The sequence below is a fragment of the Labeo rohita genome, chromosome 4, assembly GCF_022985175.1.
Source record: "Labeo rohita strain BAU-BD-2019 chromosome 4, IGBB_LRoh.1.0, whole genome shotgun sequence".
NCBI lineage: Eukaryota > Metazoa > Chordata > Actinopteri > Cypriniformes > Cyprinidae > Labeo > Labeo rohita.
The window spans coordinates 5,148,902-5,220,990 of NC_066872.1; the positions used below are offsets into that span (position 1 = coordinate 5,148,902).

General features: G+C 37.2%; 2 protein-coding genes across 2 annotated transcripts in view; both read left to right on the plus strand.

The window, feature by feature from the left end:
- The first annotated feature begins 7,208 nt into the window (after positions 1-7,208).
- Positions 7,209-50,944, plus strand: LOC127164495 (NACHT, LRR and PYD domains-containing protein 3-like). The gene is given in 10 exon segments (XM_051108463.1): positions 7,209-7,470; positions 10,655-10,809; positions 10,812-12,499; positions 12,665-12,838; positions 20,038-20,211; positions 20,330-20,503; positions 32,576-32,743; positions 48,628-48,674; positions 48,767-49,305; positions 50,753-50,944. Coding segments are annotated over 10 exon segments (3,573 nt in total).
- Positions 50,945-70,041: 19,097 nt separating this feature from the next.
- The window catches only part of LOC127164497 (protein NLRC3), a 24,098-nt gene continuing 22,050 nt past the window's right edge, over positions 70,042-72,089 (plus strand). Inside the window, exons 1-2 of the mRNA XM_051108464.1 lie at positions 70,042-70,128; positions 70,801-70,858. The gene's annotated coding sequence lies outside the window, so the exon portion shown is untranslated. The remainder of the gene's footprint in view (positions 70,129-70,800; positions 70,859-72,089) is intronic.

Below are 72,089 nucleotides of genomic sequence, written 5' to 3' on the forward strand. Positions count from 1 at the left end.
GAGGACTTCAGAGACCTTTCACCTTCAGTGGTAAACACACTTCTACAGACAAGAGCCTCCTCCACCAGACGGCTGTATGACCTAAAATGGCGCATTTTTGTGAACTGGTGTTCTTCTCATGGGAAGGACCCACGGAGTTGTGGCATCGAATCAGTGTTATCCTTCCTTCAAGAAGGCCTGGACAGGCACCTGTCTGCCTTAACACTCAAGGTTCATGTCGCAGCTATATCGGCTAACCATGACTTGGTGGGGGGCAGATCGGTGGGGAAACACGATTTGATAATCAGGTTTCTTAGAGGAGCCCGGAGGCTGAACCCTCCTCGGTCGCATCTCATCCCCTCTTGGGATCTTGCTGTGGTTCTCCAAGGTCTACAACAAGATCCATTCAAACCCCTTCAGTCAGTCGAACTCGATGCTCTCTCCTTCAAGACGGCTCTTTTGACTGCGCTCACAAAGAGTGGGAGACCTCCAAGCCCTCTCCGTGAACAGTTCGTGCCTGGAATTCGGACCAGCATATTCTCACGTTGTCTTGAGACCCCGGCCTGGATATGTGCCCAAGGTCCCTACCACTCCTTTCAGAGATCAGGTTGTGACCTTGCAAGCTCTCTCTTCCCAGGAAGATGACCCCAACCTGACCTTGTTATGCCCAGTCCGTGCCCTGCGCATCTACATGGAACGAACGCAGCCCTTCAGACGTTCGGAACAGCTCTTTGTTTGTTACGGAGGACAGCAGAAGGGGAAAGCTGTCTCCAAACAGAGGATCTCCCATTGGCTGGTAAACGCGATCCGTATGGCCTACCTGGCCAGAGGCCTACCCTGCCCTCTGGAGGTAAGAGCCCACTCAACCAGGGGAATCGCTGCCTCAGCAGCCCTGGCGAATGGGGCCTCATTAACAGACATCTGTAGAGCTGTGGGTTGGGCTACACCGAACACATTTGCCAGATTTTATAATTTGCGCACAGAACCAGTGTCAGCTAGAGTCTTGGTTGCTAACTCTTGACTCAGCACACTGGTTGGTGTAGAGCTTGCACAAAGCGCTTCCCCTAATGGTGATTACGCTTCTGAGTTTCAGTAGGTTTCCTGATGCGAACCCTGGACACCTTCTCCATCCTTGGCACTTCTGCACATGGCGGAGTTTAGCGGAGAAACTCGCTATGGAATCCCTTCACAAGGTATGAATACCCCTTTTTGATTGGATTGTGTCCCATATCTAGTGGCCCCTTATGCGGCCCCATATGTGTATTTCCACCTATAACTCTTGTGATGCGGTGTTTCCCCTGAGAACAGGTTCTCTAGGATCTGAGTCTGGCTGTCTTCCCGGGTGTGAGACCCACCTCAGGTCCCATGTCTAACTATGTCACTCTCTAAACCCCCGTTTGCACGACTTATTCGAAACAGATTGGCCTGTCAGATCCCTGGAGATCAAAGTTTGTGACTAGCAAAGTCTTTTTTTTTTTTTTCACATTCACGAATCATTTTTTTTCTTTTAGGTAACAGAATGATGCACTCTGCCAATTGTTGTGATTACCATAGTATAGTCATCTCCGATCATGCCCCCACCTCTTTGGATTTAAGGTTTCAACTGTTGAGTGCCAAGCAGTGTTTTTTTGAATTTGGTGAAAAAGCTGGCAAATTACTTGCATTTCAATCTCGGACTGTCCGCACATCTAAACTGATCCCCAAAATTAAATCTGCTAAGAGTAACATAGTTTCTGATCCAGAGGAAATTAATTAGATTTTTTCAAAATATTACATAAATCTTTATTCCTCAGAATACGACTCAAAAATATGGAATGACCCAAACCACTTTGATCAACTAATATTCCTTTTGCTCCGCAAATGATTTGGGCAGGACTGCGTCTACCATGGAAGTACAAGAGGTAGGGGTGTGACGAGACACTTATCCCACGAGACGAGACGAGACGAGACGAGACACGAGACTGGGTTCACGAGAACGAGATGAGACGAGGTTTTTAAACTTTTCTTAAGAAATCCTCAATGATTAAATCTAGGGAAAATAGTGTTTTATTCAAAATGCAAAAAAAAAAATGTAGTTTCACTTTAAACTTTATGAAATTAAACTTACATTTTAATGAATTATATGAGGTAATAAACAACATTTAAACAAGAGCTTCACGATTCTGGACAAATTGAGAATCCCAGTTATTTTTAATAAATTGGAGGTCACGATTATGGAGAAAAAAGATTAGAAAACTAAACAAAATAACATAATTTACTAGTGGTTCTGACAAACTCTTCATTGCTTAAATCTTTTAAATACCTATATTTATTTAAACAAAATAATAATAATAAAAAACAATGAAGGAGTCAGTGTCTCACATCAAGACTTGTTTGACTGTTGAAATCTGAATGAATGATTTAATGACATACTTTTTTTCCACCTCCTGGCAGAAGAGGATAAGCGTTACAATACATACGTGTTAAGATACTTTTGTTTTGATCGCTACTGTAGACAATAAGTGTTTATACCCAAACTATAAACTTTTATCCCAATACTTCTGTTATTTAAATGTCAGTAACACAGAAATAATGATTATAATGTGGTTGAAAAGACTGCTTGTGTTGCTATTTCTGTGTTCACATTTACCCCGACCCTCTGATTCATTAACATGGGCAGCGACAAAACCTGCTTCTCACACTCCACTGACACTCACAATGTGAAACAGTCCTAATAGACATAGCTAAATCATTGTCATGCAGGAATAAGATCGCATTGGTGTTTGAATCGAGATCTCAATATTTTAAGGATTAATCGTACAGTTCTATTGTAAACACTGCAAAGTGTGGGGATTTCAGATCTGATCTCGCGAGATCTCCTGCCATGAGATCTCGTCACATCCCTAACAAGAGGCAATTCATTCATTTCAAAATGGTAAATCTAGCCCCGACGGCTTTACTATTGACTTTCTTTTCTGTTCTAGCCCCAGTTCTACAAAGAGTATATAATATAGGCCTTTTCTTTCAGGGCGGCTCCCAACAACCATGTCTGAGATATCCATTTCATTGTTACTAAAGAAAGACAAAGATCCACTGCTCTGTAGTAGTTACAGGCCAATTTCTATATTAAATGTGGATTTTAAAATTCTATCCAAGATCCTTGCCCTTCGCCTTCAGCAAGTGTTGCCTACTGGTATTTCCCCTGACCAGACAGGTTTTATGACTGGTAGACATTCTTTTTATAATACACAAAGACTTTTTAATACTATGTTTCTGACAATGCTGAGGTGATATTGTCCCTCGATGCAGAGAAGGCATTCGATAGGGTTGATTGGGGGTATTTGTTTTTCATTTTAAGTAAATTTGGTTTCAGCTCAAATTTCATAACTTCGATTCGATTATTATACTCCTATACAGAGGCAAAAGGGGGCAACACATTCTAAAACCTTTCCCCTGCGCCGAGGTACACGCCAAGGTTGCCCCCTTTTGCCTCTGTTATATGCACTGGCTATAGAGCCATTGGCCATTTTGCTGCGAAGTGAGGAAAAGTTTGAAGGCATTACTCGGTTTGGACCCTCTTATAAATTGTCTCTCTATGTAGATGACCTTCTTTTATATATAACTAACCTAGTGTCATCATTACTGCCTATCCTCCAAATTTTGATCTGTTTGGCAAATTTTCTGGTTTCAAATTAAATCTTCAAAAGAGCGAACTGTTCACAATCAATGCAGCAGTTGAAACGCTTTCTAAATATCCTTTTCCCTTTAAGTTGGCTCATGAAGGATTCAGATATTTGGGTGTATTTATCACCAAATCAATTACAGGTATTTTCAGGCAAAATTTTAATTCTCTTCTTTTTTTTGTGCAGTTTCAAATATGCATGAATAAGAAGAAAGTTTCTTGAACTTCCAAGAAGTTAAAAGGCTTCCTTGTATTACTGGGCCTGTAATATTAGCAAGCTGTCATATTGGACTTCAGGAGTTCCTGAATATCCTATCTGGGCCCAAATAGAATTGTCATCCTCAAAATGTTCCCTGCATTCAGTGATTTGCTCTCAGCTTTTTATAACGAGTAAAAATATCCCAGACAGTTTAGTGCTGACCAGTACTCTTAAAATATGGGTGAATTTTAGAAAGAATTTTGGATTAATCAGTCCGTCAACTCTTGCTCCTACAGTAAACAATTTATCTTTTCTATCATCATGTTCTGATTCAGTTTTTCATGACTGCTCTTCTTGGTGTCTTAGTACCATCAAGGACTTGTATGATAAAGGTATATTCTTATAATTTTCAGAATTGTCTGAAAAGTTTAATCTTCCTAAAACCCAACCGCTTTTTTCAGATTAGACATTTTGTACAAAATCTGTTTCATCAGTTTCCTAATTTTCCTTCTGATTCAAAAATGGACCCAATTCTTTCTCTTAGCCCAGACAGAAGAGGGCAAATCTCCATCATTTATGAATTAATAGATTCTCTAAATTCTGACCTCTCTGAACCACTCAAGAAGACCTAGGAACAAGAGCTGGGGATTACTATAAGTGTAATAGAGTGGGACTATATGCTCGATTTACAGTAGTACACTGCTCCTCTATATGTGCCTGACACAGTTTGATGCAATGCGAGATTCTTCACAGAGCACACTACACTAATGCCAGCCTAGCCAAAATATACCCAGACAGAAGTAACACTTGCCGACAGTCTCCAGCAAACCACACTCTCATGTTTTGTTCTAAAATATTTGATGCCTTTTAAAAAACCTTTAACATATCAGCCACTCCAAACCCTTTTACAGTTCTGTTTGGAATTTGTTTTAATTAATTTGCACAAAATATCAATTAAAAAAAAAAAAGTTCTTATTAACAACTTTTTAAATATTGGTGATACTCTAGTGAAAAATAAATATACTACAATGTATTTAAAATACATTTACGTCATGCTAAGTATACTACAAATATATAGTATTTACATCTGCAGTTGTACTTTTAGTATACTAAACTAGTATATTTAAAGTCTGCTATTGGAACAACTAATTTTTTTAATTAGTGCACTTTATTTGTGCAGAAGTAGTGCTGAAGTCCAACCAAAGATATACTTATGTTTGATTATGCTAAAGTGGAACCACTGCAAGTATACTTTAGGTACACTTTAAATAATATCAGTCTTTAAATGCAAATTATTTAAAGATCATAAGTCTCAGGGCTTGTCCAAATACCCACACTTGCAGTCTTTGCACTTGAGCACAAGTGTGTGTGTAGAACTCTTCATTACTGTGTCATTTAGGACACACTTGTAGTGTTTTAAATAGGCAAGTGTTTACAGTGCTTTTTTTTTTTTTTTTTTCAGTACTTTGCATTTTAAAATGAACTTCTAAATATCTGTTTAGTAGACTCTAACAGATGACAGTTTAGTAATTTGCGCTGCTTCTAATTAAGTGTTAAAACGCAGTTGCAAATGTACAAAATAAACATACTCGTCTTTGCATCAATAAAATAAGCAACATTTTATGTTTTACCAAATTGTAATGTAATATCTAATTATTATTATAGTTTAGCGGGAAAGGTTTCTGCGACCGAGCGTCCAGTTATCAATAGTGTATATCCATCATTCAAAAGGAGAAACTGAAACAAGGATATATGAGATTAGGGATGTAACGGCATGAAAATTTCTTATCACAATTATAGTGACCAAAATTATCATGGTTATCAGTATTATCACAGTATTGTTAAAATGTACTGGAAATCAGCAGCATTTCTACTTCATTAACACTCTTTTACTTTAGTTCACTGTACAGTAAGTGTTAAACAGTTCAGTTACAGAAATGCAGGTAACTCCCACATATAGAAAATATAGAGCTTGATCACTTTTGAATTTAGATCCTGGAAAAGTACGGCTGAATAGCTTTATACCATAATAATGATTTATAATGAATTCACACATAACCTGTGCTTCCATGCATGTGCATCTGAAATCTTAGTGATGTTTCTCAGAAGTAAAGTAACCCTGAATCAGGATTCAGAAACATAAAGCTGCTTTTTGAAAACCATACAGCTGTTAACAGAGTTTCAGAGTCAAACCGGTTTCATCTGTTTTCATGAAATGATCCTGGTTTAACTGGTTCTGAAGACAAACATATTTCTGCAGAGCTTTCAAAGTCACCAGTTATTAACTATTATAGCAAATCATTTTTCTCCCTCCACAAATAAAGATCACATAAATGAGCACAGCTATTAAACTAACTAGTGAATACTAACTGTGAATACTGCAAATACTGTAATCACAACACAAAGTTCATTCAGTCCATGAAATCAGTCCAATTACACTTGACAGGTGGTTTGGCATTTCAAGGATGATCAGCTGTTCTTCTGTCTCCTTGTTTTTATCTACCATTTGTCCAAACACAAAAAACAAAACTCTGTAATTTGTCATACTATCTAATAAACCTTTTCAGTTGTCCCTAAACTGATAAATCCTAAGATAAATAATAATATAATAATTAAGATAAGTCTTAAACAGATAACTGACAGCTTTGATCTTAAACGATTAATTAGTGGACCTGAATAACTGTAATGAGGACTCGTAGGAAGCGTATAAGATCCAAGTGCGAGCTTTAATAACCAGATCGTAGTCAACAGGCAGGGTCAATATCCAACAAACAGTGTAACGAAGACAAAACAATAGCGTAATCCACAAAACAGGCACAGTCCAATAACCGGAGAGAGCAGTCCGAAAAGTAACAAATAAACAAGGCAAGGAATGATGGCAAAACTAGACAAAACTATGACAATAAACAAAACCGTGGCAATGACAAAAACAGGGCAAAGAAAAAAGGGATAAATGCTTGGTAGAGTCCACAAGAGCAAAACAATACTTCACAGCTTCCTGTTTGAAAATGGCCTCCTTTTATTGCCACCAAACAGGAAGTTACCAATGAAGCAGCAGAGGGAGCAGCAACAGTCAGTCAGTGGGCGAGGGCGTTACAATAACCCATTTTACTAAAAGTCAAATAGACTTAATATTTAGTAATAGACCTGAGTTTGTGTTCAGCATTGTGAACATTTTTTCAAAACAAAACTCAAAGTCATTATTACATTTTTTTAAAAATAATTATAATAAATTTGTTTAACACAACTCTCTGATGATTCATGTCTCTGCAAAGAGCTTGATAATCCAAATAACATTCGAGCACATGTTAAGAGTGAAACAACTTAAAATATTGTTCTTGTCCTGCAGCTGTGAATCAGTGAGGGCTGATGGCGTCTGTTAAAGAGATGCTGATGGGCTCAATGAAGGAGCTGGTAGAAGCTGAACTGAAGGAGTTTAAATGGCACTTAATGAATCCATCTTATAAGCATATACCAAGGTCTGAATTGGAAAAGGCAGATATATTCGACACAGTGGATAAGATGATAGCACGTTTTGGAGCAGAAGAAGCTGTGAAGGTCACGGTGGACATCCTGAGGAAGATGAACCAGAATGAACTGGCTAAACAGTTGGAGAACAAGAATAAGCAAGGTAACATTTAATTCACTGTGACTGTAATGTGATGAAGTATTTACAAGTGTAATGGTTTGACTTTAGCATATTTTTTTTCTTTGCTCTGCTGATGTGTTTGTGTATTGCATGCAGTTTTAATATTTAATCTAAAAACTGTACTATTTTTTATGCTACTAGTACTTATTTTTTAGATATTAGTATCTTTTTTATTAAGTACTAGTATTTATTCATTAGCTACTAGTTCTTATTCTTTAGGTACCAGTGTCTTTTACTTAAACGTAAGTTACTAGTTCTTATGTTTTAGATACTAGTACTTATTCCAATAGTGGACACCAATTAACACCAATTTTTAATCATCTATTAATTTCCTCTTTTTTCCTCCTGTAAAAACAATAAATGTCATATTAGGGCTGTATGTTAACTTATTTGCATATAGCACTGGTACTACAGATGTTAAATGTTTTTACATAAATATTCTGGGCATACAAAATCCAAACCCTTATGGTTTTCAGACAAACATTTTCTTTGTTTGGAAAAAAAGGCCGAAAAATCTTAATTAAAAACACACAGGTGTGTGATTTTATATTGTATTAGTACGGCTGCACAATTTGGCCAAAAATGTTGTTTTTATATATCAGTATAATTAATAATGATTATGGTTATTTATTATTTCTATATAGTAACATTAAACAAAATAAGGAATATTACTTTGTAATAACACTATTTTACTATAATATAAAAAACTGAGCATTTAAGAATAATACTATAATAAATATATAGCTGCAAGAAAAAGAAAACAAATGTACACTTCTCTACACTGAAGAAAAACATAAGGATTTGCAAATGTTTACCTCAAATTCCTAATTAATTTAATTATTATATAATTAATTGTATAAATTAATAGACCTGTTTAAAAAAATAAAAATAAAACTTTTAAAAACTTTTTCAGTGAGGAGTAGGCCAATCTCATATCCTAGTCTTTTATTATCCTTACAGTGCATCATGCGGTGATGCGCTCTGAAATTATTGCAGGGCAAGTTAATTCTAATTTAGCTGAATAATAAAAGTAACCTAATAATAATAATATTAAGCCTAAAACATGCCTACATTCATTGGAAATGCTCAATCCTCTTAATATTGCCAATATTTGATGCTTTTGACAATATCTCTGGCTATTGTTGACATATACGACACAATTGTTTGTCCAATTAGTAACAGTGACTCGTGAATTGTTGGTTAATGAATACCCAGTATTAACAGTTAACCCCAGGTATAGTATAAGCAGTGTGAAACGTGATGACATATAACCCAGGATTCCGTTTGTCCAGGGTTTAGGAGAACACAGGGTTAACAATTTTAAGTGTGAAAAGCCCTATTGTCATTCCTTTAGCCAGCAAGCTTTATGCGTCCACTTGAATGTGAAATAGGCTATAGCCTATAAAAGGCTCATTGGTTTAATATAGCATATTTAATATAAACGTGTGATTGTAATTGCTTATATAAGCGACTATAACAGCCCTTTTAAAATAATACTACTACTAATAGGCTCAGCTCCGTGTGTATTGGGCAAGGCTAAAAAAAAAAGGCGGAACGAAAGTCTCAATATTCAACTGAATCAAATAGAATCGACTCAGAAGAGATGTGAATGAATACACGCATGTCTCCTGATCCGCAAATGTACATTTTAATCGCTACATGCGCATGATACTTTAATACAAACTATAAACTATTACAAATGGCTCTGTTTGAAATAAATGCTGCACATTAATGTAATTCTTAACTCTGCAGGCACCGAAAAGCATTTGTTTCAGTGTAGTGCCACAAATCTGCAAAATCTCAAATCGTGTACACCTTAATGAATTGCACTGGGCCTTGTTCGCTGGTAGTTGTGTGTGGTGAAATGCTGTAAACTGCAAAAATATGAAGTCATAATATCCAAATGAAATGAACAAGATTGACTCGGGCAAGCCATCAATAAATGATGTGACCTGATCCACAAATGCACGGAATCCTTTTTGCATGAGCAATTTATGATATTTTAATGCAGAACAGAACATTTTTATTCGCAAACACGTCTGTATTTATACAAATCGCTGCACAATCATTTAATCCCGAATTCCACAGACTCAAATTGAAAGGCATTTGTTTGTAGTTTGTAAGATACATGCATAAAATGTATGCAGTACATGGATAATTGTGCGTGCATCTATTAAGCATTTTGAGTCTACTATCATCCCATATGAAAGTACTTGATGAACATATACTGTGTGTGGAGAGCATTTACTCATATCGTTATCTCATTTTTGACCAAGAGGGCTTTTAGAGGCTGAATGCCATCCTCCTGTTAGACTGTCTCACAGATGAATTAGGATAAATAGCTGTCAGATGTTAAATTTAAGTACACAATTAGAAAAGCGTTTAGGTCAACCAATCACCAAGCAATGCTTAATTTTGTTTAGTCTGTGGTGTAAAAAGGCCACATTAGCAAATGAAGAAAAAACATGGTTGGGTCAAAGTGTCTGAATAATTTTTGTCCCAAATTTTTATCAGTTTTACTGGTGGTCCACTGTATGAAGAATTTTTGGGTATAATGTGTCACAGTTTAGTTTGTTTACTTACGTAAATGAATTCTAGTGTCCTGCACCCACTAGTAAAAAATAGTAAAAATTATATCTAGTGTCTGAATAATTTTTTTTTTTGGTTTGACTGTATATACAGTCATGGCCAGAATTACTGATCTCCTGTCAGGTGTTCTCCAACCTCATCATGCATTATATGAGACACTCACTGCAATCTTGGCAAATGGAGGTTTTTCCAAAACTATTGAATAAATGGGTGTCAATAATTGTGGCCATGTGGCTTTGAGAAAAACATTTATTTTATAATGGCATTTACCCTCATTTTCAATAGTTCTAGAGGTTGTTGTTTTAAATGGTAAGTTTCTGTGATTTTTTTTTTTTTTTTATTATTATTATTTTTATAATAAACAATAAAATAATCAGCAATGCAGATAAATTTTCACATGATTTTTTGTTTATATTTACCAAGACTGTATATAAATTCAAATTAATGGGAAAAAATTCCAGAATGAAATGCCTCATTTTTGTATTATATTCAACAGTAACTTAATTATGTTGAAAAAGTTAAATCAGTTTATTTTATTTATGTTTTTCCACCATGTTTTTATTCATTTTTGTTTCAGTCTGTTTAACAGAGGATTGGATGCTTCAGAAGTTTTTGGAAACTCACAAAATAAACATGAAGAAAAAAGCAGAACGTATTTTTGAGTGCAAGAAAGTAAATGAAGTTCATCTCAAGGCTGTTTACACAGAACTGTTCATCACAGAGGGCGATATAAAAAAGATGTCTATCAGGAACGTGAGATTCTGAAGATTGATGATGCTTTCAGGAAGAAACAGACACAGGACAAACCAATCGATTGCAGTAAATTATTTACATTATTAAGGGAAAATAATGAGGAAAAGATTGTGCTGACTAAAGGCATCGCTGGCATTGGAAAAACTGTCTCTGTGCACAAATTCATCCTGGACTGGGCTGAAGGAGAAGCCAATCAGGATATACACTGTGTGTTCCTGCTTCCATTCAGAGAGATTAACGAAATCAAGGATAGAGAGGTCAATCTCCATGAATTCCTACTGGAATTTTATGATGAATTGAAGCACCTGGAGAAATCAAAGTTATATACAAAATATAAACTTGCATTTATATTTGATGGACTTGATGAAAGTCGACTGCCTTTGAATTTTGAAAGCGAAGCATTGAAGATGGTTGAGAGAAGATCGTCTGTAGATGTGCTTTTTACAAGTCTGGTGAAAGGCAAGCTGCTTCCATCAGCTCTTGTCTGGGTGACATCACGACCAGCAGCAGCCAATCAGATCCCTCCTGAGTATGTGGGTTTATTTACAGAGGTGCGAGGATTCACTGACCAACGGAAGGAGGAGTACTTCAGAAAGAGAATCAAAGATAAGACTCAGGCCTCCAAAATCATCTCACACATTAAGACGTCTCGTAGTCTCTATATCATGTGCCACATTCCTGTGTTCTGCTGGATCACGGCCACAGTACTTCAAAATCTTCTCAACAAGAACAGTGAAGAGAACATCAGCACAACACTCACCGAAATGTACATTCACTTCCTGCTGATACAGATGAACATGAAGAGCCAGAAATATGATGAAAAAGCAGAAAGACAACGCACAAAGCTTTTACGTTTAAATAAAGAAATGATTTTGAAACTAGCCAAACTAGCATTTGAACAGCTGAAGCAGGAAAACATTGTGTTCTGTGAGGACGATCTGGAAGAATGTGACATTGATGTGAGTAAAGACACCGAGTTCACAGGAATGATCGCTGAGATCTTTAAGATGGAATATGGACTTTATAAGACAAAAGTCTACTGCTTTGTGCATCTGAGTGTTCAAGAGTTTCTCGCTGCAGTGCATGTGTTCGTCTGCTACCTGAACAAAAACATGCAGGAGCTTCAGTTTTTCTTTGACAAGCCAGATGAAAATATCACATTGCAGAAGCTACTGCAGAAGGCTGTTGATAAAGCCATGAAGAGTCAGAGAGGACATCTGGACCTGTTCCTGTGCTTTCTGATGGGCATTTCATTGAAATCCAGTCAAAACCTGCTCCAAGGCCTGATCACACACACTGAAGACACCACAGAGAGCATCACAAAAACAACTGAATACATTAAACAACTACAAAACAGGAATATATCGGATGATATTTTAGCCTTGCAATTATACTTTAATCAAAGCAGGAATATATCAGATGAAGCTTTAGTCAACCTATTCTACTGCTTACTTGAGCTCAAGGATCATTCATTATATGAGGAAATCCAGAGTTACCTCAGCTCAGATGAACATCCAGGAAGAAACCTCTCATCTTCAATGTGCACAGTGCTGATCTACATACTGCTCATGTCAGAGAAGGTGCTGGATGAGTTCAACCCAAAGAGGTTCACGTCATCTTCAAACTACAAGAGACTCATCCCAGCTGTGAGATGCTGCAGAAAAGCACTGTGAGTAATTTCACTGACTGATGTTCAATTAAATATTTTGTTCTGCCTCACTAATCAATTAAATCTCAAAATACAATGTGAAATATTTTCCCCAAATATTAAGAGTACAATAAGTTATTGCAGAAAAAAAATAAAATTATCTGACTAAACATTCTGTTTTGGCAGATTTGACAGGTGTGGTTTTGATGAAACATGCTGTGAAACTGTGTCTTCTGCTCTACAACAATCAAACTCCCATCTGACAGAGCTGGACCTGACTAGCAATCACCTGAAAGATTCAGGAGTGAAGCGGATTTATGAAGGACTGAAGAGTTCACACTGTCGACTGAATATACTGAGGTTTGACATTCACTTTCACTGAATCAGTACGTTCAGATATGTGGATAAATAGGTGTCTCATAACTATAGATAGCAGATATTTCCCCTGTCTACACTCTAAAAAGTGCTGGGTTAAAAAATAACCCAACCTTAACCCAGCCGCTGGGTAACCTAAACATTGGTAAATAACCTAAACATTGGGTTATATGTTGTCTTATTGCCTTGCTACCTTTATATTTACCAATAGTAATACATAATCACAAAATAATGTAAAATTATTATTGTTTTTCTGTAATACAGTTAAAAAACACAAAAAATGCAACTGTAAACATCAATTTAATGAGTTTTTTATTTCTTTTTAAAATAATGTTCAAATGTGTGCACCTGTCACACATTTTATCCAACCATTATAGACACACAACACAACAATTTTAGTAGATCAGTTACTTACACAAAACTGTGTAAACTAGGCACTGTAGATTCCTATTCTTTGTTAACATTGTAGCAGCAGAACACTCAAAAATTAATTATTACCAGGGCTTAAAAGCAAAAAAAAAATCCATTCGGTTCACTCCGAGCAGAATCGATATTATAACGTTTCTGTTCTTGCGTTCCTCATTAAACAATACGTTCCGAAAACGGTTTTCTAGAAAAAATGCTGGTTAATAAACGTTATTTTATTACACGGCGCGATAGATAGATAGATAGATAGATAGATAGATAGATAGATAGATAGATAGATAGATAGGTAGATAGATAGTGGGTGCCTTTTAATAACATGTTTGGCATTATGTTTACAAATGATTAAACCAAATTCCGTGTTCGTGTAATTTGAACTTTTTGTCTTTAAAACCGAAAGTAAACGAGTTCACCTGGAAACTCATTACAAATGCGCTAATAATTTTTTAAAAACAATTTTCTTGTTTGATAATACAATAGCGAAATAAGCCCCTTCAAGACCATCCGCTTAACATCCTGACCACACGGCTTAATCTGCGATTAAAAACTTGTTGACTTATTCCTTACCTAATATGCATAATAGCCTATTATAGGCTATTTTCACTCAAACAAAACAGAACTCCAGATAGTTATGATTTTACATTTAATGCATAAAAGTAAAAGAAAACGTAATGCATTGTAACATTTGTCACGTTTCAGGCAGGAACAGACGAACAACGACGTAGTGAAACGAACAGTTTAATATAATCCACAAGGAACTCGGGAAACACAGGAACACAGGGTGGTAACATTAAGGTCTGACACATGAGAAGGGTAATCACACACATTAAATAGACAGACTGATTAACACACCAGGTGCAGACAATGAGGGAGAGACCAAAACACACAGATCTGCAGGGGGAAAAGATGGGAGAAACCAACTAAAACGTCCAAGGGTGTGACATTACCTCCCCCTCCCGGAAGGCGCGTCCTCGCGCCGACAAACAGGGACAACAAGATGTACAAAGTCTTAGGAGGGGGCTTCGGTGGAGGACGGACTCCCGGGAGGAGGGCAAAAGATGGAGTCCAGGGTGATGACGGGATATTCTATGGAGGTTTTGATGGAGGGAGGAGCCAAGGAGGTGACAGGAGGGGGCTGGAGCAGGAGGAGCCAGGTGAGACCCAGACCGCAGCCATGATGGAGCCCCACGGTGGAGCCGATGGAGGGAGGAGCCATGGTGGAGGAAAGGCTAACGACTCCATGGGGCCGACCGACGGAGGCGGAGCAGGTGGTGGTAGAGCCCGAGGCGGAGACGGAGAGTCGACGATCCTGGACGACCCTGAGGATCCGGAGGGCCCAGGCGGAGCCCAAGGCTCTGGCGACCGAGGCGGAGGCGGAGATCCGGAGGTCCGCGGCGGAGCCGGAGTGACAGAGGACCGAGGCTGTGCCCGCGGGAGGGAGGAGGTCCACAGAGTGGGGCGACGACTGACCAGGGCGGAGCCGGAGGGATGATGGAGCCCGGTGGAGCTGGTGGACCGACGGGCGACGGTGGAGACGAGGGAGCTGAGAGACGGGGTGGAGCCGCAGGGTCGGAGGGCCGAGGCAGAGACCAGGACTCAGAGGCTGGAGGCGAAGATGAGGGATCCTCCAGCCATGACACCGATGGAGACTGGCAGACCCGCGGCGAACCCACCGCACAGATGGTGGGCTGAGGGTGAGCAGAGGTGCTGACAGGAAGCAGACGTGACTGAGGGAGGGTGGGTGGGAAATCCAAACAGGCTGACAGTTCAATATTCAATTCCATAACATTCTGTCCCAGATCCAAATTTAGCTCACCCTCAGCGGTGGTGCAGTGGGTAATGCTGTCCTCAGCATATTCATGTTCCACTGAACTCCCCACCGTCGCGGTTACAATAGCCGGCTCTCGCACCTGATCAGACGGCTCGTGCAGCTCAGACTCCGTGGCGATCGGCCGCTCTGTCGCTCTGGGCTCGGGCTTTCTGCCTACGGTGGGCTCGTGGGCGTGCTCCGCGTGTCGGGGTGGTGGTTGGCTGGGTTCTGGGTCCGGAGTGGCACCGGCGAGATTTTTCATGGAACAGGCGGGAAACGAGGATCGGTTTCTCGCCAGTGTCCACTCCACAAACGCGGCGAAATCCGCTCGAGGGCCATCCTCGGACGACGGCGCTCTGCAAGACGCGTTTAGACTCGCATCATAAAACGCACAGAGCGCGTCGTCCGGGTAGCTGGTGGCGTGAGCTACTAGTTGGAACAAGACGGTATATCCCTCGAGCGGTAGATCCCCCTGCTCCAGCCGAAGGAGGATGAATTCCGGACGGAGTAGGGGATCCATGGGGAAAACACAACGGAAACAAAAGACTGGAAAAAAACGAACGAGAAACAAAACGGGTGAAACACTCAAAAAAAAAAAAAAAAAAACTGTATCGGTCAGACCTCCTGTCACGTTTCAGGCAGGAACAGACGAACAATGACGTAGTGAAACAAACAGTTTAATATAATCCACAAGGAACTCGGGAAACACAGGAACACAGGGTGGTAACATTAAGGTCTGACACATGAGGAGGGTAATCACACACATTAAATAGACAGACTGATTAACACACAAGGTGCAGACAATGAGGGAGAGACCAGGGGTGTGACAACATTATAAAACAACAACAGATTTTTTTTTTTTAACATTTAACCATATACCAAATAGGCTACTGGAAAAACTGGATGGGCTTTAGCAAAATATTTTATAAAAAAAAAAAAAAAGTCAATCTATAGCCTACTTAAAGTCCATATACTTTGGGTTTAAACGTACAAAGAGAATGTCCTCTAGGACTGGATAGGCTTCAGCAAATTTTTTTCACTACGACCGCATCTAGAGTCGTTTGTGCATCAGCTGCTGACCTTTTATTGCTGGTCGAATCAACATATTTCGTTGGATGTTTACATTGAATGTGTCTCTGCAGGTTACCGCCATGATTCCCAGCTATTTCTGCCCCGCATCCTTCAATATTACAGATCGATTGATCAGACGATTTGTCATATGAAAAAAATTGACGAAAGGGATTTTCTTTATGGCGACCCATCTAAAAACAATAGACAATCAGTAATTATTTTTTGTAATTTTAACTACAAGTTTTAATTAGGCTACAATAACTTAAACCTTTGCACATGAAACAGCCAGGTGCTTGGTAACCTTAAGCTCGTCGCATCAGAAACGGCTCTTACATCTGAACACTTCATACAGTGGTGGCCAAAATGATTGGAACACTAGTATTTTCACTAGCTAAAAAATGGTTTTAAGTCAGTGATTTCTATTTATTGCTGTAGTGTGTCAGTGGGAAATATCAGTTTGCATTTCCAAATATACATATATATACATGTATATAAAGAGTAAAACAACTTACAGGTTTGTATGTCAGTGAATGGCTTCCAGAATTCTGTGGTTGTGGTTCTGTGGACCCTCCCTCCAGATTTGGGCAGGACTTTGAAAGCACTCTACTCTTTAGCATCTAAACCATAAGAATAATAACTTATCTCATAATAAATAAAAAATACATAAAAAAAAAAATAAATAAAAATAAATAAATAAAAATTATAATGGTATTAATGCAAATGAATCCCCACCCCCATTCAACTACTGCAGGTTAAGTTTAGGTATGGGATGGGATTCAGGGATGTAGAATATGCTCATGCAGAATAAGGCATCAGTATGTGCTTTATAAGTACTAATTAACAGCCAATACACAAACTAATAAGCAACAGTTAAGTGTTACTGTACCATTGTATTTACCAGTTGATGTGTCAAATACAGTTGAATTTTGTTTCTATAGATTGACATATTACAAATACCTCACCTGAAGTCATGTCACCCAGCTCTTAATGCACCTTTCAATCTTGGTGGGCATAGGCAACAATCTGGTCTGCAATTGTAGCCCATTCTACAAAAAGTCTGCCTCTGAATGTAGCTTCCTGAAGTCTTGTGAAATCTGATAAAATTTGAGGGAAAAAAAAAAACACAAATGTGGATAAATAAGTTAAAGCTTTTAAATGTTAAATTGATTGTTTGATTTTATTGCCATACCAGTAACTATGGTTATTTTAATGAAAATTCTAAAACATATCATGGTTACTGAATGTTACTGAATGATATAACTTCCCTTTAAAGGTTTTAACAAGGGTATCAAGCTGCCTTTCCTTTAACTTCTCTATTACAAAGCTGTCCATCTGCACCGGCAAGAATCTCATATATCTAGAATGAAATTTCAGATTTAGAAAATTAGAATTTCACAAAACTGTTTTTACAATTACTTATTTTATATAGAAAGCAGGTTAATGTGTTTACATGCAGCACAATCATTTAAACACAGATCAGTTCTATTATACTGATATCGCGAGAAAGCTTCTCAAGCATTTTAATATCGCGAGATCTCGTAAACGTTTTTGTTTTTGTTTTGTTTTTTTTCAAAAGTTTTGCGCAGTAGTGCCAAATTAAACCAGTTTGATTGGATTGTTGTAAAACTTTGGCCAACTTCAGAGTTAGAACACAAATACTGTATGCACTGGAACATTTGTTAAACACGGTGTTCTTGCATGCTATGATTTTAAAATGGACCACTGCTTTAATGTCTTATTTATGACACAATTCTATATTATACAAAACGGTTGGCAAAGGCAACCCAAGCATCTCACCACTGAACTGCATTTATGTGAATCAGTCTCCAATCTGAAGGGCAGAATCGACACTGTTAAAAAAAAAATCTGACAGCATACCCGTTTCATTTTTATACTAGTCTCCTAGTTTGTAAAGCAACACAAGCATTCACTAAAATAGAGGAAGAGTAAAAGGACCTCATAAACAGTGGTGTCGTGGTGCCTGGAGAAGTGGGTATACGCCCCAAATGCAAATACACGCTGAAAAGAATAACTTACTGACATCTGGACGTGATTCTCCGCAGTCTCTGATTAAATCGGTCGGGTTTTCTCTGTGTCAGAGCCTCCCCTGACATGTCCTCGCGAATGAACAGGCAGCATGTGGGTGGAGGAGTGGACGGAGTGGGCACGGGCGCATTTAGGCGCAATCATCAAACAGATTTCAAAGGAAGCCCGCGCCATGGTTCTGACCACATTACTGTCATGTACCGGGTGTTTTCAGAGAATATTTACATTTACTCACATGTGATTAAATGAGCTATTCATGTGGTGGACTGTCACAATTTTGGCTAATGCAGGACACTACTCGATGCGCAACAGAGGGGATTTAGAAGTGGGTACACACAAAGCCAACTGATAAAGAAGTGGGTATAAGCTGTATACCCTGCACTACACCACTGCTTGTACAATACGAGAGTTATTAAAGTAAGGGGCATAGCGTAGCTAATGCAGCTACCTGAGGAAAAAAAGAGCATGAAAATGCACAACATAAAAATGACAGATATATCGAACTTACTCCGTATTTCTAACATATGCCTGTTTTCATGAAGCATTAAAAAAGGGACATGTACTGTACATAAATAAAACTTTGCACGTGCACACACACAACTTTTATTTAACAATAAAGCGATTGTTGATGCAAAAAAAGTACCTCTATAGGCCTCACATTTGACCCAGCATGATCAACCCAACTGTGTGTTTACAGTACCTCAAACAACTCAGAATTTTGACCCAGCACAATTAATCCAACAATGTGTTTACAGAAATAACCCAGCACTTTTTAGAATGTATATTGTAGTATGATTGTATCACTGGCATTTTTTCCAAGAAGACAAGACAGACAATGCCTACTCAAAAAACCTGGTGAGAAAACAATTAGTGTTCACAACCATCCTGGAAAACCTGGAATACCTTTAATAATACCTAAACTTTCTTGATGACTTCTTTAAAGAGTTTGTTTCAAAGAACTGTTTTATGTTAATTTAAAAACATGTTCCCTTTCCATGTGGATTTATTTATTGCAATAGCTTTATTTTTACTTTATAAGTAAAATCATATTATTTTTTATTATTCTTGGTTCTTGCCTCGTATATGTAGGACAGCAAATGACATATAAATGTGTAAAGTGGTAACACGTTATAATAGGTATACAGTAATAAAGTATTTACAAATTATTTGCAAACTGCAGTTAATCAATAGTTTATAAACTGTTGTTAATACATTAACAGACTTTATACAAACAGTGAGTTCATCATTCATTGTCACTTTTTACTTTAGATTAGGTCATAGTATGTAAAAAATGTCATTAACCTTTTTGGTCATTAATTGCATTAGTATTCAGAGTTTCTGGGGACAGGACATACAGTTTATACAGTATAATTTATACAGTATTCTATAAAAGGTCCTTATAAAACATAGAAACCCAATGTATGTATGTGTGCTTAATGTATTTGTAAACATTTTAAGGAACACTGAATATTATTACAATTAATGTGCAATATAGGCTGGTTTAAAGTATTTAATGTATGACATTTTCTGATTTTCTGTGACCTAATATGAAGTGTGAACAATCTGCGGTTAATAAGTTGTCAACAAACCATTATATTTCATATGAGGTAATTAAACAAGTTAATTACAGTGCCAATCAATGACAATGAATAGACTATTTGTATATAGTCTATTAATGTATTAACTGCAGTTTATAAACTACTAATAAACTATAACAGTTTTAAAATACTTTAAAAGTGCTTTGTTAATGTATTTAAACATGCACTCCAGATTATAAGATATATAACCTATCTAATAAATTCACATACGGCTGTTTGTTTTGTTCTCTTCACAGGCTGTGTGGGTGTTGTCTTACTGATCAGTCCTGTGTAAGTTTGTCTTCAGCTTTACAGTCATCAAACTCTGTCCTGAGAGAGCTGGATCTGAGTAACAATGACCTGCAGGATCATGGAGTGAAACTTCTTTCTGATGGACTGAAGAGTCCAAACTCTAAGCTGGAGATATTGAGGTTTAGGTTTTGACGTACTTGATTGATTGATTGATTATTTTTATTTATTTATTTATTTATTTTAAATCACACTATTAAGATTAATTCTGTGTTAAATTACTGTGTTGTTCTTGTTCAGATTGTCCGTATGTAATCTCACTGCTCAGTCTTGTGGGAGTTTGTCATCAGTTTTGAAATCCTCAAACTCTGTCCTGAAAGAACTGGATCTGAGTAACAATGACCTGCAGGAATCTGGAGTGATGCTTCTTTCTGAAGGACTGAAGAGTCCAAACTGTCAGCTGGAGATACTGAGGTAACTGCTTTTCCATAAAATAATTAACAAAATGCTACCACAATAAATGGCCATTGAATTTTTGTCAACAAATGTTTAATCTGCTCTCGATGCAATGCTAGAACAAGAGACAAAACCATTCTCACAGGGCCAGCCTTTGCCAGTTTGCTTCCCTAGGCAAGATTTTACCTGGTGCCCCTTGCTTCACAGCCCATTCCACCAATAATACATTTTCATTGGAAGAAAAAAGAAAAAGCTGATAGTGAAACCTTAACACTTACAATAAGGTATCATTTGTTAACATTAGTGAATGTATTAAAAAACTAACAAAAACAATACATTTGCAATAGTATTTATTATTTTTGTTAATGTTAGTTATTGAAAATCATTATTTTAAAATTGTTTCCAGTGAAACTATCACAGGTCTCTAGCATACGGTAACGTTACGTTTAATCTTTCAAATAAATTTGAAAATACATTTCCAGTAGATGGCAGCAGTGTTTTACTAAACTTTTTCTAATGTTATCACCTCCATTTAAACTGAGAAACGTACATCTTTAAAGTGAATTTTACATAAAATGTTGCTATTTTCATAAGACCAGTTATATACTGTTATTACTAAATTAGCCAATTCCATTAGCCAAATACCATAAATACCCAAATACTTCACACTGCTACTAGTGTAAAAATATTATTAAAACATGTTATCATGTGACATAAAAAATGTGCCCCTAGCATTTGCCTATTCCACCTATGCCATGGGCCGGCCCAACATCTGTATGTGGGCCACTTAAGGCAACAATACATCATCGCTGGCCTTCTTATGGCCCGGACAAAATGGATGTAACCCTGAAGTGGTCCACATGTGTTCACGGCAATGTGTAATCTGAATGTGACCCTAAAGTGGTGCATGTGGTGAATAGTAAATATGGCCCAAATAGTGCCAACCAAATGTGGCAAAAATGTGACACAATCGACAGAGGCTAATCAGGGTATAAACCAAATGTGGTCGACATATGTTTCAGCAAATGTGGCCGAAGTATATTAAAATGTATCTGGGCCAGTTTTGGCAAAGATATGGCAGTGTAAGCACTGGCTAATGTGAGCCTAACATGAGCCTAAAGTGGCCAAATGTTGCCCAAATAAAATGTGGCTGTGCAGTGGCCTGCTTGTGGACCACTGCAAAAATGCCACCATTCCATGCAGCATGTGGGCCACATGAGGGGAAGAGCAGGGTTAGAATAAAAATCAACTGTGGCCCACATTAGAGCCAGTTTTGGTTTATTTGGTTGGCTTATATGCAACAATGCTAAGGCTTATTTGATGCCCAAATCTGGAAAACAGGACCGGACTGCCCAAATGCTATTATTTCACATCGTATGTGGGCGAACAAGGTGTTGGATTGAGGCCAGAATTAAAATGAGTGTTGGCCAGATTGGGCCAGTTCTGGTAATTTTTTTAACTTACTTTCATGGCTGACGTATCCTTCCTGTGGCCCAAATCTGTCAAACAGAAGTGGTCCACCCACATGCCATCATTCTACACAGTAGTGGGCTGGGTCAAGGTGTTGGATCTGGGCCAGATCTGGGCAAGAATTAAAATAAATGTGTCCCAGACTTGGGTAATTTCTGCTTAATTTGGTTTACTCATGGCTGACATTAGCCCTTCCTTTGTCTTGCTTGTGGCCCAAATCTGGTAAACAGGAGCGGACTAAGTCAAATCAAGTCAAGTCACCTTTATTTATATACCTCTTTTAACAATACAGAATTGTGACAAAGCAGCTGTACAATATTAAGCAGGAAAAAGTGCATCAATAATGCAAAAGGGCAACAGTAAACACTCAACTTTTAGTTAAAGGCAGTTTATCATTGAATTCAATGATGTCATCATTCAGCTCAGTTCAGTTCAAATAGTATACGAAACTGTTTGAAAATGAAGTGTCCCCAACTAAGCAAACCAGAGGCAACAGCAGCAAGGAACCAAAACTCCATCGGTGACAGAATGGAGAAAAAACCTTGGGAAAACCAGGTTCATTTGGGGGGCCAGTTTTCCTCTGGCCAGACACAGAGGACTCATCTGGTTCCCGTGGTCTTGTGCCAATGGCCGTCTAGGTGATGAGGTCTTCACTGGGGATCTGTCTCTGGGGCTCATCTAATCGATGTGGTCTCAGCTGACATTCAGGGCTTTCAAAGTCCTCTTTAGATGCTGATCCACCATCTGGGCTGGCTACGGACTGGATCCAGGGGACTGCAGTGACCATCTGATCTGGATATGGACTGGATCTGGTGTTTAATGTGACTTCAGAATAAGAAAGAAACAGATCAATATTAGAATAGATGCCATTCTTCTTATGATGCACTGACTACAACGGGTGTTATGGGAAGTGTTCCCGGTTCCGGTTGACCTAATTAATGCAGCCTAACAATCCTTTAATGGATTTGAATTATAGAAATGTGTTATGTGTAATCCAGGTTAAAGAGATGGGTCTTTAATCTAGATTTAAACTGACAGAGTGTGTCTGCGTCCCGAACAGTGTTGGGTAGATTGTTCCAGAGTTTGGGTGCTAGATAAGAAAATGATCTGCCGCCTGCGGTTGATTTTGATATTCTGGGTATTATCAAATTGCAGAGTTTTGAGAACGCAGCGGACGTGAGGGTCTATAATGTGATAAGAGCTCACTCAAGTACTGAGGAGCTAAACCATTCAGGGCTTTATAAGTAATTAGCAAGATTTTAAAATCTATACGATGTTTAACAGGGAGCCAGCACAGTGTTGACAGAACTGCGCTAATATGGTCATAGTTTCTGATTTGAGTAAGAACTCTAGCTGCTGCATTTTGGAGCATAGGTCGTAATTTAGATCTATTTTTGAGATGGAAAAATGCGGTTTTGCAAATGCTAGAAATGTGGCTTTCGAAGGAAAGATTGTTATCAAATAGCACACCTAGGTTCCTAACTGATGACGAAGAATTGACAGAACAGCCATAAAGTATTAGACAGTGCTTTAGGTTATTACTCGCAGAGGTTTTAGGTCCAATAATTAACACCTCTGTTTTTTTTAAATTTAGCAGGAAGAAATGACTCGTCATCCAGTCCAGTTTTTTATCTCCACACAATCACACAAATCCGTTAGTTTTTCAAATTGGTATGTTTCGCCGGGCCACAAAGAAATATAGAGCTGAGTATCATCAGCATCACAATGAAAGCTAACACACATTCCTGATGATATCTCCCAAGGGTAACATGTAAAGCATAAAAAGTAATGGCCCTAATACTGAGCCTTGAGGTACTCCATACTGCACTTGTGATCGATATGATACCTCTTCATTCACTGCCACGAATTGATGGCGGTCAGATAAGTACGATTATCTGTGTATTACTGTGGACCACCCAAGTGGCATCATTCCACACAGTTTGTGAGCCAGATGAATATATCATGTGTGGGCCTGATCTGGGCCTCAGGAATTTTACTATCTGGGTTTGCAGGAATTTTTTTTAATGAAATGACTGTGGATTGTATTGAGGCAAGGCAAAGCAAAGTTTATTTATATAGCACATTTCATAATGGTAATTCAAAGTTCTTTACATATAAAATTAAAATAATCATAAAAAAATAATCACAAATAAAAACAAGGAATTTAAAAATTATAAAATGTTTAAAAAAATGATTTAAAATGAATTAAAACAGTTAAAATGACTAAATCTGTTTGGATGTGGCACAGTGCTCATTCAGTAAATGCACAGCTAAACAGATGTGTTTTGAGTCTAGATTTAAATATGGCTACTGATTTAGCACATCTGATCTCTTCTGGAAGCTGGTTCCAACTGTGGGTGGCATATGGTATTTCTAACTGACTAAATCCTAATGAACTGAGCGGTCTATTAGTCTTATATTCAATAAGAAAATCCTTAGGTCTAGCCCATTTAGTGATTTATAGACGAGTAAAAGTGCTTTAAAATCAATCCTAAACTTAACTGGAAGCCAGTGTAATGACCTGAGGACTGGTGTGATATGCTCGTTCTGGATGAGCTGCAGCTGTCTAATGGTCTGGGGGCAGTCATGGCCTAATGGTTAGAAAGTCAGACTTGTAATCTAAAGGTTGCAGGTTTGAGTCTCAGGTCCAGGAGGAAATGTAGTTGAGGGGAGTGAATTACCAGTGCTCTCTCCACCCTCAGTAACATGACTGAGGTGAGACCCTTGATCAAGGCACTGAATCCCCAACTGCTGCAGAATGCAGAGCACAAATTCCAAGTGTGGTTCACCATATTTGGCCACACATCATGTCCTTTCCTTTTTTGGGAAGGCCGGTGAGGAGACCATTACACCACCCTGCTGGTGATAAAGGCATGAAAAAGTTTCTTCGAGACTTGACTGAAAAAAAAAAAAAAAAAAAAAACCAACATCTAATTTCTCCAGTGTTTTTGAGATGATAGTATGCTGATTTAGTTACTGCTTTGACATGGCATGACTCAAATGAAGGTCTGACTCCAGAATCACACCAAGATTCCTGACTTGATTTGTAGTTGTTTGACCTCTAGAGTCAAGGTATGCATTCACCTTGAGAACTTCATCCTTCTTTTCAAATGCAGTGACTTTGGTTTTCTCTTGTTTAACAAAATAATGTTTTGGCACATTCAGCTGTTAATTTCATCAATGCATTGGCAGAGGGGGTCAATGGGGGTGTAGTCATTTGGAGATAAGGCTAGGTAAATCTGGGTGTCATCGGCAAAGCTGTGATAGGCAATTTGGTTCTTTCTCATTATTTGACTCAGTGGGAGCACATACAGGCTGAACAAGAGTGGTGCAAGAATTGATCCTTGTAAGACCCTGCAGATGACACCCATACATTCCAGTAGATCCAAATGACTCTCAATCATTTGATGGACTTGTTCAGTGTTTAGGTGAGATTAGAGCCTGGTTGGCAAGCAATTTTCTTCACCTTAATACTAATAAGACAGAGTGTGTTGTCTTTGGACCCTCATCTGCTTTCAAGGAAATTATAAGTATGTTGGCCTCTATGAAGATAAGTGTTTCAGATCATGTCAATGTAACCCGGAATTAGAATTGAATTAGAGAGCTCTATAATTAAATTTTTACTAGTAACAATGCATATTAGAGAGCTCTCAAACTCAATTCTAACTAGTAAAAATTATAATTAGAAAGCTCTCTACTTCAATTATTACTAGTAACAATTCCAATTAGAGAGCTCTACAAATTATTTTTACTAGTCATATGTCTCCATTGACTTCCATTTATTTTTAATTACAGAGCTCTACAACTGAATTTTTACTAGTAAGAATTACAATTAGAGAGCTCTACAATTGAATTCTTGCTAGTAACAATTCCAGTTAGAGAGCTCTCTAAATCAATTTTTACTAGTACCAATTCCAATTAGAGTGCTCTTCAATTACATTTTTACTAGTAACAATTCTGAATAGAGAGCTCTCTAATTTAATTCTTGCTAGTAAAAATGCAATTACAGAGATCTATAATTCAATTTTTACCAGTAAAAAAACACATTAAAGATATGTTTAATTGCAGAGCTCTGTAATTAAATTAAAGAGCTCTCTATCTCAATTGTCACTAGTAAGAATGCAATTGCAGAGTTCTCTAATTCGATTAGAGAGCTCTCCAATTCAATTGTTACTAGTACACATTGCATTAAAGAGCTCTCAAACTTTAATTCTTACTAGTAAAATTTGAATTAGAGAGCTCTCCAACCTAATTTTTACTAGTAAGAATTCAATTGCAGAGCTCTCTAATTCAATTACAGAGCTCTCTAATTCAATTGTTACTAGTAAGAACTGTATTAGAGAGCTCTCTAACTGTATTTCTTGCTAGTAACAATGCAGTTGTAGAGCTGTGTAATTGCATTCTTACTAGTAAAAATGTAATTGTAAAGCTCTACAACAGCGATTCTTACTAGTAAGAATCCTGGGCAGTCCATTGATATATAACGGCCTTGCATTACGGGCGTTCTGAGTTCGCGTTTGGACTCGTGGACCCTTCCTATCCCTCCCCCCAACTCATACTGTCCTATCGAAATAAAAGCAAAAACGGCAAAAAATAAATCTTAAAAACAACAAAATGGGAGAGTACACCTCGGAGTTGTTGACTCAGTCAGTTTTTAATAGCAACGCTGATGCTCTAATGATCTATTATGTAGCCTATTGATTAAATTGACCTATATTGATTAAAATCATTATAAAATGATTATGCTTTACACAGTTGAAATATAACCTAGGTAATCTATATATCCTACTGCATTATTTTTAAAGGTGAATTCACGTACAGAAAATATTTTAGGCTAGGACTAATATCATAATGGGCCTTTTTCACGGTCCGCCTTCGGAACCTGGAAGCGTCGAATAGATGTTTCATCAAAACATATTAAACACAGTTTCCGACCATTAATCGGGTATGACGAAACAAGGAAAAATGTTGTCCTGATATTCCGACGCACATTTCATGATTTAAATGTGAGCGCACAAGCTGCGTATGCACAATACTTCAAAGACAGACCAGCTTTAAAACCTGACATTTCCTCCAGATTTGAGCGCAGTGATTGAATAGCATTATACTGGTATGGTAGGGGATTGTCTAAGGTTAATTAGATTCTTTTAACTGATAATCTGCCCGCGGCTGCACGTTACTGCTGGAGAAATACTCAGAATATACACTGTTTTAATTTCATTTTTAATGTTTTTGTTGTTTTTGTTTTTTGTTTTTATTATTGCGCAATATAATATAATAATAAACACCTTGAACGTCAATTTTATTGCTTCAATGTGATGTGTTGCTTGTATGCTATTATTGCATTTTTTTTAAAATAAAAAGCTGGAACGTGACATCAGCAACGCACAGCATTCTGGGACATTTGGACACGGACGCTAGGTCTAGACAGAGAAATAGTGGAGGTAGATTTAAAAATTTGTATTGTACATTTAAAAACACATTAGAATAGAGAACGCTTGCTGTGACATGAACTGCCGTATCTGCTGTCATGACCGGAGTGGAGAACGGATCTAAAATGAAGCGCAATTTTATGCTTTTCAGCTTAAAACAACACAATGGCGAAAGCAGCTCAATGAAAATAAACAACTTAAAAATCTGGCTTTATCATTTGTATTTATTATTTATTACAGTTTTACAATCCGATCCACTTAAATTTGTAAGTGCTCACACTATGAATAACACGTTTGGAAATGTAATTTAATTTGTGATGTGGCTCGTTGCGATCACTCTCCTTGTTCATAAAGCAACTCGTGACTAAACGTTACTGTTCAGCAGCTCTTTGTAAGAAATTGTGTATTTGTTCAAATTTAAGTCCAGTAAAACTTATTGAACTTTATCCCTCAATGAAATTAGGGTGATATGACATGCGATATGACAGCGTTTCTCAATTCCATTCCTCACGTACTGTCGCTCTGCATATATTGCATGGCTCTCTTATTTAACCTGATTCAGACAAGCAGCTAACTTAGTCCAAAGACAGCTCCATGACTGAACTGTGTTGCAATTAACATGGTGTTCAATTAACACAATGTTCATTGCTCCCCACTCCCTGAGCAGTGGAAATCAGTGTAAGTTTACTTAGGAATATTCATTCTTAGATTTGCGTTACACCACCGCCTGCATAGTCTTCACACACAGACGAAACTTAGAGAAGTGTGACACAATATACCCCTGTAAATAAATGCAATTTAAATTCATGTCTTGCACACGTTAATGTTCGTTGAATGGAACATATACGCTGTCTTTGAACTGTAATCAGGGCGGAATATTTCGAGTTTGCAGGGCACTTACTTTTGAATAGAACAGACATCTGAGATACACAAAATGTGCAGAGTGGTGGTTCACTTACAACATCAACTGGCTGAGATCAAACTATAGTGTATTTACTATAGTGTATAGGGGCTTTTATTTTGAAGTGCATCACCGCAGAAAAGAAAGGGAAATGGGTGTAATCGCAAATCTGTTTTGCATCTAATGAATGTGTGTTTTTACTAGTAAGAATACAATTGTAGAGCTCTGTAACTGGATTTCTTACTAGTAAGAACAGAATTAGAGAGCTCTCTAATATGCATTGTTACTAGTAGGAACTGAATTGTAGAGCTCTCTAATTAAATTATTACTAGTAAGATTACGATTGCAGAGCTCTGTAATTCAATTAGAGAGCTCTCTAATTCAATTCTTACTAGTAAGAACTGCACTAAAAAGCTCTCCAAATGGCATTTTTACTAGTAAGAACTGAGTTGTAGAGCTCTCTAAATAAATTCTTACTAGTAAGAATGTAATTGAGTGCTCTGTAATTCAATTAGAGAGCTCTCTAATTCAACTGTAACTAGTAAGAATTGAGAGAGTGTAACCTCGTCAAATTGAATTGAACCTGTTGAACTGCTGATTTTCTCCAGGAGACATTCCTTTCTTCTGATCATTGGCCAATATGGAACATTAAGCTAGTGTGACACACTAAGCACGTTGTACGCTACATCAAGAATTTGGGTGTTATAATGTGTTCAGCTTTATTTTTAGATAAACAGGTTACTATTGTTGTGAAACCTGTGTTTTATCAACTCGAATTGAAGTTAAGGTTTTGTTGATGGCATTGCCCCAAAATATATTGTTGACCTTTTGATTCCTAATCAAAATACAAAGAATATGAGCTCTTCAAATCAGATGATTCTTCATGTCCTTAAAACTAGAAATCAAAAGGTGATAGGTCTTTCTCAGTGGCTGCTCCACGTTTATGGAACCGTCTTTCAATGCATATAAATCCTCCTCATCTGTAGATGCTTTTAATCTAGACTGAAATCACATCTTTTTAGTTTAGCTTTTAGAATTGATTGAGTGATTAGGGTTTAATTTTTTAATTTGTAATTTTGTTTGTGTGATTATGTAATGATGCTGGAAAACACTTTGGTCAATGGCAGTTGTTGTATGCTGCCAGTACTGTGAGTTTAGGACACTTATAGATTTAAAAATATTATTTGCAAATAATATTTTTATTTTTAAAATATGTACACATTCTCTCTTCATTGTTTACCTAGTATGCCGCAAATGACTCTACAAAAACTTGAGAAGTGCATGTCATTGAATACTGATATTACATTTTTTTTTCAATCGATTTGACACATTTCTTTAAACAGGGGTCTTAAGTCTAAAAGGGGATGGAGTGGGTAGACTAGGGTGTGTAACGAGGTAAAGAAGATGAAGAGTGGAACAGGTAGACCAGTGGTTCTGCCTTTTTTGGGTCAACGCCCCCCTACCCATTATCCAGGTCCCTCACCGCCCCCCATCAAATTGTCCTCATTGAATATTAAAGTTGATTATTATTGTGTTTATTATGAGGACTGTTATTATATTTACAGTAATTCAAATGTATGGGGTCATTATGATTTTTAGGAAATGAGATTTCCAAAGTTTTCACTGACCAGCCTAAATGTATTTTGTAAATATAAACATATTTATTCATAAAATATTTATTTATTTATTTGAAGTATGCATCCCACTCCAAACAAGTTGGGACAGAGGCTGCTTTGAAACACAGCAAGCAGGTGAATTGGTAATAGGTGAGGGTGTCATGTTTGGCTATAAATGGAGCTTCTCAGACTTCGCAAACAAAGCTGCATCATGACTCAATTTTTTTTTTTATATATATATATATATTAACAAAATAAAACCAAGTTGGCCAGTGAAAATGTTGGATTTTTTCTTTGTACTTGAGTCAATTAAATAAAGGCTAAAGAGAACAAATGACATATTCTTCATTTTTTGGCATTTCACAAAACGCCCCAATTTTTAATTAGGGTTGTAGAAAGATGGGAAACACATGCTCCTCATTTTCAAAATAGTTACTATTTTAGTGCTGTCCTGATTTATATATTTGTTATCTTCAATTCAGTTTCATATCTAGCTTTTTTGACAGTGTGTTGTGCCAGCTATAATATTAATAATAAGAAATGTTTCTTAAGCAACAAGCAGCATAATTTCTGAAAGATCATGTGACACTGAAAGCTGTAGTAATGTACTGTAGATTAGCATGAGAAGAAAACACATTTTAAAATACATTTAAATAGAAAACTTTTTTTTCAAATGGTAGATTTACTGTTTTTACTGTAGGCTTTTTTTTTAAACAAACAAATGCAAACTTTTTTTATGAACCCATTAACAAGTCATACTGACCTTTTTTTAAAGGTAGTGTATAGTTTTGTCACGATACTGGAATTTCTAACTTCGATAGGATACCTTGAAAAATATTGATATTCGATACCATTTTCGATACCCCAGTGAAATCACACTGCCACAATATTAAGGGGGCATTTTTTTTTATTTAAAGATAAATATAACAAATATAGAAGATGACAATGAGGTATATTTTACATGAACACAAATGTATTGAGGTACTACATTGTTACAGCCCTGCTCAGCTTCTTAGCTTCATTTGAGTTTGCTTCATACTTTCTTTGCTGTTCAAATACAGCTGGTAGTGTAGGTTGTGAGCGTGTTGTTTTTGCTGCAGGTTGAGTCTCATCATCTTTCTGGTGATACAAGACAATGCAAAACTTTAATAAACTTTTGTTTTGTTTTGTTTTAGACCACACTTTTAAAATGAACTGAACTATCTAACTAATCATAAAACTTAAGCTAATGGTAATAGATATGTGTTAACATTAGTTAACACGAATAAACAATGAAAAATACTTCCAAAACATTTATTAATCTTAGTTAAAAGTTCATTTAAACTGACATTTACTAATACATGAACTAATTAACATCCAGAGTTCTATCTGTTAATATTTTTTCACTGGACCAGAGCTAACATGATATGTTGTATTTTTATTACCTACCGTTATCAAAGATTAAAATATACTCTAACAAATGCATTGCTCATCGATAATAAATGCTGGTTAATACATTAAAATTATTTGATGAACAGATTTTAATGCCGGATTCAAATATAATCACCGATCCACACATGCAAACGTGTGTGCATCACACGCGAAAACAATGCTCAGTTGCTCACTGGATCGACATAAAGACAAATTGCAGAATTTAAGTAATACTTTTTTGAATAAAGTTTAAATAAGCACAAGTTAATTTACATTTGACCACAGTTAAAGTATTTACTTGTCTAAGATTCCTCAGTAGAGATGCGCAGATGAGCTCAAACATCACCCGAATCCACAGCTTCAAATAAATTATCTGCCCACCACCCTCCTGCACCTGTATTTTTCTCTGATTTAGATAACCACACCCGATCGTCATTTACAATTATTCTAATTCTTAGTTTTGCATGATGATATGTTGAATGGATGGTTTATTTTTAACAGCAGATTCAGCTGATCTGCACATCTCTGCACACTTATATAAGCTTAAATACTCTAAAGCCATGCTAAAAAGAATAATGTTAACTGACATCTGGACGTGACTCTCCGCAGTCTCTGATGAAATCGGTTGGGTGAATGGAACAAGAGCATTATTGATATGATGGTCCAGAACAACATCACCAGCCACAAAGGAAGAGACCTGTGGAGATGATGAGAGGAGCTTTTCAAGCATGGATTCAGACTTCTCACATTTTAGTTTTCTCTATGATGTACAGCACAGCATGTGTGTAGTGTAGATAAAATGCAATGCAGATGAAAATCTCTTCCAGATGTAAATGAAAGGCAGGATCAATTTAGTGTAATTCATGTATGACAACATACAAACAACCCCCCCCACACACACACGTATATGTATGTATATGTATACACTGATCAGGCATAACATTATGACCACCTTCCTAATATTGTGTTGGTCTGCCTTTTGCTGCCAAAATATCCCTGACCCATCGAGGCATGGACTGCACTAGACCCCTGAAGGTGTGCTGTGATATCTGGCACCAAGATGTTAGCAAACCTGACAAACCTTGAATCTGGCTACATAATGTTCAGTGATTTGGGGGAATATTTGTTTCTTCCTGATAATGCTAAATGAGCACAACATGATCTTTTTTTTGACCAGCTGTTTTTACTGAATAATCAGTCCAATATAAAAAGGAACAACAAACACCAATGTGATGTGGACTGTTGTTGTATGTTTTTGTAGGTTGTCTGGCTGTATGGTGACAGAGAAATGCTGTCATTATGTGTCTTCAGCTCTGAGTTCAAACCCCTCACACCTGAGAGAGCTGGATCTGAGCTACAATCACCCAGGAGATTCAGGAGTCAAGCTGCTTTCTGAAAAACATAAGGATCCAAACTGGATCAAACTCAAGTATGTCAAGCAGGAGGAGTTTTTGGGTTTTATTGTTTAACTTTTCATTGTCTTTGTATATCTATATGAGTCTAGGAGTTTCTAGAGGATGCAACAATCAAAATTAAAGATCACTAGTCTGAGGAGTAAAATCTAAAATAACCTGTTCAGACAAAACAAATTAACAAAAAACTATATTTTAACTCCCTAACTGGCCACAAAACAGACAGTTAAAATACAAAAAAAAAGTTAAAACTTCTTTTCTGATAATCTTCATAATCACCAAGTCTGAACTGTAAAAACAGCTGCACAGAGCTTACAAGACACACAAACACATCATACTGACCCACAAGCTCTTAGAGAAACAAATAAACAGCAGTGTAACTTAATAATCTTTCATATAACAGTCACTTCAAACAGGTCCACATCAAAGATGTCTTCTCTTACACATGCTGTTTCTATCCTGTCTAACAGGAAATTAATGTCAGTGACCCTCACTACATCTCTGATTAGACCATATAGATTATTTAAAAAAAATAAATAAAAGAATAATAATGATTTTAAATAACTATCTATGATATAAGCCTACTAGTTAACTGTATAATTAGGTTTACATTAATGGCAAGTTAGCTAATAAGCTAACTGTCTGTATAAGTAGTGTTTCACTATTGAATGTACTGATAAAAGCTTTCCAAGTTGTTTTCATACTTTACTATGTGATGTTTAAGTAATATGTTCAATTGCAGGATCACAATATATTCATATATTTCATGCACAACTGATAATTTTTAGAAAATAATGTTTGCACTGCCAGCAGCAATCACTCTTTCCTTGGTCACCCACTGAAGCTAAACAGGATTGAGCCTGATCAGTACCTGGATGGGAGACCTCCTAAGAGTTAAAATAATAATTCATACAAATGTATTTATTATTTTTGATATCATGATTGTAGCATGTATTAAAGGTGACATACGACTTTTTAAGTGTTTAAGAGCTATAATCGGGTCTCCGGTGCATCTACCAACCCAGTAACTTTGTTTAGGCTTGCAAAAAAAAACTAGTGTGTCAGATTTTGCTCCCCTGTGACGTAGATAGGAGATTTTATTATAATATTACGGCCCCATAATCTGCATGTTTTTCCCAGCCTCAGAGGAGACAAGAGAGCAGTGGATTTGTTGATTTGTTTACTGTATATTACGCTGCTGACACACAGATCTAGTATAAACATGTAATTTTTTTCCTAGCTGTTTGTCTTCACAGACATAACCAACTGTTTTTGTAACCAGGGCTTGATATTAACATCCACCAACCCACCAAAAATGGAGGTGGTTTTTAACAGTGACGGGTAACACGGTCACTTCCACTAGACTAGTGTTTCTCAACAGGGGCGGTACCGCCCCCCAGGGGGTGTTTGGACAGCATCGGGGGGCGCTGGAAGCAATAGTTTTGAAAGGGGGCCATGTGAGCTGTTCCTGGGGGGTGTTTGGTCAAGACGAGTTTACACCAAAGATGTATGAGCTGAAACTTTCAAAGGAAAATGGTCTGCCACATCCTAATGCTGTCTTTACTGGATACGTAAAAACGCACTTTCTATATCTATTGTTCAACTTGTCGGTAGCGCAGGCGTGTGGAAATCCCGCAGGCAGAAATAGAACGCAGCATCTGTTTATTGTAGTGCTCACGCTCAGTTGTTACTGAACGACAGATTATAATGGGATCGATGTGCTTTAACACATGTGTCGCGCTGTTCGTGGCCTGTGTAGTAGTGGTGTTCGCTGCTAGTTTACACCAATATTCCCGCTCCTAGACCTGACGGTGTATCATTTCTTTAGCAACGACTTCAGTACTTTAGTGTTTGCTTGACTTTCTGTAGCGCAGCTGCTGCGTCAAAACAATAGCAAGCATTTAGACACGATAAAGCAAGAGATGTTGGTTTTTCGCGTTTAGAAAAATTAATATTAATACTTTTTGTTTGCTGATTGGCTGCGGTTGGTTTGAATACCATATTTCTAAAGAGTTTATTCAAAGCTCACAATTAAAGCCTAAGTTATATCCACATGGCTGTTTTGCTCCTTTTTTGCTTCTACTGATAATGATAACGATACTTCATGATAAATCAAAAATGTGATGAATGTCATGTGCCATTCAGTGACATAAAAAAAAAAAAATAAAAAATAAATATATATATATATATATATATATGCATGAGCTGTTTTGGGAGTTAAGATACATGCTTTTAAAGCAGGCCTATATATTATAAATAAAATATAGACTATAATATACACTAACTTTAAATAAAGGTCAGTATGACTTGTTAATGGGTTCATAAAAAAGGTTGCATTTGTTTGTTTAAAGTGCTCCAATTATGCCATTTCAAAGGTTGCTAATATTGTTTTATGAGACTCCTAAAACAGGTTTACATGTATGCAATGTCAAAAAACACTTTAGTTTTCTCCAAAAATAATTTAATTTTACCTCATTTCTTGATTCATAAACAACTCGTGCAAAGCAGTTTGAAGAATCAGTCTCTCTAAACCCCTCCTTTCCATGAGCCCTCACTGCTGTGATTGGTCAGATGGTGCAGTCCTTTATGATTGGTCTATCGCTACAGCGTGTGTCGGAAAACAAAACGCCCATTGCCATAACAGAAAGACAGCCCTGGAGACTTGTCAATACATAGAAAAGATGGCATTGATTTTACCTTACCAATTCGACCCGGAGTCTAAAGATGAAATGCTTAAGTGGCTGATCGACAAGTTAGCACGGACTACTGTGTAAAGTGCTCGCAGTTTGCTTACGTAAGCGAACTGGGCACATCACTATGTTGTAAACTTTAACATTGTATTATGCATTAAGTGGCTTTCACACCGAACACGGAAAGCGCTGCGCTGGCCGCTGGGTTCAGTGCAGCTTTCAGAGCACAGCAGCAAAAGTTCAACTCATTATAAACTTTGAGCACGGCATGTGCGCCTTGGCCAATGCAGAAACAAGCCATCCTCGCGTGGTGCAAACAATTGAAATGAATGGGTTTCATAGTGCAGCGCTTTCCGCATTCGGTCTGAAAGCTGTTTTATGCGCCATCTTTTATCATTGCTTTAACTAATGAGACAGACAGACAGTCAAGCTGCATCAATCACACATTTTTAGACTACAGTGGATCCACAGCTGAACAACAGAACTACAGAAGTGTGAGTTAGCCGGTTAGCAAGACATGTGCAGGGTTGTTACACAACATAACATTCAAAACTACATATTTTGAACTATAGCTAGAAAATACATTCTTCATAGATTCATCTTTTGGAAGTGAATACAAAAGAAATTTACTCACAGCTTAGAATACAGTGTCTTCTCGTCATGACAAACCACATGGAAATTTTACTGTGTTTGTGGGCGGGCAAGTGGTTCGCAACGTAGAACGTGGGCGGACATTATGCAAATGTGTTACTTCATGATGTGCAGCCGTAACAGAAAGATTTGAATTCCTGACGACTCATTCAGGCGTTTGTGAGCCGACTCTTTTTTTTTTTTTTGATAGACAATAACTTTATTTATCATGCACTGTCGGCTTCACAACTTTGCAGACAGTTTATGTTCACATACAGCTACATGACACACTGCATGAAAGGTCATATTTGAAAAGGCTTAATAGGGGCACTTAAAAAAAAAAAAAAAAACAGCCTACAGTAAAAACAGTAAATATCTACCATTTGAAAAAAAAAAAAAAAGCTTTCTATTTGAATGTATTTTAAAATGTTTTCTTCTCATGCTAATCTACAGTACATTACTACAGCTTTCAATGTCACATGATATTTCAGAAATTATGCTGATTGTTGCTTAAGAAACATTTCTTATTATTAATATTATAGCTGGCACAACACACTGTCAAAAAAAAAGGAATTGAAGGTAACAAATATATAAATCAGGACAGCACTAAAATAGTAACTATTTTAAAAATGAGGAGCACAAGTTTCCCATCTTTCTACAACCCCAATTAAAAGTTGGGACGTTTTGTGAATCAAAAAATGAAGAATATGTCATTTGTTCTCTTTAGCCTTTATTTAATTGACTTAAGTACAAAGAAAAAAATCTAATATTTTCACTGGCCAACTTAGTTTTATTTTGTTAATATTAAAAAAAATTGAGCCATGATCCAGCTTTGCTTGCGAAGACTGAGAAGCTCCATTTATAGCCAAACATGACACCCTCACCTATTACCAATTCACCTGCTTGCTGTGTTTCAAAGCAGCCTCTGTCCCAACTTTTTTGGAGTGGTATGCATACTTTAAATAAATAAATAAATAAATATTTTATGAATAAATGTTTATATTTACAAAATATATTTAAGCTGGTCAGTGAAATCTTTGGAAATCTCGTTTCCTAAAAATCATAATGACCCCATACATTTGAATTACTGTAAATATAATAACAGTCCTCATTATAAACACAATAATAATAATCAACTTTAATATTCAGTGAGGACAGTTTGATGGGGGGCGGTGAGGGACCTGGATAATGGGTAGGGGGGCGCTGATCCAAAAAAGGTTGAGAACCACTGCACTAGACACTTTGGCAGGTTGAATTTTATAACAGAGCTCGACATTAATGCTTGTCTGGGGCAAGTGGATTTTTTGAAGGGGCACGTGGGGCAAGTGGATTTTTTGAAGGGGCACGTGAAAGAGAATTTTACTTGCCTGATCGGACTACTAATCTGATCAAAACATCTAATTAGGGAAGCACTGACATTTTGGCACAAATTATTCTGTTTTTAATACCTTTGTTGTAAATGGCAATTGATAATGAATTGACAGTATTGACAGTAATAAGGTCACGCCATTTGAGGATCTCACAGCCTGTCTATACAATCAATACAAGTAAACACAATTGCACAGGAAACATACTGCTGTAAAAATCTAGTTTTACTTTTAGTTATAGAACGTGTCACGACCAAGAGACTACAGTTTTCTTTGAAAACCACACTTTGATTCTTTTCAATGAATCGGTTAAATTGATTCGCCAATCGCACCAAACAAATCATTCACAAATTAGAATGATCCGATTGCAGCTGTTCTCGAGTCGACAACCCATTGATTCAAATGATCCGTTTAGAGCGAGTCTCCAGTCAACTGAATTCACAAGTAAGAATCGGGAGATCTTGTGCGTGTGCGCCACTGATGCTGCGAAAAGTTACTGATGCTGAATTTTAGGATTAATAATTGCAACTGAAAATCATATTTAGGTCAAAGCTGTCCGTTGTTTGTGAATTACATCTGCTGTAAAGGGTGATCCGTTTCTGAAATGTTTGAATTCAGACACATCAACATCAGTGTCTCTGCTTTAGGTCAAAAATGAAAAATTTAAATAACAGATTAAATAAAATAACTCATGTATGTTCATATTCCCCCGCTGCTGTAATGTTAGCAGTTTTACTAAAATGCTACGCATGTAACCCTACGTGACGTCTGTTTTTATATTGTTTAGCAACAGTATAAATTTTTATATTGTTTGGATCAACTAGAATAGACAGACATGAATGTTTATTCATAACCATACTGAATATAAGTAAATGTTGTTAGCTGATGCTAACTGTCTAGCTAACAGGCTAGCTGGTGCTAAGTTGAGGTAATTTTTAGATATAAAGTCCAAATATTTTTATTCAACAACCTAGATAGATTACATCCAAGGGAAAAAGAAAGGATGTGATGTTCAGAACATGGTAACTACAGTAATTATCAAAGTGGGAAGTGATGCCCTCTGGGGGCATTTGACCAGGGGTGTTTTTACACAGACAATGTTTGAAAGGAAAAAAATCATTATGAAAATATAATTATATTTTCCTTAAAATGTGCTTGCTAACTTCAGGCCTTATTCACAGTCATATATAACTGTGACTTTATGCAAAACAAGAAGCTTTAAAACACTTTTTTTTTCTTATTGGAGAAAATGAGATGGTCAAATCTGTTTTCTCTCAGGGACATTGCAGTGTAAGCTTCACATTGAATATTACTACATCACTCTCATCAACATAGTCCATATCAACAACAAAAATGTATTTTTACTTCATATAGTGGTTATTTTGGGAAAATCCCATGTATTTGAGTAGTAGGAATATAAAAAAAAAATGTGCTATTATAAAATTCAATTAAGTAGCCTATATAAAATTGCAAAATAAATCTATCAGTACTTTTTTACTTAAGTACATAAAAAATCGGGTACTTTTGTACTTTCACCTGAGTAAAATTGAAAGAGGAGCACTTTTACTTTTACTGGAGTAATATTTTATTATACGTATCTGTACTTTTACTCAAGTACTTGACTTGTGTACTTCATCAACCACTGATAATTTGAGTCAATGATTCAGTGATCCGTTCATGAAGACGGCACTTGCTTCATTCTTGAATGAATCATCCTGTGTTTGAAGGCATGACTCAGTGACTCAGTGATTCATTAAAACAGTCACTTGCTGCCACCTATTGGTGGTTTACTTTCATATTTAAAAGTAGCTTATCTTTGTATTTTTTCCCAACATTTCATATTTTTATATATTAAAAAAAAACTGATTTTAAAGACCGAGATCATAACATTATTTATACTGTGGCAATTTTACAATGTAAATCCTTTCATGCTACATTTTAGATTTATTAAATGTGTAAATGCATTGAGACATTGAGAAGACTTTGAAAATAAGAGACCTGGAAATCAATTTAAATACATTTTAGTGTATAGTAACTTTAGTCATATAAAACATAATTTCCCAAAATTATTATTATTAAAATTATTGAAAAAAAAAAAAAGTGTGGCCAATGAAAAAGCTAATTATGGAAAACCACTAGCCACAGTGGCTGGTGAGCAAAAAAGCTCAGTTTTTAACTCATGTATTTTTAACATAAACTTGTGTCTTTGACAGTTTAAGCAATAAGACATTGAAGAGAGCTTAGTTTAGTACTCACATGCCGTGTGACAGACGCTTTCTGTCCGTGTGCTGTGGATGTGTGCGCTCAGAAAACCATATATCAGAAGTTTAAACTGAAATAGCTATAAAACACATGATTTCAGTGTGATGTACATGATAATCAAAACCAAACATTTTGATTTGGAAGAGATCTGAGATACGAGCTGTAAAGGCACAGCTCTGTTCGGGGAACAGGACGGGGAGCAGCAGCTCATTTGCATTTAAAGAAACATGCATGAAAACTGTTTCTGCTTCCACTATGATATAATAAATGATCTGTGGGGTATTTTGAGCTGAAACTTCACAGATCCATTCTGGGGACACCTGAGACTCAGGCTACGTTCACACTGTCAGTTTTTGGGATTGACAACCACATTAACTTTCAGGTGTGAGTCTTGAAATGTCCCGTTCACACAGCAGCTAACAGTAGCGTCTGGAATATTGTCTGTATGAGCGTGCAACAGGAATCAAGCCTGTATTCCTTATCAGTAACCAAAGTAATATCCAAGATGGCGACATCCATAAAACTGAAAGTCCTATCACTTTCTGACACAAGAGACACGAGCCATGCGTTCATCCATCAAACCTACATTATCCGACAGCAGCTTTTGAACTTGAGTGTAGAGAGGAGCAGAACACAAAACTGACAAGAGCGGCTCCGGTGGAGACGGGATATAAAACTTCAGATGACACACAGCTCATTTCTCAGTCACTCAGTTTCTGAGTTTGTGCGACAGAGACTCTCTATCACACTGAATGACGTGACAGTTGTTTAGTCCTGTTCTGTTCACACAGCGCGTGTGTTCTGACAATGTGATTTGTGAGTCCTGAAAATGTACGGGTGTGAGTTTGGTTATAGAATATGTAAATTGTCACACCCATTCAAATAACTGTATTACTGTGTGTGATTTTGTAAAATATAATGGCAGTATAAAGGGCTCAAATACAGGACTTGACAAAAACTGTAATTAGGTTGACTTTCTGTTATTTGCTGTGTTTTGTGACTTTTAAAATACATCTTTGTAAAATGGGATACAGTTGGCTCACCTTTAACAGGTCCTTAGCATTGATTTGTGTTTTTTAAAGCATGTTTAACATGATTGTTTTATGGTTTTCATAAAACTCTTTTCAAAATCATTGAAAGTCAAAATGGTAATTTCAGGTGTTCTTTTTAACTAGGACTGACTTCATCATTTTGAAGATTTTCAAAGTGAGTTTTGAAAATGCCATCTTGTTGGAATTTTAAAGACCCAATATGGGAATCTTTGGTGACGGTGACGTCATGCGTGTGCGTAGTTGACAGCAGCTAACTACCCAGGTAGCCAAAATGATCTGGCCCAATAACGGCCCAAATCCAGCAGGCCGGAAGAAATAACTTGGGCCAGTTGCAGTTGCTGGACTCTTGTGAATCACGGGAATGAATGAATGACGTGCCGAAACTGAGCTGACACTGCCGGCATCGGGCCACAGTCACGCCAGCATAGATTATACAATTAGCTGGAACTGGCCTGAGTCTGGATTCCAGATGGAAATATATATGAAATACAGGCCTGTATTTATTTAATTAATATGAACAACAAATATCACACACACACACACACACACACACAGTAAGAATGACACCATATAAATATAAGAAATGAGAATTTATTTGAATTTACCATTGTAAAAAGTGACATCAACAAATACAAATAAACACTACAGAAACTCTTAATAACTCTCAGGACCTCAAGTTTATCCTAAAAGAGGGACAGAATAAATGAAAAGAGAGACACATATTGACACATGGTTAGTCAGATCTCAGTGATGTCAATGGTAAATGTTAACAACATTTGGAGCAAACTTTAGGAAGAAATTCTTTGTTGTAGGGCCTGCTCTCTTCTTCCACCATGTCATCTGTTTATAAACTTGTCAGTTTCTGTATATAAAACATTTTTTTTTATATATTTATTTTTTTTTTTCTCTGCAAATACTGCAGTGTGCTGGATGCAGAAAACAAGAAGTTTATAAACAGATGACAAGGTGGAAAAAATGTCAGGCTGGTATATGTGGCACAATGTTGCCTATTTAAACATGAAGCTTAGCATAAACACCACATATAGAAAAAAAGATGAACATGGGTATACGAAGAAGAAGAACCACTTTATGTGGTTAAACAGGTATTTCAGAAAGTACTTTTTACAGACTTTATTATGTTGTAGATTTAAAGACCTTTAAAAGTTTGGGCACCCTGCATGGTCACTACTTGGCAATGCTCTCTTTGGTGAATATCACTGCCTGTGAAATGGTACAGTTTACAGCTTTTTGAGTAATAGGGTATTCAAAATGTAATATGTAAAATGTCAGTAAAATGAATCATATTAATTTTGGCCCTACTTGACCACTCACAACACCCTGACTCAATCAGTACAACAACATTAATCTTAACATATTGTGGCCCATCTGATTTCAATTTCCTAAAAGAAACCATATATTTACACATCTACTCTATAGCAAAATATAACATTCAATTACTTACATGGCACAGATGCACTCTCTTCAGATGATCTTGACAAATCTGACAAAAAATATGAAAAATCAGTCACAGAAAGATTAAAAGTAGTACAGCAGGAAGGCACATTATTATACTATTCACATAATATGTTGTGTAATTAAATAAATTTCACTAAACACTAATAAATACATAAATAAAAACTGCTACATGGCATATATTTAATGAACCTAAATACAAATATTGAGAATATGTTTGACAATCAGCTGAAAAAATATACTTACAAAGCCAAAGACGCTCAGTGCTGTGGAGTCTTCATGATGCAGCAGCTACTGACACAAAAACAAAGGAGAGAAAAAGAAAAAGCATCACTGATTATGAGTCAGATAATACATATATCTGTACAAATTGAAATGTACTGATTTTTAATCAATGGTTATTGACTAATCAGTGTGTTGAACATGGCAAATCAAAGACACAGAATGACTGCTAGATTGATCACTTACTTACACATAACAATCTGAAAAAAAAAAGAAAGAAAAAACAAATAAGCTATTACTTAAAATAGTAATGTGTATGTGTGTGTGTGTGTGTGCAGGTTTAGGCATTCTGGGGAGCAAATATTCACACAAACAGTAAAACCTTTGGGACTGACACATATGGCTCATAGTAGGGCTGAATGTGGCTAAATGTGCCATTTCTCAACCATAATCGGGCCAGATCCACTGATCCCAAGCCTAGCCAAATCTGGCAACCATTACTGGGCCAAAGCTGCCTCACTTCTGACCAGCACACAGCCGACACTCAGCCGCAACCGACCTGACTCCACTGGCTACTTGGGTACTGGCCTGGCATACTTAATACAGCTTTTTTGCAGTTTGGATATGTGTAAACACGAATCGTTTGGAAAACATTGTCATCTATAGAGTATGTAAAACATTTTTAAAAAACACAAACTTTTCAGTTTTTCACTACATTGTTGTCATGTAAACGTAACCTTACATTAACAGGATGTTCAAATGAGACAAGATGAGTCAAACTCCAACTGTTATTAAGTATGAAGTGGATTAAGTGATCCAAAATATATAGTCATACAGAATAAGACATTAATATGTGCTTTAGAAATACTAATAAACAGTCTATATGCGAGTTATATGCATGATAATAAGCAACCAGTTAATAGTGAGAATTGGTCCTTAGAATAAAATACAGCTGTTTGTGTATCGATTCTGTATCAAATCAATGTGCAGCAGTTTAAAAGAACAGCGTTTAGTGGAAAAGTGCAAGGTTACTAGAAAATAATGAATGTATATAGAAGTATAATATATAGACTACAACAAGGTTTAATCTGACCACAGAGGAACACAACTGAGGTTGTCTGATATAAAGAGACGTAATCTCCGAAACAGAGCTTCAGTCGTGTGCAATACTGAAATATCTGATAAGTATGTTACTTATTTTTGTCAACCTGGCAACCTTGTGGCAAAGTGCTGGCCTTCAGAAAACACTGGTAAACTTGCAGTTTAGTGATCTCTACTTCATATTATATTCTCAGAAAAGTGTCATTCATCAAGTGTTCATTTATGAGAGAGAGAGAGAGAGAGAGACTGTGTATGTATGAATTACCACAGTTTTCGCCGCGTTTCTCTTTTAACAGTGCAGCTGTGGCATTAAATTACTTCTGAAAAATGATATTACAAACTCCTTGATGAGAAAGATAATGTAGCTCTTCAGCGGGCGAAGCTATTTTATTGTTAAAATTGGGGGGCAGCACTTAAGTTTCTTTGTTGCTGAAATTGTGTGTGTGTGTGTGTGTGTGTGTGTGTGTGTCTGTCTGAATGTTAAAGTGCCCCTATTATGCCATTTTAAAGGTTGATAATATTGTTTTAATAGACTCCCAAAATAGGTTTACATGTATGCAAGGTCAAAAAACACTTCAGTTTTCTCCAAAAATAGGTTTAATTTTACCCCATTTCTAAATGATTCCTAAACGACTCGTGCAAAGCAGTTCAAAGAATAACCCCTCCTTCTGTGAGCCCTCACTGCTGTGATTGCTCAGATGGAACAGTCCTTTATGATTGGTCTACCGCTACAGCGTGTCGGAAAACAAAACGCCCACTGCCATAACTGACTGACAGCCCTGGATACTTGTCAATACATAGAAAAGATGGCATCGATTTTACCATAACAATTCCAGCCAGAGTCTGACGATGAAACGGCTGAAGTGCCTGATCGACAATTTAGCACAGACTACCGTGGAAAGTGCTCGCAATTTGCTTTTATAACCTATGTTGTAAACTTCAACACTGTATAATGCATTAAGTGGTTTCACAAGGAAAGCGCTGCGCTGCCACTGGGTTCAGTTCAGCCCTTCAGAGCACAGCGGCAGAAGATTATTTGAACAACTTATTTGAACTTTGTCCGCGCAGCAGAAGAAATTAAACCGAATGGGTTTCATAGCACAGCGCTTTCCGCATTCGGTGTGAACGCCGCTTCGTGCGCCATCCTTTATCATTACTCCAACTAATGAGACAGACAGACAGTCAAGCTGCAATCAATCACACATTATCAGACTACAGTGGGTCCACAGCTGAACAACAGAAGCGTGATTTAGCCAGTTAGCATGACATGTGCAGGGCTGTTACAACATAACGTACACAACTACGTATTTTGAAAGATCGCCAGAAAATACAATCTTTGTAGATTCATCATCTTTTGGAAGTGAATATAAAACAGTTTTACTCACAGCGTATGATACAGCGTCTTCCGCATAATGTACGTGTAAATTTACATGTGACATAAACCACACAGAAATTTGACTGTTTGTGGGCGGGGCAAGTTGTTCATGATGTAGAACGTGGGCAGACATTATGCAAATCTGTTATTTCGTGACGTGTGGCCGTAACAGAGAAAGATTTGAAATCCTGACGACTCGTTTAGGCAAATGTGAGTCGACTCCTTTTTTTGATAGACAATAACTTTATGTATCGTGCACTGTCGGCTTCACAACTTTGCAGATAGTTTATGTTCACATACAGCTACATGACTTTTTTTTTTTTTTGAAGCCTATATGATATTGTTTGTTAATTGTTGTGGCCTCCATATATTAGTTAATAATAATACAGTGATGTTTAAGAATCAGACTTACCCTTGTTTTTAATATAATTCACCAAAAATCACACTATGAAAAAATTTTAGTAACTATTGCAAATAGCAAACATATCAAAACAATATTATAACACAATTATGGCTTTACAAAAACACATTAAAATAAAACAATAAATATGATAACATGATAAAACTGTATTTAACAAATGTTTGATATTTTCTAACTGTTAACATTTTCACAAACTGAGTACAGTAATTACAACTTTACAAATTTTATGTTTGCTTAATCTTCTCTATCCCTTTTCAGGCTTATTATTTTGCATGTTAAGCTCATTTTGACAAAGTATGTGCTTTCTACAAATCTAATTGTGCAAGTGTAATTGATTTGTTTATTTTATTTTATATATACAGTCGAGGTCAGAATTGTTGGTACCCTTGTTAAATATGATCAAAAAAATGCTGTGAAAATAAATCTACATTGTTTATCCATTTAATATTTAATTAAGTAATATAATATATTAAAATATCTAATATCTAATAAAAAAATCACATTGTGATATAAATAATTGTCTCTAATACACAATGGCCACAATTACCCTTAGAAATTATTGAGTAAAATATTTCTAAAGTATATTTCCATTAATATTTCAGTTTTTTTAGCACAGCAGCATGACAAAGAACATGAAATTATCCAGGAGTGTAAATGTGAGGTAATACAAAGCCCAAATTCACTTTATCATTGAGCACAATGAGAAAAACCAAAGAATATATAGTTCTGATGTGCAGCAAAAGATTGTTAAGCCTCACAAATGATTAAGTGTCTATAAGAAAAGAGCTCAAGCACTGAAAATCAACAATAATTTTATTTACTTTTTGATCATATTTACTGAGGACACCAACAATTCTGAGCACGACTGTATATTTCTCATATTGTAGTTGTGACGCTGTTGCCAGTAAGTTACTGTAATTAGAATTTACAGTAGCAAACCGTATTTAATTTACAGTTGCAGACTGTAGCTGTTTTACAGCCAAATACTATTAAAAAGGCAAATTCATCAGTATACTACAGTAATTCATTCATTTTGATATAGATTTCAGTAGATTTTATTTTATATTGAATTTATTTAAATTTATTTTATTTTTACTCTACATAGGTACTACTGACATTCAATTAAAACAGACACAATAATTACAAAATATCAAATACTTTATTTAAAACATTGCATGTATAAGACTTAAAAATACAGTCTTAAGCTGCTGGAACAGTGCATCTTCACCATTTCCCCTGTCTTAGGACGTTTTGCAGTGCATTATGTTGTATCCTCACAAAGAATTTATAGGCAAAAGAATACACAGCCATCTGCAAATCCCAGGTGCTGCTCCAAAACGTGGCCACCACCTTTGCTCACCATCCACTTTGTTAGTGACAGAAATGTCTTCTCTGAAAAACAAGTAGAAGAAATGGCACACTTTTAAAAGGAAAACCCCACACAGAATAGACAAACATCTCAAAACCATATTGTTCTCTTACCATGAACTATCAGTCTCAGGGTGGCTGGCATGCTTGTCTTTCTTGATGCTTCATTGCAGTTGCCTTTAAAACACAAACACAAAAAAATGCAGTAAATCTTAAGTTCCATTAGTAATTATAACAAACTAATTCTAAACCTAGAAAGGCAGCTAGCCGTTAGCCATATAACTTGTCTAACCTAGCTAACCGATTTTATTTTCTCAACAGGCTACTGGCCAACATTATACTAACACCTGAACAAAATTTCACATAAGTTAACCTAATGTTAATATAAGATAAGCATTGCTGGTTGAAAATTATTTTAATTCAGTAACTTAATTTAATAAGCTGACAAACCCCAGCGCATTTTACTATAGTAAAGTTTGTAACCGCCATGTTGATGGGTAAATATTACTAGGTTAAACTGGTGTGCAAAAATCTGAAAAACACTCAGACAAACGTATATTTATTTTTACCTTACTTGCTGGTCTTAATCTCTCGTAAGTTGCATTGACACACAATGTAGATGTTCGCCAGAACTCTTCTGCTCTCACGAGTTCATCCCCTGGCAAATGCTGCGACGCTGCCCGCTGCTTCAGCGTTTTCCTCGGACACGAGTGGCGCGGCGCAGCGCCACTCGACAAAAGACAATATAGAACCCATTAAATATACAATCTACAGTGGATGCTTACAGTAAAGTAATGCCCTGTAAATTTCTGACTTACAGATGTACTTAAAGCGCTCGCACTGTGTCTGACATTAAGGACAAACAGATTTTCCAGTCATTACAAGTGATGCAACACATCCAGTGTAATCCGTCCCAAGTTGTTGCGGCGTTGTAGACACAGTGTAGGGCAAATCGTGTCAATTCAAATATAATAAATGAGGAAAATAAAACGACCTCAATAAAATGCAACCAATGAGGCCATTACAGCAAATACAGTAGTATACAGCAATTTAAAAAAATACAGTAAGTCTCTCTCTGTATTTGGGGTCTGACGTCAAAGAAAATTCCCATAATGCAATGGTTATTACAGTTATTTACTGCAAAGGGAATTTGCAGTATTATACTGGGTGATATAGAGTTAATAACTGTAGAAATTACAGAAATGTCTAACAGTGCACTGCCTTGAAACCAATAACGGCATCTCTCGTTTTGCGCTTGTCCAGGTTCTTCATGGCTAAAGTACAAAGTAGCGATGCAATCAAATAATCAGTAATAGCTCACAGCGCCTCTGCTGCTGAAAATAATCACAATCACACGATTACCACCTGCTGATATTGGTCGAGCTTTTACAGAGTATTTGCAGGTTGTGTTGAATGTGCTGTAAAACGGGGACATTTCTGGGGACAGATCCAGTTGGGGACAGGACAACAAAAACCAGGACATCTGGTCGCCCTACTGAATGTGAGATATATGAAGATATACAGCCCTACTAGCAACCGCCCCATGTACCCTAGCAACTGCACAGCAACACCCTAGCAACCAGCTTGTGTACCTTCACAACAACACAGCAACAGCCTAGCCACACCCCCAAGTACCCTACCAACCATATAGCAACACTCTAGCAACCACCCAGAATGTGTTATCAACCGCACAGCAAGTACCATAGCAACCAAATAGCAACAGCCTAGTAACTACCCTAAGTACCTTAGCAAATGCATAGTAACCACCTCCAGTACCTTAGCAACTGCATAGCAACAGTCTAGTAACCACCTCTAATATCTTAGCAACTGCATAGCAACCACCTCCAGTATCTTAGCAACTGCATAGCAACCACTTCCAGTACCTTAGAAACTGCATAGCAACAGTTAGTTGACTGTCTGAATGTGTGTGTGTTTTCTAGTGTGGATCATGGAAGAGAATCCAGGATTACAGCAGGACTGAAGAAATGTACGTCTACAAACACACACACACACACACACACACACACACAGCTGTAGTGATTGTTGTTGTCTTATAAATGTGTCTGTTCTTGTGTTCAGATGCCTGTTTTCTCACACTGGATCCAAACACAGCACACACTCGACTTATTCTGTCTGAGGAAAACAGAAAGGTCACAAATGTGAGAGAGAATCAGTCGTATCCTGATCATCCAGACAGATTTGATGATGTGCGTCAGGTGTTGTGTAGAGAGAGTGTGTGTGGACGTTGTTACTGGGAGACTGAGTGGAGTGGAGATCTTGTGTTTATATCAGTGTCATATAAGAGCATCAGCAGGAAGGGAGCGGGTGATGAGTGTGTGTTTGGATCTAATGATCAGTCCTGGAGTTTGATCTGTTCTCCCTTCAGATACTCATTCAAACACAATAACATAGAGACTGATCTCCCTGTGGAACCCATCATCAGTCATAGAGTAGGAGTGTCTGATAATATCTATAGAGTAGGAGTGTATGTGGATGTGAGTGCAGGATCTCTCTCCTTCTACAGCGTCTCCAGAAACACAATGAGTCTCATCCACACAGAACAGATCACATTCACTCAGACGCTCTATCCTGGGTTTTATGTTTCTGTTGGATCATCAGTGACACTGTTGATGAATGACAATAGACTGATGAGAGATTGTACCCATAATGCTTTGAGCTGCTGATGAATCAATAAGAGTGAGATGTTCTGGAGTCTCTTCATGACATTAATACTGCAGCTCAACTTCTGTCACTCAAATAACATAGAATAAATGTGTCAGAAATCCTCATATAGACAGTAAGATCAGTGTGTGTGAGTCTAGATTTGTGTTTTTATTGTGTCTCGTCACTCATTTGTTTTATTAGTGTTAAAAATGTCAAAATGTCACAATCTTGATGAAGATCATGTCATTCATTTCTCTTGTTTTCGTGCAGAAATAATAAAACACAATGACAAATCAAGTTGAGATCAGATTTTAATTGATGTTTATATCAGGAATATAATCGATTCTTCACAAGACTGAAATGAACTTCTGACATTATGAAATATGACAATAATCACAGCATTTAATAACAATAATTATTGTATTTACAGTAAAGATGTATTAAATTACGGGATCTCTTTAAATAAAGAAGCTGTTAGAATATATTTTAAAATATTTTCAAAGTTTTAAAGTTAATGTGTTTTTTTGGGAATAGAAACTATAAATATGAAGTTTATTATAAATATTATTATATTTCCAATCTTTTTTATTGCCATTTTGTCAGGAAAAGTCCATGTGTTTTAATCTCAGTATATTTACAAAAATCTTTTTTTTTATTATTATTATTTTTATTATTTGTTCATTTAATTGATTTAAACGTCTCGGTTCCGTATGTAACCCTCGTTCCCTGAAGGAGGGAACGGAGACGTCACGACAGTGACCGACGAATTGGGATCTCGCTTAGAGAGACCAATCTGCTTTGAGTGTAAACTAAATGAGCCAGTGTACATTGGCATGCGATGATTGCGTCCAGCTGCTGCTGATCACAGCGCGAGTATAAATATGCAGCAGGTGCAACGCATAGTCAGGTTTCGCTGAGGAGCCGAGCCGGTGACCCGGTGGTACAGCAGCCATGGCGATGGGACGTGATGTCTCCGTTCCCTCCTTCAGGGAACGAGGGTTACATACGTAACCGAGACGTTCCCCATTCAGTCGGTCAATTCGAGTCACGTTGGTGACCGACGAATTGGGATCCCTACCAAAGCACCACAGCTGCTGTCCCCCTCCAGTGTCCTGAGCGAGCTCCTTTTGCCCGATTCTTGGCCTAGGCCGAGCTCACAACAAGAATACCAGTCACTGTATAACATAGCACTACCCACTTCCGTGAAGCTGGAGCACTGGGAATGTGCGGAAGCCCCACCTTTCCTGTAGGTTTGAAACAATTACACACATGACTAATTTTTCAGGAACATATGGAAGATTGGAGGTGATTTTAACCTTCTTGGAATGGCAGACATCCTGCTGGGAAACACGGGCTCTGAGGCTATTCCGTGGACTTTTACACATATGGGATTCCACTTAGGTCTCTCATATGGACCCCAGCCCTCTACCAGTTCTCATGGATTCATCGAGTGAGGGCCTGACGCCTGACGCTCCGCTACGTCTGGCTGCCGAAGAAATGGAGGAGCTCAGCAGGGTCTACTGTATGGACACTCTGGAGCATTTTTTGCAAGCCGACCCAAGCCAGGGCCACTCAGTGCTTCTACCCGTTTGAGGTGAGAACACAGGAGGAAACCGGCTCTACACGAAGGCTATAGAATCTAGCGAACATGTTAGGGGTTGCCCAGCCTGCAGCTCTACAGATATGTCAGTGAGGCGCCACAAGCCAGCGCCCAGGAGGATGCAACACTTCTAGTTGAGTGAGCTCACAACCTGAGCGGGCAGGGCACACCGTGTGCTTGATAAGCCAGGGTGATGGCATCCACTATCCAGTGGGCTATCCTCTGCTTGGAGATGGCATTCCCCTTCTGCCGCCCTCCGAAACAGACAAAGAGCTGATCTGAGGTCCTGAAGCTTTGTGTCCGGTCTACGTACAATCTTAGGGCTCGGACGGGACAAAGCAAAGCTAGGGCTGGGTCTGCCTCCTCCGGGGGCAGCGCCTGCAGGCTCACCACCTGGTTCCTGAAGGGAGTTGTGGGAACCTTGGGCACATAGCCGGGCCAGGGCCTCAGGGTTACCTGGGAATCCGCCGGCCCGAACTCTAGGCACGATTCTTCAACCAAAAATGCGTGCAGGTCCCCTACCCTCTTGATGGAGGCCAATGCAAGCAGGAGCAGAGTCTTCATTGAAAGGAACTTCAGCTCGACTGAATGCAAAGGCTCAAACGGGGCCTGCCGTAGTGCTGTCAGCACTAGGGACAGATCCCAAGTGGATACAGAGGGGGGCCGGGGCAGATTTAGCCTTCTTGCCCCCCTGAGGAACCTGATGACCAGGTCATGCTTCCCCACAGACTTCCCTTCTGTGGGGTCGTGGTGTGCAGAAATAGCAGCCACGTAGACTTTAAGGGTGGAGGGAGACAGCCTTCGCTTCAACACTTGCTGCAAAAAGGAGAGCATGACTCTGATCGGGCATCTTCGGGGGTCCTCTTGGTGGGAGGAACGCCACTCGACGAACAGGTTCCACCTCAAGGCGTAAGCATGTCTCATGGTCTGAGCTCTCGCTGAAGTGATGGTGTCTACCACTCCTTGGGGTAGGTCACCTAAAACATCCGCATCCCATCCAGGGACCAGACACGTAGTTTCCAGAGGTCTGGACGCGGGTGCCATAGGGAGTCAGTAGATCCTTCCTCAGAGGAATCCGCCAGGGAGGGGCTGTCACGAGGAACATTAGTTCTGGGAACCAAGTCCGGGTGGGCCAGTAGGGTGCCACCAATAAGACCTGCTCCTCGTCCTCCCTGATCTTGCACAATGTCTGTGCGAGAAGGCTCACTGGGGGAAACGCATACTTGCGCAGGCCCCACGGCCAGCTGTGTGCCAGTGCGTCCATGCCGAGTGTTCCCTCGGTCAGGGAATAGAACAACTGGCAGTGGGACGTTTCTGGAGAGGCAAACAGGTCTACCTGAGCCTCCCCGGAATGTCTCCAAATCAGCTGGACCGACTGGGGATGGAGTCTCTATTCTCCGGGGAGCACAGCTCGTGACAGCTCGTCGGCTGAACGGTTGTGCAAGCCCAGAATGTGAATGGCACTGCACCTCAATTGCTTCTGACTCCAAAAGAGGAGGAGGCAGGTGAGTTGCGACATGTGATGGGAGCGTAGACCACCTTGTTGGTTGATGTACGCAATGGTCGCAGTGTTGTCCATGCGGACCAGCATGTGCTTGCCTCAAAACCCCCCTCAAAGCAAGGCAGACTGCTAGCAACTCTAGGCAGTTGATGTGCCAGTGCAGTTGAGGGCCCGTCCAAACCCCCGACACTGCCTGCCCATCGTACGTGGCCCCCCAGCCGGTGGTGGAGGTATCTGTGTGTACCACAGCATGCCTGGAGACCTGTTCCAGGGGGACTCCTGCCCGGAGGAACATAGGGTCTGACCACGGGATGAAGGTTTGGTGGCAGGCCGGAGTCACTTTGACCCGGTGAGTGCCGCGTTGCCATCCCCTCCTCGGGACTCGGCCGTGGAGCCAGTGTTGAAGCGGTCTCATATGGAGCAGCCCCAGCAGTGTAACTGCCGCTGCAGTTGCCATATGCCCCAGGAGCCTCTGAAATAGTTTCAGTGGGACCGCTGTCCTGCACTTGAATGTATTCAAGTAGTTTAACACTGACTGGGCACATTCCTGTGTGAGGCGTGCCGTCTGTTCGACCGAGTCCAACTCCATACCGAGAAAAGAGATCCTCTGCGTCGGGGAGAGTTTGCTCTTTTCCCAGTTGACCCGAAGACCCAACCGGCTGAGGTGCGCGAGCACCAGGTCCCTGTGTTCGCACAACTGATCCTGAGACTGAGCCAGAATCAGCCAGTCGTCGAGGTAGTTGAGAATGCAAATACCCTGCTCTTTGAGGGGAACAAGGGCCTCCCCTTTAAGTGCCTGTGAAGTGCCCGGTTCAAAACATGCAGATCCAAGATCGGTCGTAACCCACCGCCTTTCTTGGGCACTATGAAGTAAGGGCTGTAAAACCCCATCCTCATATCGGCTGGAGGGACCGGCTCTATCGCATCTTTCGCCAGTAAAGTAGCAATTTCTGCACGCAAGACAGGGGCATCTGCAGCCTTCATAGAAGTGAAGTGGATGCCCCTGAACTTGGCCCGCCGGGCGAACTGAATCGCATAGCCGAGTCTGATCTGAGGGTCTGGAGGAGCCAGCAAGATGAACTGGGAAGCTCTATTCAGGCCCCCAGATAATGCACAAGCGGCACCAGCGGGACCACCGACGTACCCGTGGTGAGGCAGCGATGGGAAACGCAGGGACCCCGCTCGGGCGTCTCGTTGCCAGTCCGAAGCGGGGTCAGAGTGTCTGTGTCTGGAGTGTGTGAGATACTTACCTGCGTTCGGCCAATAGTACGTCTGATAGCACTCTTCAAACGCCCACTGCCGCTCACTGGTGAGAGGGGAGGGTGAGCGAGGTCCGAGGTTGCCCCGTCCCTTCTGGGGACCCAGAGATAGAAGAAACTGCTCTTTTGAGTATTTGGGCGGAAAAAAATGGAAACAAAAGATTCTCCACCCGGCCCTCCTCCGGGGAGGGAGTGGTGCGTTCACCATCTCCCAAAGAGCAGCTCCATCCATCTCTGGGTCGCCCATCTCAGGGCCTCTTGCTCTTCCGCTTACCACTGGTCTTAGTGGGGGCCTGGACAGGCGGGGCTGCTGCCCTGCGACCGGCTCCACGGCGCTGCCTCTGAGAAGGCTGCTGCGATGGCTGCGCGGGAGCGGAGGCAGGGGGCCACCCTCTGCGACAAGAAGGCTGAGGTGCTGCCGCCCGCGGCTGGGTGGAGGCATTGAGGAACCTGATCTTATCGGTTTCCCTCATGTCGGCCAGACACAGCCAGAGATGGCGCTCCTGGACCACCATGGTGGACATGGCACGACCCAGAGACCGCGCGGTCACCTTCGTCACACGTAGCGCGAAGTCCGTGGCGATACGAAGTTCTTTAAGAACTTCTGGGTCACGACCACCCTTGTACAGATCCTTCAGTGCCTTGGCCTGAAGAACCTGTAACAACGCCATAGCGTGTAAGGTAGAGCCAGCTTCTCCACAGGCCGCATAGGCACTGCCGATCAGAGCCGACGAGTGCCTACAGGCTCGGGAGGGGAGCAACGGATTGCCCCGCCAGGTGGAAGCGGCGCTGGGACACAATTGCATCGCCACCGCATGCTCCACCAGCGGGACAGCCGTGAACCCCCGCGCTGGTCCGCCATCGAGGGTGGTGAGGGAGGATGTGCCACTGGAGTGGTTTCGGGCAGAAAAAATTGCCGTCCACGTTCCAGTGAGCTCATCATGCACATCCGGGAAGAAAGGTACTGGGGTGGGGCCCTGAGAACCGGCGCGAGCCACCCCGAGATACCAGTCATCCAGCAGAGAGGATTCAGGATGTGATGGAGGCTTCCATTCAAGCCCTACACTCTCGGCTGCCCGGAGCAAGCATAGCCATCATCTCAGGGTCCGTATCCGACACCGCTGACCACCTGGTAGGTGCCAGTGTGCTCAGATCATCCTCCCCTGAGAGGTACAAGAGGTACCTCATGGGAAGGTCCAGCCTGTTCTTCCCCTTTGCAGGAAACGGAGTCTGGTCCTCAACTCGCCGATGGTCATCCTCCCGCAATGAGAGCATGACTCATCCACGAAAGCGGTCTCAGCGTGCTTAACCCTCTGGGGTCGAAAAATGGGGAGAAAAATTTATATTTCCCTCAGAGGAAGAGCGCGATGCGATGCACTGCAAGATCCATTGAAGGAGTAAGTCTTTCTTTTATTAGCCTACTTACGTTAGTTGTTGTTTTACTGTGACATAACTTGTACACATTATAGTAATTAGATTTTTATTCAAACTATAATTCCTGACTACGTGCAATCAAGTGAAACGTTATGAAGTATGTTTCATTCATTGCATCAAAATGTTTGACGACGTCAGGCTGTTTTTAATGTTCTATAAAATAAAATGACGCGATATAAAGGTAATAGTGTTTACACTGTAACACTGAATGATAGATATACTCTGTTTATGATGTGCTTAACAACAGTACATTAGTTTCTCAGGCATAAAATGGCTTTGTATTGTATAATACATACAAAGCATGCTTGTGTTTATGATTATAAAATCATATTTATTTATTTATCGTATAACAATAGGATACTATTCGTTTATTATTAATACTGTTAATGAATAGATGTTTAACGTGCTAAACAATAATAATTAGTTTCTCAGAAAATGCCATTTTTTAAAGATAGTATAAAACATGTGTGAGTCTATGACTACAAAATCATACTATGTGTATATATTACAGATGCTCCTGATATTAACATGCTCACTGTTTTTTTTTTTTCTTCTAGTGATCTGATTCCTGCACCACAGATGAATGCCACATGAAGAGTGCTGTACCAACATCAGATGTTCAACTACACTGATTTTTTTTTTTTTTTTTATTGTAAAACAATTTCCAGTTCTCAAAAGTCTTTTGAACTAATGTTCTGAATGTGTTTCATGGTCTTATTTCAGTGACTTAAAGATTTTAGTTTTTTACTAACCACGCGTAAATGTTGTTTTCTCAAAAACACAAACATGTACATTAATGTTGCTTGCATATTATTGTAGCCCAGTTTGTGCTGATTACAATGTAACCAGACTTTAGCCATTAAAATGTTTTTAAGATACTGAAAAAAGCACAAATGTGAGGGCATGTCAAAACTTCTCCAGGGCCCCAAAACCCTTAGACCCCAGAGGGTTAATGCCCAGACATGTGAGGCAACGATCGTGACCATCACCCGGCGCCAGGTAACGACCGCATCCAGAAGCACACGGGTGGAAGGGCATGTTTAAACGCCACGTCTTTATAAAGACGTCCACCCGTGAAAGCTCCTTTAGGAAACTGCTGAGTGCTGAGGCACACAGGGGAGATGGCCGCAGCAACACAGAATGGGGTAGTGCAGCCTAATGTGTGCTTTTTTTCCCCACTCGACAAGGAGACCACCGCTGCTGAAGCACCGTGCTGCCAACACACGAGCAGGTGCCGCTTTTTGCCTCGTTTCTGTCTGTATCTTGCTTGCAGATTTGATCAGCTCTGAAGCGAAAAGCTGACTATGCGTTGCACCTGCTGCATATTTATACTCCCGCTGTGATCAGTGGCAGCTGGATGCAATCATCACATGCCAATGTACATTGGCTTGTTTAGTTTACACTAAAAGCAGATTAGTCTCGCTAAGCGAGATCCCAATTTGTCGGTCACCAACGTGACTCGAAGTGACCAACTGAATGGGGAACAAGTATTACCTTATAATTCAAACATTACTTTAGCTGACATATTTATATCAACACTTTTTAGTAATTTAAATTATTTTAATTATAAATAAATAAATAAATAATAATAATAGCAACCAAAATATGAATTTAAATTTATTCAAATTATAACAAATCATTAAATATAAGATGATTATGATTATAATATTATTGTACTCTTAAATAAACAGTATGTATGTATGCATAAAAAATAATGTATTTAATAATAATAATAATAAACATATAAATATTAATTTTATACCAAGTGAAAAAATAAAAAACCTGGATATTACAATAATCCTGTTGCACAATATATATATATATATATATATACACACACACACACACATATATAATTATAGGATTAAAATACTAAATATTTTACTTTACAGCAATCAGTTTTTTTTTTAAATGGATTTTTGTTAACATTTTATTAATAATACAAAGTTCTTATTACTATTATTATTATTATTATTATTATTATTATTATTATTATTATTATTATTAAGTACTCCCTTTATATTTTACAGGACTGTTGGATTATTGCAATTTTCATAATATTAAGTTATAAAATAATACATTATTAAATAAGTTTTTGCTTATTTGTTATAATTAAGATAAAAATAATATTAAATATAAAAAAAAATATTTTACAGTGCAATATGATTACAGCAATAGTAAGAGTTTTTTATGTATTTGTGTAATCGGTATATTTACAATAAAGTAAAAATAATATTTTGTTTATTAATATAAATTGCAATAACAAAGAACAACAACAATAAATAGTAGTAGTAGTAATAATACATTAAACATAACCAACATATTTAATATTTTCATATTATAGCATTTTAATTTTGTTTTTCCTTAATGTTATAATAATTAATAATAATAATAACATTAATAATAGAACAGTAATAATAGTATTGTATACAATAATAATAATAATAATAATAATAATAATAATTGATATTGATGTAAATATTACAATTACAACATAATTTAACTTTTAATTATAAAATAAAATTCATATTTTGTTTTATTATAATTATTTATAAGATATATTAAACATTGTAATATTATTGCAATTATATTGATTTTTTAATTTATTATTTATTATATTATAATTTTATAATTTTATTATAATTTTATTTAAATAATAAAATAGTAAATATATTATATTATTAACATTTTGTTATTATTATTATTGAATATTATTGATAACATGTCTTATATTTGTTAGAATTTAAATTCTAATAATAGCCAAAATATGAATTTTATTTCAATATTAAATACTATTGCAGTAATCATATTGCTCTGTAAAATAAAATGTTAGTGTATAATAATAATAATAATAATAATAATAATAATTGTTTCTTCTGTTGTTTTATAAGCATACAGAAATGTTACAATTGCAGTAATCCAATCACACTATAAAATAAAATTTGAGAATTTAATGACCAAAATAATATTAATAATTTGTTATTATTTAAATTAAAACAGTTACTATTACAATAATCCTGTTGCACTGTAAAATAAATTATGTACTGACCTTTTATTTACAGTACAATATGATTATTGCAGTAGTAATTTTTTAATTGAGTTTAAATGTTATAATTTACAAATAAAGTAAAATTATATATTTTTTATTGGTGTTAATATTTTCATTATTATTATTATTATTATTATAAAAATATTTTTTCTTTATTTTAAATATACCATAAAACAAATCAATAAAAACTATTTGACATTTAACAACAACAACAACAATAATGATTTATTATTTAAATGTCAGTAAATAATTTTTTTTATTGAATAAATATTGCAAAAATATTATTGCAATAATAATAGTTAATTTAAATAATACATTTATAATATATTATATTATTGATTTGTTTGTTAATGTCTACTGCAATCATAACATGTTTCTGTTTCTTATATTTGTTATCATTTAAATGATAATAATACCTAAAAATATGAATTTTATTTTATTATTAAATACTTATGCATTGTAAAATAAAATTCATTTTGCCCTGTAAAATAAAATAACACATAATAATAATAATAATAATAATAATAAACCAATAACCTTTTATTGTTTTATTATAACAATAAAGAAATGTTACGATTGCAGTAATCCAATCATACTGTAAAATAGAAAGTGAGTATTTCATAAAAATAATAGAGTTTATATTCTTTTTAATGTCAAACACTCGTCTTGTCTTACTCTGCCTGGACTGTTTTTGTTGCTATTCTATTGATACCCAATCTAAATCTGAATCCTCATTCCCCCAGTGTCTAGCGAGCTTAGATATTTCAAATGCTATTTTGTAGAGCTCTACATTAGGTAATGCTAAACCTCCCCTGTCTCTAGGTAAACATAATTTATTAACCCCAATTTTGGGTCTTTTACCTTCCCATAAAAAAAATTCATAACCATAGCATTATATTGTTTATATATCTGAGGAGGCATGGTAATCATGACCATTCCTGATTTGAAATTAAACTGTGGCACCATCTTTATTATATTAATCTTTCTCCATAGAGTTAATGTAAGTTTTTTCCTACTATCTAATTTTGCCTGTATTTTCTGCAACAAAGGTTCCATATTCAAATACAATATATTCTCCAAATTAGGGTCCAGGTTGATACCCAAATATTTAATTCATTGTTTTATCCATTTGAATTTAAACACACTCACTGAGGAAGAAAAGCTCCCGATACTGGCATACCCTCTGACTTATACCAGATTATTTTAAATCCTGAAAATGTTTTATTAAGAAGTACTGGTAAGGAACATGCTGGGTCTTTAACTACAACCAAGATGTAATTTGTTTTTTTGCAAATACGTCTTTAATTTTTGGGTCTTGAAACAAGTGGTTCTACAACTAATATAAAAAGTAGTGGACTGAGAAAGCCAGCCTTGATGGGTGGACCTGGATAAATAAAAAGAAAGTTATTTTGTTAGTTATTATAGCTGCTTTAGGATTGGAGTAAAGAATCTTAACCCACTTAACAAAACCCAAACAAAAGCCATATTTCTCTAAAGTTGCAAACAGAAAACCCCACTCCACCCTATCAAAGGCTTTTTCCGCATCGAGTTATAATGCAACAATGGGCTCTAGATTAGAATGATTCATCCACATCAGATGTAAAAGCCTCCTTATATTGTCAGTCAAAGATCTATATTTAACAAAGTCTACCTGATCTTTATATATGATTTTCGGTAAATAGCAGAAGTTTTCAATCACAGTGAGGTCAGAGATCTCTTACAGAAACCATCAGCCTCCTCAGTGTGGACTAAAAGATATTCGCAAAAGTACTGGCCCACACACCAGAAAAGATTCTTTCCAAACTAATAAATTCTATAAAAAAAATATAATATTATTATTCCATGCTGTTTGCATAAATACCTGCCTACACGTGTCCAAAACCCACTCTTCACTGCCTAGGTAAATCAGTAAATACAAAAATAAAAAGTTTGATCTAGTATGCATGGAGCAACACATGCAAGAAACCACATAAGCCTGTAGGCATTTTTGGATGCAGGCCAAGGGTCAAATTTCAAGAAGATGATGCACACTAATAGCATTATTTCCATACTCAAAACAAAACAATGATGTTTTATCTTTGGATACCAAAAAAGCTTTTGACCGTGTACAATGGTCCTTTTTGTTTCTGGTTTAGGAAAAAAAAATGGGTTAAGGGTGTCCCCTATCACCGTTATCGTTTACATTATTCATTGATCCTTTGGCAAAATCTGTCAGGACTAATCCTGATGTAACAGGGATCACAGTCAATGGGAAAAAGCATATAATTGTTTCATTCAGTATTGTGTCGGGTTATAAAGTTAATTTTTTAAAATCTGTTTCTATGCCTTTTAATCACTCCTGCAATCTTCCTCTACAATCTCCATTTCAGGTTTGAGATGGTAGTCTTAAATATTTGGCCATTTTTCTCACTCCCAATTTAAATAATTTATTTGGGACAAACTATTCTCCTTTAGTTAACAAAATTAAGAAAGATTTGGAAAAGTGGACCTCTTTGCCAATCTTCCCTCTTGGGAGAGTTAATGTTATAAAAATGAATATTCTTCCCTGATTAAACTGTTTCAAAATCATCCATGTTATTTAGCAACATCTTTCTTTAAATCTCTGAATTCTTACATATCTAGTTATATCTGGAACAATAAGCAACAGAGAGTTGGTCTTTTTGAAACTTTGTAAACCTAAAGATCTGGGGGGTTTTCGTTGCCCAATTTTCAGCTTCATTACTGGGCTGCTCAACTCAACACTATAACAATCTAAATTATGAACAGGCAGGATGTGGATTGACTTTAAATCCCTAATTTGTCATCCTAGAAGATCAGAATCCCTTTGGTTTATTAATAATGTAGAGCAGATAAACTCTCTCACTGATGATGTGATTGTTTATAATACATTAGTGGTTTGGAATGATGTGAAAAAACATTTGAACATTCCTCATATTATTTCAGTTCAATCGCTCTTGGCTTTGAATCCTGATTTACCAATTCAGATTAGGAGTATTGGAGTGTTTTTAAAGGGATTATTTTCAAGTTTTATGCTTGGATTTATGACAACCACTGCTTTGGAAATATCATTAATTTCTGTAGAAATTGATATTTTAATAAGGATCTTAAGGATTAAGGGGGGCTTAAGGGTTGTTCTCTCTTCTATCTTTAGAAGCATCAATGACGCCAATTATAACAGTGGAATTTTGTCTTTTATACAGTTCTACTACTTCCTTCAGAGCATATTAACACAAATCAGTACTACGGTGAACCTTGAAGCCTAAGTGATTATCTTTGATATGAATATAAACTCCTAATCGATCTAATATGATTCTTTCCAGAACCTATGACACAACACTCGCTAAAGCAATTGGCCTATAGTTTCCAAACTACCAACCTTGTCAGCCTTATCCTTAATAACAGGCAATGAGGTTACTGACAACATAGACTCTGGCAGCAGCCCATGTCTCATGAATCTGGTGAAGCAAATTACAAGAAGAACCACAAGCCTAGAGCTCACAAATTTGAGATGTTCAGCAGTAATTTGATGTAAACCCCCAGTTTTCCTATCTTTGAGCTGAATTATTGCTTGATATTGCTTGATTTGTTGTAACACTCTCTGTATCCATACAAACAGCATTTAAATTAGGGCAAAGCAGATTTTCCACCATTGAAGCAGCTTTTTTATGATATACTGATATTTCATGTCAGCGCATGTAAGATACAGTAGCCTCATACACTGATCTCTCAATATAACCACAAAAATAAAAAAATGTCATTACAATTTGCATCTGTATTATGATTGCATCACTAGGTAATGCCACCTGAATCAACATGAAAATATGTTTTAACATCTTCATCTGTAAATTTAGTTAAATCTAATTTGACTTAAGCAGCCCTTTTACACTCATAATTCATCTCAGGCAGGCTTTCAAACTCAACAATCATTAAAAACAGTACATGATCAGATACAGATGCCCCATACAGAGTTATCATTGACTGTATCTGTATCGTGAGCCTCAGCTGAACAAGCTTAAAGTTGTACGCCAGGCTTCACTTATATAAGTAATAACTGTCCACAGGTAACAAGAGTTTTCTAGATAACTTAAAATGATCATCAGCATAGAAATGCAACATATGCTTAGCAAACATAGATTTTTCAATAAGATCTGCATTCAAATCCCCAACTACAAAAAACACTGCAAAATTATTTTCATTAATAACAGAGCTAATAAAAGCAAGTCTATTTAAATATTCGTTGTCACTTTGTTGACACACTATATCACACTATATCCATAGTATTAATTGTGGATGTACCGGCGCTATGAAAATTGTCATTAAAACAGTACAGTTTCCCAATCACATTGTTGCTACTGCAGAACTTTTCAGCTTTGGACGGTCTGCTGTAGTCCTCATTTCTGTTAGCAGCCAGAATAAGCCTGTAGGTATTTCTGGATGCAGGCTGAGGGTCAAACTTAAGGAAGATGATGCACATGAGGAGGTCACTGATAGTAGGAGTTTTCAGTCACAGTGAGGTCAGAGATCAGAGCTGGTTTGTGCTAGATGGGATCAATTTGTTAAGAAAGAGGTGTTGGACTTCTCTCCTCCTGAATCCCCAGAGCTAAACTGGTCCTCTGCCCAATCCATTTGATCCATTAGCCACTGCTGGGACTGTGAAATAAAAAAGGACAAACACATGGCACTGCAGATGGGAGATGTGTCGGAATGGTACCTAAAAAATAAAAGATGAGCAAAAACCCTTATGCAAGCAAAAGTCCAACCTAAAAATAATCATAACGTTTTTACCCATAAACATATAATTTTGCAACAGGTGTACTTGTGGTCAAAAAAAAAAAAAAAAAAAAAAAGTGCTGTAAGGAGGTTGCACAGATAAACAAAGTTTACACTCTTTCACTGTTTGCATTTCAGTATCTAATCATCATCAAAGCAATATATGAAAAGTATGTGTAAAAATAAAAATAAACCAAATGTATTATATTATTTATAGACCCACTATCATTTTATCCACCCACTGTAATAAACCCAAGTTCTTATATAGAGGAATGTTGTCCGGTGGTGTTGAGGCGACACATCAGGGTGGTGATTCCCTTGTGTGCTGCTTTTCAGGTTTTCAACCCACTCCCCTTCACTAAAATAAAGAAAGACTTAACTATGCCAGAAGGTCACAGACAGAAGGCTGTTGTATACAATGACATAAGCCATCTAATCTAAAATAGTAAGCTTACATCAACCAAAAAAAAAGTGCCTGAAGATTCTGTGCACAAAGCAAGAAAACTAAAGTAACTTATGCAGTGAGATCACAAAGACTGTTCCTGTCAGCTCCTCAAACTGCACCTTATACATATGTGTAAATTATTGGGTGGGTGGACGGACAATTATTTTAATAAATTGTAACCTCTTTTAAATTAAGGTATTTAACAGACTTTTAATATAAAGAGAAACTGCAGTAACTACTATTCTCCACAAGAGCATGTTTCTCTGTGACGCATGAAATAATGGGCAATATGCACACGGAGGCGATGCCATACTTCCGCTAAAATCTCAGCCAGCTGCGCCGCTTCTGCTGTCATACCGCTGAGGTATGACAGCAGAAGCACTACAGTTTTCATATCAGACACAGTTAACTATGACATTTTACATATAATTGTATTTTTACCTGGTAAACCAATTCGTATACACGCATGCTCTGGATTTTTTAAATGTATTTATTAATCTCAGTTTTTGATTGATCATTCAACTTTGGGAATTCAATTATATTTTAAATGATCTTGGTCATGTTTTCAACACTCCGACATGAGCTCAGTTCGTTTGGTTGTTGTTAATAATCTGTTCGAGGGGTGCAGGACTCTGATACAGAGACAAACTTTTACTGGACGAAAGAAACGGATCCGAATGAAGTGCCTGCAAGAGAATGTACTCGAGACCCCGACAATTTACCTCCTGTGACATTTCCAGATATTGTTTTATGTTTAGTCTGTGGTGTGAGCGCATATACCGAGGCTCTGTTTCATAATTTTAGAATCTATGGAAGCCCATGTTCAGTTCACAAATGACTGGGTCCATGACTTGGAAGCCTACAAACCGCCGAGTGAAAATATTAAGGTGACCATATTTCTGAAATGAAAACCGGAGACATTTCCTAATTCAGTGGTCAAAATATCACTTAAATCTCACTTGTGAATATATACGAATTATAAAACGGGGACAATATATTTTTGCATTTTAATTGTTGTGGGATTAACATCATAATTGATAATTACAGTTATGTTTGAGGATGTTTATACAATTCAACAAAAATCACACAATGAAAACTACCATGTCATACCCCTGTGGACTGTTTATATTGGTTTATCCCTTCTGTGCCCTTATATGGTCTTTCCTGTTCCATTCCTTGTTAAGTCATTATTGGTTAATCACCCACACATGTCCTTGTATCATTAGCACCCCTTTATAAGTTGTATTCAGTTCAGTGTTTGTTGTTGGACCTTACAGTATGTTGGTGTGTGTCTCCCTGCTGTTCCTGTCTTGATGCACCCTTGTTTTGGAATTAAATATTCAAGTTCAGTTTTACTATACAGAATTTGCATATTTATACATTCCTTTGCTATTGCCTGTTTTGCTAAACGATCAGCTTCCTCATTTCCTGCCACTCCTGTATGCGCCGGAACCCACAAGAACTGAACTAAATCTTATTTGCATGATGCAACATATACAATAACTGAAGGATCTCCAAGACAGCAAGGCTGAACTTGAATCTGAGCATATTAGTGATTTGTTTAATTCCATTTCACATACTATAACCAATGCTGTCATAATTGCTAGCAACTCTCTGGTAAACACTGATACTTGATTTGATATTCTTTTCCTTCCTGACACTTTTAACCTTGGGATGGTGTATGCTACTCCCACCTGGCCATTTGGATCCTCAGATGCATCTGTGTAGACTTGTATATAATGTTAATAATTATTCCTAATATACTCTTTTGTCAATTCTGCCTCTTGTAGTTCTTGAACTTTCTCTTGTCTTTTTTCCAATAAGAATAAATCAATTTTTGGCTGAGGTAAAATCCACAAAGGTGTTAAAGGTGGTAAAATTACCGTTGGGATAACTCTGTACTCGTTTAGCTCCATTTCCCGTATTAAATCCATAATAATCCAATGATATTAACTTGCTTTTTCCTATGCTCCCAACTTGCTTCAAGTAATCCTTTTATTGGATGATTATCCCTTTGGCCTATTAAATTTGCCCAATACGTCAATAACAATTGCATCCTTTGTAGATGAACTGGCAACTCCCTCATTTCGACCTGCAACGCTGGAACTGGGGAGGACGGATAAGCTCCACAACAGATTCTCAAAGCTTGCGACTGAATCCTTTCCAATCTTCCAAACTGTTTATTAGATGCTGATCCATAAGTGATACATCCATAATCTAGTATTGCTCTTATCATTGTTGAGTAAATTGTTTTTAATGCCAATCTGTCAGCTCCCCACTCTCGATCTGAAATACACCTCATTACATTAAAAATCTTTTTATATTTTTCCTCCATTTTATTTATGTGTGTATTCCACGTAACCTTTGCATCGAACCACATACCTAAAAATGTTATCACTTTAACTTGTTCTAACTCTTTGTCATATAGATTCAACTTTAATTCTATACTTGTCCGTTTATTTGTAAAGAAAATATATTTCGTTTTGTCCACAGAAAATTTAAAAATTTAAAAGACAATTTCTCAACATTTAATAAAGCTGACTGCATTTTATTACTTGATATTCCTACCTCTAAGCCACAAAGCTCCGTCATCTGCAAACAATGATTTATTAATATTTCCCTCTATTGTTGCAAACACATCATTAATTAGAATTATAAATAATAATAAACTAATGACACTTCCTTGCGGAGTACTGTTCTCAATAATTCCTTTCCTTGATATACACTCCCCAACCTTTATCCTGATATTACTTTCAATTAAAAACTCTTTAATCCAGTTATATATAGTAGTCAACATTTGAAGTGGATCAAAACCTTTCATTAAATTTGTCCTAAAACCAAAAAGCTAATACCTGTTCTTGTCCTAGGACAACTTTGTTGAACCTTTTTTGATCCACTTCAAATGTTGACTACTGTAGTCTTCCACCTATTCCATATTGATCTAATTTAATCAACAAACCTTCTTTCCATAACATATCATAAGCTTTCTCAACATCGAAAAAAACTGCTACCACTGTTTCTTTATTAGTCAAAGCTTTCCTAATATCTGATTCTAAATTAATAACTGAATCCATTGTTCCCCTTCCCCGTCTAAACCCACTTTGACATGGAGAGAAAAAATTATTTTTCTCCATATTATACATCAGTCGATCTGTAATAATTTTTTCCATTAATTTACATATTACATGTACAGTTTACATGTAAAGGGCTATTTGTAGCCTTCTTGTTTTCCCTTATATATGGATACTCTATTAACAGCTTTTCTCTCATATCCTTCTATTCCTTCATCAAATTATCTGAGCTATTTATTTTTGGCAATTCTTTCCTGAACAATTCTGCTTTGTCCTTATCACATACTGGAAAAATGACAACAATTAAAATATTTTTGGTGATCTACTCCTTTTATGTATTTTTCTTCTTTTTTTTATGAAATGATACTCTAAATAAACTAAATCTGTCAGCAGGTGGTGGTAAATGTCTTTATGAATCATTCTTTTATTCATTTGATTGGTTCAAACAGCTGATTCATTCAGGAATGAAGTAAATGTCTGTTTATGAATGAACCTTTGAATCATTGGTTCACACAATTCGTTCAAAACAGATTCATTCAGAAACTAAACACCGCTGTGCTGCTCAGAGACACGCAACTATTCTGCTATGTTTTCAAAGGTAACATGTTCTCTGTAAAATTGAGCAAAAACCTACAGTGGCCGAGAGAGCTCAACGTGCTGCAACTTAAGAAAACACATGCAAATAGAAAAAACAAAAACAAATTAAGAAAACATCTTCATCAGTTTGACAACACAGGCGCTGCAAATCCCAACACAAAGGCAAATACGGAAACACGCTGCAAATAGCACGGACCACAACAGAAATGTTTCAGGGGGACCTCAAAAAGTGACGAACCCAGCTGGGACTTGATTATTTGTTCAGTGGCTTTCCATATTTGTGTTTGTGTTGTGAGGATTTGCAGCGCCTGTGTTGTCAAACTGATGAAGATGTTTTCTTAATTTGTTGTGCAGCGCGTTGAGCTCTGTCAGCCACCGTAAAAAACACATAATATTGTGTTTTAAATATAACACAATATCAACTTCTTATTTACTGAACTATTGTGTAAGATGTGAAATTATTTCCTCATGAAATTAAAGTCCAGGAACTCGGACAAAAACAGATGTCATGCAACAAAACAGTAAAACTAATCTGGAGAAGAGATCTTCAAAGAGGGCAAACAACAGCACCCCCCTTGCTCATTTACGACCCCCTTCCTCCCTCTCCTCTCCCCTCCTGCGTCTCACACTTTTCCCCAAAAGATTCCACTGAAAGTGACCAAGAATATCCATACGCTACCTGTTACATCTTGTGAATATGTTGCTCTTCCCCTTCATGTTTGGTATCATTCTAAAGGTCTCTGTGCGATTGGTAAAATGGTCTCAATTTCACAGAGGTCACTTATATTATGAGGAAGACTGAACACTTTTGTAGAATTGTGTTTTGCTGCTGAGGGGTGTGTTTTCCCCTTAGGGTTGGGTGAGAATCTCCAGCCAGGTGTGACCCTGGGTCATGAGATCTTCTGACAAACCAAAAGGTCTTTATGTTTTTACAACTGATTGGAAGATTTGTTTGTTCTGGTATGGGTATATAAGCAAAGTGACAAAACACTACTTTGGGATTCTGTATTCAGAAGAAACACACACTGTGTGTGAGAGTCTCTGGAGCTTTGCCTCCAAGTCTCTCACATGCTGCTGTGTATCTCTGCATCTCCCACTCCTAGATTTATCTTTAAGTAACTGATGTTATGTGTTTATTTGAACTGGAACTGAATTTAATTCTGAATTGGATTCTCATTGTTAAAATATGTAATTGGCATGATACATTTTTACCTGACAAATAAAATGTTATTTCTTGATTAATTTTAGACGCTTCTGAAATCATTATTTCCTGTAGATTGTGAGGAGGATGGTGCTACCCCAAATTACGACCAGGATAGAGCAAACTGCAGGCTCAGGATTGAATGGAGCAGTAGGCACATCATCTGAGACCTCCTGATTTCTGTCTATCACTGATGTTAGCAAGTTGTACGGGAGAAGACTAAAGTAAACTAACACTTTTTGTGAAGGCAAGCAGAAGGTGGCTGTCAAAAAGGGTATTAGTCACCTACAGACCTCTGACTCAGCATCACACTGGCATTTTTGTGATTGTGAGTTTGGCGTTATCGGGCATCGGGTCCCCAATGAACGAATAATTGAAAGTATAGCGAGTCCGAAATGATCAGATATCTAAATTAATACATAACTGATATTTGTGATCAGCCTAAGTTAAACACCTAAATTCTAATGATCATATGAAATTGAAGTCAGATTAAACATGGAGCTAAATTAAAATTTAAACTAAATCCTGATAAATTAAGCGAACTTTGCAGAAGTGCTGTGAAAAGAGCAAACATGCATTAAATCAGATAACTGGACTCTGCGTTTGGGCCAGTGGATGGATCCTTACAATTGTATAAAATCACATTTAAGCTTGTGATAGATCGGGACAAAATCATCACTGGTGTCATATTGCTTTTCCTGCCCGTGTGATATTGTGTGATATGTGATATGTATATAAATATGAGACAAAACACATACAGGGACATTTTTGCACCAATATCTTGAATTTTAGGGCATAACTGCATTTCTCTGCAGCTCTGAGCTCTTGTGCCTGTGATTTCTCTGAAGACATATTTTAACAAATCTTTTTAAAAAGTCTGTAAATACTCAAGGATGAGGATGGACTGATCTTCCTCTAACTGATCAGTTTGCTGAGTTGCTGGTTTGAGGCCGGACGGCCCGACTGAGGTTCAGATGATAATTACTCTCTGTCTGCCCTTCCACCTTACGTCAGGATGCCTATATAATCTCCAGCTCCAGTTGGATGCCAGACTCTCACAGAGACAGTGCCCAAGGTTCTGGTGGTACTGTTCTGGATGTACTCTACATATTTAATTCTTTCCTGGTTTTGCTTTTTTCTTCATGCTTTAAAACATGCAACATTGTAAACCACCATATAATTTAATGAGAATAGAGTGGAATTTCTTGTAATGACTATGCATTCTGATAATGCCTAATTTCTACTGATGTATTAATGTATGAATAAAATAGGAAAAGTTAACTCTTTGTGTGTGTGTGTGTGTGTGCCAGAAGCACAAACTTTTATGGGCAATACATTTAAAATGACCTTTCTTTTCTTTTTAGACCTATTTTCTTTTTTTTTTTTTTTTTATTTTAGCTCTCATAAACATCTCTGCTTATTATTTAATTTTTGAATTATTACAAAGCTCTTGACAAAAAAAAAAGTGCTTGGTGTTTAGTATTATCCATGTAAGCTACACAGCAAAAACATTTTCATATGGCCACAATATAGCTTTTTGATAAAAGCACATGCAAAACAATAAGCATTTTAGCCTATTATGTGAATAACACAAACAGCTGTACATCTAAACGGGGGGTATGAACATTCGGCTTTATAACCTTATCGAAATAATTAATCAAACAAGAGCTGAAGAAGTTCAAAAGGCCACACCCACCACGGAACAACCGTATGAATATTCGTACTAAGTCCGCCCATTTGAAACCGTTTTTCACGGGAACTGCATATTACACAACACAAGTTTCTTCCTGTCTGTAATGTGGATGTTCGCTGGTGTTTTGATGTTCAGAGTTTTAGTACATGACCCGAAAGTAAGTTTTCTTTTATTTCTATATATTTTCAACCATGTTTTAAGTGTATTATTTGATTTTGTACGTTTGTATGGGCGAGCACAGACATGTAATGATATATGTGTGATCTCATGAGAGGATGTTAAATTATGATGCGCTAAATTATGCTAGATTAAGCAAATACCAAGTTACATATTACGGTTTACAATGTAACTGATCGGTAATCTGTCAATTTTGATGCTGCATACAGATTAACCAGTATTATTGCCCTTTGATTATGTTATTTGTTAAATTACCTTTTCTGTTAAATTAGTAATATCTGTTACTACTAAGTCATTTTGTGTGATTAGACCAGTTACGTAATCTTCAATTGCCCATCCTCTGTATATTTAGAGCTTTAACTGTTGTTTAGAGATGATACTGAATGTTAGTATTCTTGACTAGGAAGTGACTGACTCATTCGTGAATATGTGCCTATTTATTTTATACTAATGTTATGTTTTGTTATTTTAGGCTAACATTCAATACATTTTGGAAAAAAAGCTCCAGTCTCCTCATTCTTAGTGACCTGACCGATACCTCAGCAGTGTATACTGATATAAATAACAAAGCGGACAACAGTTTAGAGACAACAGTTTTTCATTCTTCTCATTCTCACATCTCTTCTCTTCCTCTTTCTCTTCCTCTTTTCAGAGCTGTTGTTCAACACGACACTATAGAGGAAGAAAAAGAAAGATGTACAAACACTGAGGTGAGAGCTTCATCTTTGTCAGGATTTGTCCAATAAATGCAGGAGGCATCAACTGACGTTCTTTATCAGTTACGCATTTTATTATTAAAACACATGGCCAAACACAAGAAAAAAAAAAAAAAAAAAAAAAAAACACAAATAAAGAAAAACTTTGGATTTCTGGGGCACAGATGTTTCGGTTGGGATCCCTTTCCCCAAGAAAAAAAAATGAATAAACTCTAAATGAATACACCTGGTCCTTATATTCCCAGGACCATACCATTGATGTCAGAGGGGTCATCCAAACATAATACATTTAAATGACTTAATTATCTAAATTAAACAAATTCACATCACAACAAAGCAAAACCAATACAAGTCAAAACCCATATTAATATACACCAACACAAACCATAAACAAAAACAACAACAAACTTTGTCTTTGCTCGTTGTTGCACCTTCCATTCACCAGCGTGCACTCTAGAGTATGGAAAGAATTATTAGGAGCTACTGCCCTCCTTTAGCGCGCATAAAGAAGACAACTTAACTTCCCAAACCAAGCATGCCTATTTAGACAAAATCACACAAAACATACAAACAATACAATACACCAACCCCCACATATCACAACTTAAACAGTTATCACATTTGAAATCAATTTAAATAAACTTATGTGCGGCCTCGGCCATCACAATCTTTCTCCAGTTGTTTTTTAGGTATGTGTGTTGTCTTATGATGTGTCATTGGTCACTTTGTGTTTCTGAGACTAATGCTGTGCTGAAGTCATTTTGATGATTTCATTCAAATCTCTTTATATCGTGATTATTATTATTATTAGTATTAGTATTAGTATTATATTATTATTATTTTTAAGTATTTTTTAGGGGGTATTTATTTATTTATTTATTTATTTTAACAAATATAGACATAACAAAAAACAGTATAAAAAAAGACATACTAGACATACTTCTAATACATGTGAGAAAGAAAAAGTTTATATAAATAAGTAATAATAATAACAGTAGTATTAGTGGTAATAATAATAATAATTATAATTATAATATATTATGTGGATCCAGAATGTACACATTGCTATTATTGATAATAATAAAACGAAAAATATATATCTTAAGAAAAAGAAGAGAGAAAGCAGTGTTTTTGCCAATTGAATATATGTACAATTCAAAGAATAATTCATTTTCTTTTCTTTTCATTTATTACCATTCCTGTCACCACCGCCATCTTGAAAATA